Source organism: Lactuca serriola, chromosome 1 (genome assembly GCF_051521515.1).
Source record: "Lactuca serriola cultivar US96UC23 chromosome 1, Lser_US96UC23_V15, whole genome shotgun sequence".
NCBI lineage: Eukaryota > Viridiplantae > Streptophyta > Magnoliopsida > Asterales > Asteraceae > Lactuca > Lactuca serriola.
Genome location: NC_136408.1, coordinates 240,144,114 through 240,216,202, shown reverse-complemented (window position 1 = coordinate 240,216,202; position 72,089 = coordinate 240,144,114).

Sequence of the window (72,089 nt, the reverse complement as noted above, 5' to 3'; positions counted from 1 at the left end):
ACCTTCACCCTAGCACAAGTGCCAGTAAAAGGTGACTTTGTCATTTTACCAAGCAAACAAGATTTACAACTATCATCTGACTTTAGATCAAATGAGACCAAGACTCCATCCTTTTGGATTTTGCCTATGCGTTTCTTGCTTAAATGTCCAAGACGACAATGCCATAAAGATGATTTATCTGAGCTAGTGGAAGAGTCAATCCACAATACATTATTTCCTAGATTATCTACAACATATACAGTTTCATATACACCATCACAAGGTAATGCTTTAAAATAAAGAACATTATTCAAGAAAGCATCAATACTACCATTATTATTATCAAAATAAAAGGTAAAACCTTGTTTATACAATGCATGAAAGGAAATAACATTTCTTGCCATTTCTGGAGAATAATAAGATTTATTCAAATATAATGTATACCCACTATTTGGCACTAAGGAATAAACTCCTATCTAGGTGACAGGTGAAGCTTTCCTATTTCCCATTATCAAGTTGATCTTTCCCTACTCCACATTTTCACTTCTTCTTAGTCCCTGCAAATCACAACATATGTGAATACCACAACTTGTATCAAGGACCCAAGACTTAGAATGAGGTGACTTATTAGACAATATAGTGTATATACCTGCATGGTTGGGTTTTACTTTCCTATCCTTCAAGTCTTGCTGGTACTTTGGGTAGTTTCGCTTCCAGTGCGACTTTTCATGGCAATAGAAGCATTAAGCCTCATTAGGGTTAGCAGAAGGAGTGACAAAACCTTTCTTGGTTTTGCTTGAAGAGGAGGATTCAAGGGTCTTACCCTTGGTACCCTTAGAAGGGTTGTTTCTCTTCTTGCATTTGCCATGGCCGATTGCCAAGACATTGGATGTAGTTGGAGTAGAAGCAGGAGTAGTAACAACCGACTTACCCTTTAGACCACTTTCAGCGGTCTTCAAGAGTCCTTGAAGTTTGTTGAGGGTGACTTCTTCCTTGTTCATGTGATATGTCATGAAGAATTGATCATAACACGATGGTAAGGAGTGCAAAATGTTGTATATTGCTAACTCCTTGGGGAAGTTCACATTCAGCTTCAGTAAACGGTCCACATACCTTTGCATTTTCTGCATGTGGCCCGTGATGTGTTCACCATCCTTCATTCGGGTAATTATCATGGAGGAGATAATTTCATATCGCTCTTGAAGAGCACTTTAATGGTAGCGGTCCATCAAGTCCTGGTGCATCTCAAAAGGACAATAGTCCTCATAGGACTTTTGGAGCTCGCTTGTCATGGTGGCCATCATGATGCATGCCACTTTTGTAGCATCTCTTTCATGTACCTCATATTCAACAAGCTCTTCAGGAGTAGCAGTTGGCTCGGGTACCTTCATTTCCTTGTCGAGAACATATTCTTTGTTCTCATACCAAGTGACCATCCTGATGTTTCTGATCCAATCTGTAAAGCTGGACCCATCAAAGATAACTCTCCCACAAAGTTTCATGAGAGAGAAGGAGCTAGTAGGGTTTGAGCAAGAAGCATTGTTATTGGAAGACATCTGAAAAGAAGATGGAATACATTAGATTAGATATAGAGATAGTCCTTAATAAAACACCCAAATGTAATATTAAGGCTAGGACCCAACACAATATTTTATAACTTAGAAGAGGGATGCCTTAATCTAAGCAATAAGATATTTGAAGGTAGGTGAATGACAATTCACCAATTTCCACCATGAAAAACGAGTGTGCCCTTCAAGTTTTGTGATTGGGATGCCGAGGATCACAAAACAAGGTGTGAAGGAACCATGCAAATTACTTGGTATCCTTAATGTATTAAACCTCAATCGATGTGCCGATTGACCACACATGCTCCATCGATACTATGATAAACATTAAGTCACCCTTTACCTACCTTGTTAAGTTAAAGTTAGTGTGCCCGTTAACTACACATGCTCTACTAACGACTTAAACAAAGTGTAAAGTGTAATTTCATGGATTAGCACCTTATTCACATTTTCCTAAAGTAACTAAGATTGTGAATTTAATAAGATTTAGTTACTTTAGTGTTATCATTATACTTTTAATGAGAATTTATAAGTCCTTGTCCTAACCGTTCGGCTAATGACCCTCCACCGATCAAGGAAGCGGTGGGTGAGAGTGGACACCCATTAAGTTGCCATTTTATAAGCAACAACCTTATACCCCCTTATAGATCGACTTCGTGAATGAGGCGTACTAGCGGTAAGACGAATTGATCTTATACATATATATATATATATATATATATATATATATATATATATATATATATATATATATATATATATATATTAACTTATAATATTATAAAGTATAAGGGTTGAATTTTAACTTTTTAAAATTCTAAGGGGTGGAAATAAAATTTTAATCATGAATTTACTTGTTCCAAAACTTGAGGGCAAGTTTTGTAAACTTTCAATACTTTTCATTTCTTATAACTTATGAATTTAATTGAGTATTAAAAATGAAGACTCGTCATTTTTCTAACTCTTGTGTTCTTTTAGTGGTTTTTATTAATGTGTGACCTTTGGATTTCCATAACTTGAGGACAAGTTATGGACTGCATTAAAACACATAATGATCATGAATTTAACTACCAAGTAGGTTAAAAACAATTCCTATGATCATCTTGATGGGTTTTGACCATTCTAAAACTTCCTAAGTGTACATGCAACCCTAATAACATTGGATCTATGTTTGTCTAATAATCATGCAAACTTGTTTTCCAAGGTTATGAACCTATCTAGCATACATGGGGTACAATTTCCTTTGTATAAAAGATAGAACTACATACCTTGTTGTTGAAAGTGTTCCTTGAAACCTTGTGAGCCTAGCACCTCAAGTGTGATGCCTCAAAATGCTTCACACAACACCAAATGCAAAGAATCAACTTGAGAGAATACTCTAACACATGCAAAATCGGCCAAGCCTTCTTGTTTCTTAGTATAGTCGATTTTGGGGAGAGTTGCACTGCTTATATAGTGTGTTGCATTAGGTAAACCCTAATGCTCTATGACTCTTCATTTCTTGATCCATGGGTTAACTCCATGGAGCATCCTATAGGTGGAACCCAACTTGATTATCCATGGAGCCTCTTAGCCCACTATATAAGATATGGAAGATTTACATAATCTACCCATATATTTAATTAGTTATCTTTTGATCACTTAATTAATTCTAAATTAATTCTTGATCCAAACTAATTATATAATAATATTAATATATTAGAACTTATAATATATTAATAAACCATATGTGTTATTTCTCTCATTTAGTTTATCCAATTGCATGGTGCCATGTAACCCAAATGGACCATGCCGGGTCGGGTCAAGTACTTACCAGAAATAGTTATGGACTTAGATACCTTATCCAACAGTCTCCCACTAGGGTAAGTCTAATAACTATAACTGCAATACTTTAGGAACCGATCGGCAATCGTAGCTCTTTCAAGGTCTCTCGGAACTGAGAAGATGTTGATACGCCATTTAAGATAAGTGATCGTATAATCCTCTGTTCTAGATATTAGCCAGACAATTACAATGAACAATGTCTCTCTTATTGTCCAGCAGTTTGTTTCCCGATTCCCGATTTGTTTGAAAATGAACTTAATTGAACACATCAACTTAGTTCTGACCGGGCTCGATACATTGGTCAAAACAAAATCATCGAGGGTCCCAGATATCAGCTTCTAATCCAAGAAGAAACAGATAAACTTCGACTCATATGTTTGTTCTGCTACTCGTTGAATTATACACAAAAGCATAGTTTATAATATCGAGTTACCAATGCGTTTTCATACAATTAATGCATAACCAATTTATAGGCAACAAATCATATTTCTAGGTTTGAAGACTTATATGATATCACCATCTCACGATCACTCGAGATAAAATTCCATGAAGTGATCCCAGTGAGCGAGGGTTGATTCCAATACTCAGAGCTTATGAGCACTCATGATTGATGTAGCCATGTCTAACACCTTAGACCTCTGCAACCAATCATGACAGTCTTGATTCATACCTACTTCCGACATATTACTGACTGTGGAGGTTTGAATAATATGATATACCAAACATAATTATTCTGGAAGTCAAAACATGCAAAAGAAATATAGTAAACGAATTACAAAAGATAGTAACACTTTACTCATAAATAAATATAACTTTTATTCATCATCAAATGTCAATTACACTTTACAAATTTCATAATTTATCTAACTACTGAAACTTATATCATCCTTCAGCCCTATGCTCCAAGCATGCTGGAGATGCTTAACCCTACTCAGTCCCTTCGTGAGGGGATCTGCTGGGTTCTCATCCGATGATACCCTCTTTGCCACGAGGATTCCTTCTTCTATGCGATGCCTGATAAAATGATATTTTTTGTCGATGTGTCTGGATCTCCCGTGATCCCTTGGTTCCTTGGCTAAGCCAACGCTTTCACTATCACAAAAAATTTCCATGGGCTCCTTTATAGCTGGTACTACTCCAAGGTCTCCTATGAAGTTCTTCAGCCATATACTCTCCTTTGCTGCCTCGCTCGCTGCTATATACTCTGATTCACAAGTGGAATCAGCCACTATCTCCTGCTTGGAACTCTTCCAAGCGATTGCTCCTCCGTTTAGGGTGAAGACCCAGCCCAACTGAGAGCGGAAATTATCCCAATCAGTCTGGAAGCTAGCATCAGAATACCCTATAACTCTCAAGTCATCACTCCCACCAAGGGTAAGGACCCAGTCCTTAGTCCTACGTAGGTACTTGAGGATATTCTTTACCGCAATCCAGTGAGCCTTTCCAGGGTTCTCCTGATACCTGCTAACCATGCTCAAGGCAAAGGCTACATCAGGTCGAGTACAAGTCATAGCATACATGATCGAGCCTACTGCCGAAGCATAAGGCACTCAACTCATTTCTGCTATCCAAGCCTTAGTACTAGGGCTTTGTGTCTTACTCAATCTAGCGTTACTCTGGATGGTTAACTCTCCTTTCTTGGAGTTCTGTATGCTTAATCTCCTGAACACCTTGTCCAAGTAGGTACTTTGACTAAGTCCAATTAGTCTTTTATTCCGGTCTCTCAAAATCCTTATCCCTAGAATATAGGCAGCTTCTCCTAGGGCCTTCATAGAGAAACACTTCCTAAGCCAGGACTTAACTTCCTGCAGAGTTGGGATGTCATTTCCTATGAGTAGTATGTCATCCACATACAATACAAAAAAGCTAACTATACTCCCACTAGCCTTGACATACACACAAGATTCATCTTCACTCCTAGAAAAGCCAAATTCCTTGACTTTCTCATGAAAGCAAAGATTCTGTCTGCGAGGTGCTTGCTTTAATCCATAAATGGATTTCTCAAGCGTGCACACTCTATTAGGGTACTCGTTACTGACGAAACCTTCTGGCTGACTCATGTAAACATCTTCAGTCAACTTTCCATTAAGGAAAGCGGTTTTCACATCCATTTTCCGTATTTCATAGCCATGAAATGCAGCTATGGCTAACATAACCCTAATAGACTTAATCTTGGGTACTGGAGAAAAAGTATCATCATAATCCACTCCAGGAGTTTCAGAGAAGCCCTTTGCAACCAATCGCAACTTATAAGTGTGTACATTACCATCCATTTCGGTCTTCTTCTTGAAGATCCATTTGCACCCTACAGTCTTACGACCTGGTACATTCTCAACCAAGTTCCGAACTTGATTTTCATACATGGATTGTATCTCGCTATCCATAGCCTCTTTCCATTTATCAGACTCAGGGCCTACCATGGCTTCCGCGTAGCTGTTAGGTTCATCCAGACCTACTAGTGTCACATCACTAATAAGTGTCTCACCTTTTGAAATAATATGGAAACCATAGTAATGCTCAGGTGCATTCCTAACTCTCGTGGAACGCCTCGGAGGTATAGACTCGTCAATTGGCTCAACAGGAGTTTCCTCCTCAAGTTGAGGGCTAGGGTTTGAATTTCCTTCACCACTTGACTCTTGAAGTTCTTCAAGGTCAATTTGCCTCCCACTGTCTCCTTGGCTTATAAACTCTCTCTCTCGAAAGACTCCTGTTCTTGCTACAAAAACCACATTATCACTAGGTCTGTAGAAGAGGTAACCAAAGGATCTTTGTAGGTAGCCGAAGAAAATACACCTCTCGCTTCGGGGTTCTAGCTTATCATGAGACTCGCACCTCACAAAAGCCTCCTAACCCCAAATCTTGATGTGGTCTAGTTTGGGTACTTTACCAGTCCACATCTCGTGAGGAGTTTTGGCAACTTTCTTTGTAGGGACTAGATTAAGGATATGGGCGGCAGTCTCTAAGGTATACCCCCAGAATGAGATTGGTAGTGAAGCTAGACTCATCATGGAACGAACCATATCCAACAAGGTTCGATTTCTCCTCTCAGCAACACCATTCAATTGCGGTGTCCTGGGAGGTGTCAATTGTGAGACAATCCCACATTCCCTAAGATAGTCAAGGAACTCTAAACTAAGACACTCACCACCTCGATCGGATCGAAGCATCTTAATGTTCCTGCCCAATTGATCCTCGACTTCCTGTTTAAATTCCTTAAAACTTTTGAAAGTCTCTGACTTATGCTTGATTAAGTAGACATATCCATATCTACTGTAATCATCAGTAAAAGTCAAAAAATAATGATTAGAATCCCTTGTGGCATGTTTGAATGGTCCACACACATCCGTGTGTACTAGATCCAACAAACCTTCACCCCTCTCACAAGAACCTGTGAAGGGTGACTTTTTCATTTTTCCAAGTAAGCATGACTCGCAACTATCATTTGACTTTAGGTCAAATGACTCTAAGACTCCATCCTTTTGGAGTTAGCCTATGCGTTTCTTGCTTATGTGTCCAAGACAACAATGCCATAATGATGCTTTATCCAAGTTATTATTATTAAGAGAATCAATACATAAAACATTATTTCCTAAGTTATCAACCATATATATAGCTTCATACACACCATCACAAGGTAATGCTTTAAAATAAATAATATTATTAAAGAAAGCATTAATCGAACCAACTTCATTATCAAATGAAAACGTAAAACTTGTTTATACAATGCATGAAAGGAAATAATATTTCTTGCCATTTCTGGCGAATAACAACATTTATTCAAATCTAAACTAAACCCACTACTTAGCGATAAAGTATAAACTCCAATCTTGCTGACAGGTGAAGCTTTCTTTTTTCCCATGATCAAGTTTATTCTTCCTTGCTCCACATTCTCACTTCTTCTTAGTGCCTGCAAATCAGAACATATATGAATACCACAACCGGTATCAAGGACCCATGAGTTAGAATGAGGTGATTTATTAGATAAGATAGTGTAAATACCTGCATGGTTGGGTTTGACTTTCCCATCTTTCACATCTTGCTGGTACATTGGGCAGTTCCGCTTCCAATGTGCCTTTTCATGGCAATAGAAGCATTCAGCCTCTTTTGGGTCAGAAGAAGCAGTGATGAAACCTTTCTTGGTTCCACTTGAAGAAGAGCCATCAAGGGTCCTAGCCTTGGTACCCTTCGAAGAACTCTTTCTCTGCTTCCCTCGTTCTTTCCCGATTGCTAAGACAGGGGCGGAGTTGGTAGGAGTAGGAGTAGTAACAACCGCCTTACCCTTAAGACTACTTTCCGCGGTCTTTAAGAATCCTGGAAGTTTGCTGAGAGTGACCTCTTCCTTGTTCATGTGGTATGTCATACGGAATTAATCATAACATGAAGGTAAGGTGTGCAAAATGATATCTATTTCAAACTCCTCGGGGAAGTTCACATTAAGCTTCAGCAAGCATTCCACAAACCTTTTCATTTTCTGCATGTGGCCCATGATGGGTTCACCATCCTTCATTCTAGTTGTTATCATGGAGGAGATGATTTCATACCTCTCTTCTTTTGCACTTTGATGGTATCTTTCCATCAAATATTGGTGCTTTTCAAAAGGGTAGAAGTCCTTGTAGGACTTTTGGAGGTCGGTTGTCATAGTGGCCATCATGATGCATGCCACCTTGGTGGCATCCCTTTCATGTGCTCTAAAGTCAGCGATCTCTTGAGGAGTAGCAACTGTCTCATCAATCTCCGTAAGCTCCTTATCGAGGACATATTATTTTTCCTCATAGCAGGTAATCATTCGGATGTTTCTGATCCATTCATTAAAGTTGGATCCATCAAAAGTGACTTTCCCACACAAGTTCATTAGAGAAAAGGAGCCATTAGGATTAGAGCCAGCAGCAGCAGTGTTTGCAGACATCTGAAAAGAAGAAAAGTTTAGTTTAGAAATAAAGACAGTCCTTAACAAAACACCCAAATGTAGTATTAAGGCTAGGACCCGATCACAATATATTATACTTAGAAGAGGTATGCCATAATGTAAGTAATAACATATTTGAAAGGTAGGTGAATGACGATTCACCAATTTCCACCAAAGACGAAATATTAAAAATATTTAATTTGGTTCTTAGAAACTCCTAGATTCTTTTGAGATTCTATGAACTTTTCAAAGGCATGTTTCAATCTCGAGTGTGCCCTCCAAGTTTTGTGATTGGGATGCCGAGGATCACAAAATGAGGTGTGAAGTAACCATGCAAATTACTTGGTACCCTTAATGTATTACCCCTCAATCGATGTGCCGGTTAACCACACACGCTCCACTAACGACTTAGACAAAGTGTAAAGTGTAATTTCATGGATTAGCACCTTATTCACATTTTCCTAAAGTAACTAAGATTGGGAATTTAATAAAACATTTAGTTACTTTATAATTATCATTATACTTTTAATGAGAATTTATAAGTCCTTGTCCTAGCCGTTCGGCTAACGACCCTCCACCAGTCAAGCAAGCGGTGGGTGAGAGTGGACACCCATTAAGTTTCCATTTTATAGGCAACAACCTTATACCCACCTTATAGACTGGCTTCGTGAATGAGGCGTACTAGCGGTAAGACTACTTTTATCTTATACATACATACATATATATATATATATATATATATATATATATATATATATATATATATATTAACTTCTAATATTATAAAGTATAAGGGTTGAATTTTAACTTTTTAAAAATTCTAAGGATTGGAGCTAAAGTTTTAATCAAGACTTTACTTGTTCGAAGACTTGAGGGCAAGTTTTGTAAACATTGAAAACTTTTCATTACTTATAACTTATGAAGTTAATTGAGTATTAAAATGAGGACTCTTCATTTTTCTAACTCTTGTGTTCTTTTAATGGTTCTAATTCAAGTGTGACTCTTGGTTTTCCATAACTTGAGGACAAGTTATGGACTCCATTAAAACACATTATGATCAAGAATTAAACTACCAAGTAGGTTACAAAGAATTCCTATAATCATCTAATCTTCTTAAGTTCAAGAACATGAATATGAACACTTTCAAAAATCATGAAATACACTTAAAACTTGTAATTTTGATAATAGCCATTGAAAATGGATTAGCACAAACATTACACCATCTAAAATGAGTTTTATAACACCAAAATAGTTTAGGGTAATGTTTCTAGTCCATTTCCAGCAGCAACACACGAGAAACTGCATTCTGCAAGCTAAACTCATCGAGTTCCCTAAGGAACTCGTCGAGTTCATGTGTTAATTCATGAAATCGGTGAGTTTTTGGCCAGAACTCATTGAGTTTTGCAGTCTGTACAGTTTTAGGTTTTGAAAACCAAGTTTTGGATCAAGTATCATAAAACAAACCTGGCTCTGATACCACTGATGGATTTTGAGCATTCTAACACTTCCTAAGTGTACATGCAACCCTAATAACCTTGGATCTATGTTTGTCTAATAATCATGCAAACTTGTTTTCCAAGGTTATGAACCTATCTAGCATACATGGGGTACAATTTCCTTTGTATAAAAGATAGAACTACATAACTTGTTGTTGAAAGTGTTCCATGAAACCTTGTGAGCCTGGCACCTCAAGTGCGATGCCTCAAATGCTTCACACAACACCAAATACAAAGAATAAACTTGAGAGAATACTCTAACGCATGCAAAATCAGCCAAGCTTCTTCTTTCTTAGTGTAGCCGATTTTGGGGATAGTTACATTGCTTATATAGTATGTTGCATTAGGTAAACCCTAATGTTCTATGACTCTTCATTTCTTGATCCATGGGTTAACTCCATGGAGCATCCTATGGGTGGAACCCAATTTGATAATCCGTGGAGCCTCTTAGCCCACTATATAAGATATGGAGGATTTACATAATCTACCCATATATTTAATTAGTTATCTTTTGTTCGCTTAATTAATTCTAAATTAATTATTGATCAAAACTAATTAAATAATATTATTAATATATTAGAACTTATAATATATTAATAAACAATATGTGTTATTTCTCTCATTTACTTTATCCAATTGCATGGTGCCATGCAACCCAAATGGAACATGTCGTGTCGGGTCAAGTACTTACCAGAAATAGTTATGGACTTAGACACCTTATCGAAAACATCTAACCTTCATAACTTCAAGAAGCTGAATATGAACATTTTAAGAATCATAAATTACTCATAAAACTTGTAATTTTTTATAATAGCATTGTAAATGGATTACCATAAACATTACACCATCTAAAACAAGTTTTATAACACCAAAACAGTTTAGGGTAATGTTTCTAGTCCGTTTCCAGCAGCAAAACTCGAAAATTTGGACACTGCAGCCTCTACTGGTCAAGTGCCTGAACAGACTCCATGAGTAGCATGCATTTCTTGATGGACTTGTCGAGTCCCCCCATGGAATCGGCGATTTCATATGAGTAGTGAACAAAAAATTTGGTTTTCAAGCTATTTACTTCAAGTATCAAGTAAACAAGCCTAGGCTCCGATATCACTGATGGGTTTTGAGCATTCTAACACTCCTATGGTGTACATGCAACCCTAGAAACCTTGGATCTACGTTTGACTAAGATACATGCAAATAATTATTTTTCCAACGTTCTTATTCTATCTAGCATGGCATGGGGAACTTGAATCAAATAAAGGTAGTAGAATTACTTACCTTGTAGTTGTAGTTGATTGCTTGGAGTTTTAGAGCCTAGCACCAATAGTGTAGATGCCTCAAGTGGAAATCACAAATCACCTTTATTTAGTGTGGTGGATTAGGGTTACATCCATGTAAACCCTAATACCCATGTCTTTTCATTTCCATTAGATCCATGGGTTAAAGCTCCATGGACTATCCATGGAAGCCTAGCCCATTCCAAATAAGCATTAGCCCACACTATATAAATACAAGAGCCCATATTTAATTAGTCATACTTTTGATCTCTAAATTAATTCTAGATTAATTCTAGATCAATGATAATTAAATAATATGATTTTATATTAATATATTAGAACTTATAATATATTAATAAATCATAACTTACACTATTCTCAAAATATTATCCATAAATTGTTCGGGTGAAGTGCAACCCAAATGGACCATGCGGGGTTGGGTCAAGTACATACCAAATATAGTTATGGACTTAGACACTATATCCAACACAAACAGTTTAGGTGTGGGATTGTTAGTCTCGAATAGATCTGTTCACAAATCTCACGCTCTCCCTCCAAGAGACTCTGGTTGCACTAAATGTTGAGGATTTTACCTGTAGCCCAAAGGGGTACAACTGAAGAGTTTTCACTCAATCATGTATTAATAATTATACTTAAATAATTATTTTGGTGTTGTACTCTTGTTATCTGAACGTAGTAATGAATGTCATAAACTAAAGTTGTCATCGTTTATATGTTTTCCCATGAATATCGTTTGAATCGGTAAAAGTTGTGTAATGAATTCCCCAAACTATAGCCATTATAGTTTGATTGAAATGTTATGTACTTGGTTTGTGAATTGTTCTGAAAACTTACGCAATTATGTTTTCTATTTGAAAGTGTCCCTTATGCTCTGCATAGTACAAAAGGGATAAAAGATTTAAATGTCTTATCAAATGTGGGAATCGTTTGACTGTATCAATTGCATAAGTTTTAAACTTGTTGAAATCCTTCTTATTTTGGTTCACAAAATCATTTGTGTTTGGCTTGTATCCCCCGCCCCGTGAAAACGTTAAAAATCATAAAAGAGTAGGGGTATGAACTCACCGATGGTCGCATGATTAGTTGGATAGCGAGACTGGGAGTGAAGACCCTTGGTTGGATGCACACGGTACTCAATGGAATCCTAATCAACAATTAAATATATAATTGTATTGTATTAGCGAAACCATTATTTATAGTGTTGGAAAAACACTTCTTATTGGTTTAGGGATGCTACCAAGACTTGATCGATGTGGAAAAGTTGATTTGTGGCCAAGATTCATGGTGTGAAGGAGTTTGCGGCCGTGAAGGGTTTCCGTCCGTGAACTACCCCATGAAGGGTTTACGGCTGTGAACAATGTTCTTGAAGGATTTATGAATCTTTGAAGGGTTTATGGTCGTAAAAAAGTTTAGGGCATTTGAAGATTTGATAGTTTGAATGGTGTAGAACCGTAAACTCAAGAACAATGATGTTGGATACGATGAAAAATGCATTTTAGATGTTTGAAAACAACCTCCAAATGTACCTCTTGATTTTCTTGCTTTCCGGGGTGACCATTCTCGGACAGAGGAGCGCAAAGTCACAGAACCTAGCAGTATAGGCGGCGATGACAAAACCCTTCATCTTCATGTTCCAAAGTTCGTGCTCCAACTTTTGCACTTCTCCCCTCGGCTAGTATTTTGCAAGCATGAGTTCCTTCAGTCTTTCCCAACCCATGTCATTAGCCACCAGTAGGGTTAGGGTTTTGACTCAACCATTCCACTAGGTCAAGGCTCTGTCGGTGAAGGTTCAGGTGGAGAACTTCACCTTGTTTGCTTCGGAACAGGCACAAATTTTGAAGATGGATTCGACCTTATCGAACCATCGAGTCAGAGCGATAACTCCTCCTTTTCCATCAAAGGACTTGGGTTTTGCAGTCATGACGTCCTTGTAGGAACACTCCTTTTGAAGTCCTTGACTTCTGTCTTGTCTTTGCGGATCGGTTCCACCTCCAGCCCCACCAGAGTTTACTTGCGCCATTGTTGCGGTTACAGCGGCGATAACTACTGGCTGGAACATGACAGGGTCGAACTGGGGAGATGGTGGTGGTGGCGGAGTGTTGTCCCTTCTGTTGGGTCTTGGTCGAGGAGGCATCTTTTTCTAGAAACAATCAGGAAGAAGAGGATGGTAAGTCCTCAAGATTTATGAAACGTTATATATTTCTTCCTGATGATAAAAGTGTTCTACCAAGAGATAAGCACAGGAAGGTTACTGAGTTGGGCTCTAGCTAAAATAGTCCTATAGTATTTTATGTGAGATGTTTTTGGTAAGTTTTTAGGCACGCTGCAACACCATAGTCACTCCCAAGAACATGTTGGTCATCTCTCGAATGAATATAGTTGATCACACTATATTGACGCTAGACATGATTACATAACTGCCCAGGTATAACCGCAATGTCCAACATCCAAATACTTTTGTTTTGTTCTACTTACGACACGGATTCCGATACTCGGGTATACTTAGATAAAAATAATTGTATTTTTGAAAGTATACTTTTTAGTTTAGAGCACTTAGGCCCCTTAATATTTATAGTTGTATACGATGTAAGGTTCGATATATGTCACACCCCAAAACCGAGGACGACGGAAACGTTCTGGGTGGAGGACGTCATGTAAAGTATCACAACATAATATGATAGTAAACAAGCAAACAACATCATCCATTGCATTAAATATATAATTTTAATACAAGGGTGTTCTGTATAGTTATAGGCACCAAAAATATAAATCAAAATAATAAGATGAGTCTTGAATGCGCTCCATCTTCTCAAAAGCTGGCCTCGGTACCTGTCTACTGATGACCTGAGAATACAAGCTATTGTGAAAGAGTTTATCAGCATTAAAGCTGGTGAGTTCATAAGTATTATAGTGTCGATGTGTCACACCCCAAAACCAAGAATGGCGGAAACGTTCTGGGGCGGAGGACGTCATGTAGAGTATCGCAACAATGTAAAGTAGTAAACAAGCAACAACATCATCCATTGCATTAATAATATAATTATTATAGAAGTGTGTTCTGTGAAATTTTGATAAACACTAAAGCATAAATCAAAATGAAAGATGAGTCTTGAACAAGCTCCATCTTCCTTTCTCCTTGCATCGGTACCTGTCTATAATGACCTGAGGATACAAGTAATTTTGAAAGCGAGTATCAGCTTTAAAGCTGGTGAGATCATAAGTATTTTAGTGGCTTAATTTGTATGTAAGAATTTGTAAGTTTATGAACTGTAAGTATGGAAAATGTAAATGAACTGTAAGTATAAAAATGTTTGTAAAACAACTGTAAACGTTTGAAAAACCCTAGAAATCCCTATGATTCCTACTTTTATATAAAGATGTCTTCTACCAAGACTTAACTGTTCTCAATGTAATCTTCTACCAAGACTTAACTATTTTAAATGTTCGTTTCTTGTAAAAGTGTGTAATTTTCCCAAGTGTAACTATCATTATAAAAATATAGTTTTCACATTAAATGTTTAAGTGAAATGTTCACTAAATATAAGAAAAGGGAAAAATAAATGTAGTACTGTAGTATTGTATTATAGGAACTAATGCTGTAGTAACTACCTTAAACCGGATTTATATTAAGGCATCATGTGATTTATTGCACCATACTATTGACTGGTAACAACGATATAATAATGGTTGTAAAAAGGTATGACGTTTGGCACCCGTAGACCTGCAGGTCCCGCTGTAGCTAGCAACAAGGTGTAGGATAGTCAATCCAGTATAGATCTATACACAAACTCACGCTCTCCCTTTAAGAGAATCTGGCTACAACTCGGGCCATGACATTTAAGTCATGCTCCGATTAATATCAAAATATTTAATGTATTCATGTATATGTAATGTAATGAACTGCTCTAGTATAGTTGTATATGTTCTACCCTAGCATAGTTGTATATGTTCTTCTCTATTATAGTTGTATACGTTCTCATATTAGTAAGTATTGAATCATGAATGAACTGACTCATAGTATGATATTGTGTTCTAGTAATAGTTCTAGTATCTTCCTAAACTACCCATATGGTAGTTTACTAGTAATCTAACTGGTACGTATGAACATGGATGTATACCCTTGGTACCGAAGGGCATTGGATGAACTGGAAGGACCTTTCTAACTATATACGTACATATGTTATATAACTAATATTTAAACGACCTTCGGACGAGTACCTGATATCCCAACAGACCACATCTCAAGCGCGCAAAGGAAATAGGGTGGATAGCCTTCCTAGGTCTTTTAAACATTTCTTATATAACTATACATATAGAGGCATGCAATTTACAATATAAAAGCATAAAATGAGATTTTTAAAACCTTTGAACATAAATATTTTCTAAGAAAAGATCGACTTGATGTCAATCGATAAAACAGTTTGAAATGAAAACAATTTGAAGTAAAACGATTTGGTAATAGCTTGGAGTAAAATGGATCGGAGTAAAATGGTTTGAAAAGGATCATACAGTGTGTAATGAGCAGTTTAATAAAGATTTTTAAACATATAAAACATTTAAGAAAATCATTTGAAGAACCTGTTTGGTACAACGGTTAATGTGTAGTAAATCATTTGAAAGTAGTTTAAAACATTATTTAAGGGGTATGAACTCAGCTGCAGTAAGTGACTGGAATTGAATGGAATTTTATCGTAAGGAAGGATCGGACAAGTGCTTGGTGTCAAGTGAAGACTTTAGACACACACAATGATCCTAATTTCATATGAAGACATATGTATATAAATAATTAGTGATTAAAACACTAATTATACAAGTATAAGCATTTTAATGCGAGGAAAACACTTTTGGTCAAGTGCTAGGAGGCTAATGGGTTGCAACAAAGGAGTGCAAAGCCTCTAATGGGAGTTTATGGTCAAATGACCATATGCTTTGGAGTTTACGGCCCAGGGGAGTAAACTCCTGGCCGTAAACTCTCCACAAGGTCTCTAAATGAAGCCTATCAACTATACAACTAGTTTGGTGAATTGGTTCAAGGCTTAATCAAGTGTTTGGGTGACATTTGCCCCCTTTATAGCGGTTTATGGCCCTGGGACCATATCCCATGGAGATTACGGCCGTAATCTCCTTTGGGGGAAGGTTTAGGGTGCTTTCAAACCTCTAATTTAACAAGGAATGCATCAAGGCAATTGTTCAAGGCTTTAGGGGGATTTATGGCACCATTTGGCACCTTTTAATGGAGTTCACGGCCCTGGAACATCATGGGCTGTGAACACCTTTTTCTTGTTGTTTTAATGGCGTTTTCTTGCTCCAAACACACTAGGGTACTTGTACTAATTCAAGCCTAAGCCTTAGGAAGTGTTTCAAGGCATTTTGACACCTAAACATGGAGTTCACGGCCCAAGAACCTCCTTGGCCGTGAACTCACTTTCATCATTGATTTTAATTGCTTTTAGTGTCCTAAACATGCAATGGTGGGCTCTAGTTCGAGTTCTAAAGCTTTGAGGGTCATTGGGACACTTTTGGCCCTTAAAATGGAGTTTACTCCCCAGTTGTTCTTGGGCGGTAAACTCCCAAATCTTGGTGTCTTGTTCCGATTTTGATGTTTTCTAGTCATATAGACACTAGCATGCAGGTCTAAGGTAGTTACAAATCATGGGGAAAGGACTAGGTAGCATTTAAGCCACATATTGGAGTTTACTCTCCAAGAACGTTCTTAGGCGGTAAACTCCCTAATCTAGTTGTTTTGTTATGAAATTGATGTTTCTAAACACAATCTAAGCTATATAACATAACAAGATCGAAGTACTCACAATTTCGGATAAAAACCCGAAGATCCATGAGAGAGAATTTTGGCTTTTCTCTAATTGGAAATGTAACTAATGAACTATTTGGTTCAGTTTTCTATATATAGTCCTGGGATTTTTGGCAGAAAATATTTCTATTCCCGGAATGATTTCTAATATAACAGAGTATTGGAATAACAGTGTTGCACAAAACCCTAGTGCATCCACTCTCCTAATATCTCCTTAAGTGTAAATCCTGAAAACTGCCAAACTTATACTCGAAGTCTGAATTTTCACTGTAACTGTTCTACTTCTATTGGCTTGATATGGTTTGTTCAGAATGGAAATTTCGGGTTGTCACATCATCCCCCTTTTGAAGGGAATTTCGTCCCGAAATTAGAATTTAGATACGAAAGTAGGTACGAATGATCGAGTCGTGAGGAAGAAACTTCTTAATCGATTGGTTCTAGCACACCTAAGTGAAATCGGGTTCTTGGTTGGCATCCCAACTAACCTTCACTAACGGGCGATGACGTTGCTTCGTCCGCTTGACCTCTCGGTCGAGGGTCACTACGGTTCTAATACGAATGCGAGGATCTCGACGAGTGGACTTACAAGAGTCCTGACGGAAGGGTATGGTTTTACGATCGAGACGCGAAAAGTAGAATGTACGTTACTGAGTTCGTGGAGTAGGTATAGTGTGTGCGAGGCACAGGACCGATTCTGATAAGAATCTCGGAGGTCCTAACTATATTGGATTCAGCTTTCGACGCGATACGAAGCATATTAAGCTATTCCCAGAGTGAGTTCTCCTAAAGAACTTGGTCACTCACTTGGAATCTCCAAGGTTTCTTTTGTTGTTTAACTTCCCAGTCAAGGGCCACTCCTTGATGGGTCAAGGTCGTAAAGGTTTCTGTAATTTGTGAGGGGTTCTGAATGAACTACGACAGTAGGTCGGTAAGACCTAGAATTTGACGAATGATTGTCGGCATCTCAGGTGTTGACAAATTTCTCAACTGTTTTGACAAATTGTAAGAGTACTCAAAATTTCCCACATCACTAATAGGGTGTCATAGAAATTTGACTCTTCAGTTTTAAAACTCGTGCCTAGAGAAATTCGCGAAAAGTACCTCTGAAGGTAATGTTTCCAGGGGCTCCTTTTTACTACGAGGGTAGATAAGTAAGCCATTATATGGAGAAATGACGAACTGATCCATGTAAGAAAGACATACCTTATTCATTTAGCACATGAAAACTATGGGCGTATTGGTCCTATCCAAAGGGTATCACTACGGACTCGAAGTGTCCAATGGAGTTCGGAAGATAGTCTTCCAGAGATCCTTTCCTAACACTCGAACTGGTGATATTCGGATCTCAGATCCATTCCTAGAAGTAATTATTTCCTTGTATTTTTTCAACCACTTCATCTATGCGAGGCAGAGATAACGATTCCTAATGAAAAATCTTGACGGAGTACTCGATAGCCGAGGCACATACGATGCAATCCGTCGATCTCTGGGAGAATAAGACTGGGGTTCTCCAGGGTGAGAAGCCTAGTCTTCTAATTCTATTTCTGTGTGGTTTGCTAAGTTGTATGTACTGTTCTTGTGTCTCCGTAGGTGTTTAAGCTGTAGGGCGATCCGTTTACGGAAGTCATACCGGGTTCTAAGTGGGTTCACATGACGATGCGATTACACATATACTTAGGCAGTTCTCCGTCCTGAAGTTCATATTAGAATTCATACATGGTTTTGACAATCACAGTCTCGTGTATACGAGTCGTATATAATTAAGATTGAAATGGTAGTCGAATAACTGATTCTTATTTAAGCTCACATCCCATCGGGGAAAAAGAAATTAAAGTGGAATCATTAATTCTAAACCTATAGAACCTTGATTATATATCACTCTTGTGTATACATTTCTCAGTGATAGATCAATCGTATAAATCCTTGGATTGAACTTGACGTACTGCACGAGTGGTACTTCGGGGATTTCTTCGGAAAGAAAGAAAAATAATTAATAGGTACTCCTGGCATGAGCACTTCGGTGTTCTGATATGACGGCTTCGCTGGAAAAGCGATCTAGAAGAAAGAGATGTACGTATGAAGCTGTTTTCGTAAAGATCAAATTGAATCGAGTCGTATGATAATGTCAGAATCATACTGAAACTTAAAGACATTAGATTTGAACATAAGGCGTTTTACAGACAAAACAGAACCGTGCAACCATCAACATAGTTACAATACTTTAGATTTACTACAAGACTATTGCTGCGAATAAGGTATACTACAAAAGACAAGTATACGCAGCATGAGCATCCCTATAAAGACAGGATCTCGCAAAAGGTAAGACCTTAGTTGCACTAGTTCTGGATAGTTTATAAGTCTGTTACAACGAAATGCCTTAATTACATTAATGTGGGTTCCGGAGCAGGTTCTCCCGCAACTGTGATCCTGAGAATCCTCCCATCTGCGCCAGAGTTCTTTACTATAGGGCAATCCTTCTTGACATGCCCTATCTCACCGCATTGGTAGCATGACCGGCTAGTACTAGCTTTGGTGACGGGATTGCGGTGTTTAGCCAGTGTTATGTGGACACGAGTGCCTTCCGCGTTACTCCACATTGAAAATTGCTTCCTAAAGCATTCAACATTATAACTACTCTCGTGTGTAGGGTTAGTCCCGATGAAAGGGACTTGAGTGATGGGTCGTGCCGGTGCTCCACAGCCACGAGCATGGTGCCCTATTTTTAGGCAATTGGAACATTGCATCTCATGAAAAGCCCCATGATGATGGAAACTACACTTATCACACTTCGGGAGTTTTCCCTCGTATGGCCTGCTCGGTATGGGGATGGCAGGGGTTTCCACTTGTTGCTGTTGAATGGCAAGTTTTTGGGATTTCTTGAGTTCCCTTTGAGCTTGACGCTTCCGTTTCTTCCTTTCGGTCTTACTACTTTGCAAGTCCATGGCTGTTGCCATTTGTTGGTTTCCCGGTTTGGTACTACCATCAGAACTCTTGGCTCCTTTTTCAGTCTTGTTTGTGTTGCCCGAGTTGATGTGTGTAAGGAAAGTTGTCACAGCAGCTGCTACTGCAGCTTGTAATGTAGCGGCGTCAATATGGAGGATAGGGGTTTCGTTGCTCGGCTGATTGTTTCCTGATGACGACATGATTCTGTAATACGAATGATAAGGATTTTGCGAGCGATTTTGGTTGACCCTAGATGTACTTAGATTTTTCAAGAATAGAGTAAGAGTATATTCTCGAAAGTTTGACCTCCATCCCTATGATGCAGTCCTAGCACAGAATGGAAGTATGTTCGCGAAGGTTCACCTACATCCCTATGATGCAGTCCTAGTAATGAGTAAAAGTAAGTTCGTAGAATGGTCTCAAGACGTTTGTCGTTCAAGCCGAGGTATCGTGGGTTGGTGAATAACAAGATCCAATCACTGAAAGCGACTTGGAAATGTCTCTAAAGCTAAATTACTATAGTCCAATGACTTGACTAAAGCAGGTTTCAGAAAGACTCCAATGAAAGTATGATAAGAGTACTTGAATAAAGAATGACACGGAGGTTAGCCAACTGTCAATACCTTTGATATTCATGACGTAAAGATTCAGGAAAAATGACGTTGGAAAAGGTCTTTCATCATATCTAGAGAAGATAGTCCTTGACAGCATAAAGACCTAACCAAAAGTACTTACATTACAAGATAATTTCATAGAAAATGCCACATCGGACAAAGACAGAAAAACGATTCCTTCTAACAAGGACAATAAAGTAAAGCGTCTACTACTGGTGACGGTCATCCCCCTGGTGAACTCTCAGTTCAGCCAGTTGACATTCCACATCAAGTAGGTGTCTTTCGTACACCCTCTGGCATACTCGGAGCTCTATGACTTCGGCTCGTGATTCAGCCAGTGCTTGCAGCTGGGTCTCATGGTTTCTCTCAGATCTCTCGCGGGCATCTTCTAGACGAATGGTGTGGAGGGTATGCATTCTAGCATAGGCGACAACTTCGGTAATTTGATGTAAGGCTGTCCTTCCTTGAATCTCATTTCGGGTCACTCTGCGGACCAAGATTGGCAAGACTCTATCTGCTGAGCCCCCATTGCTCAAGTCGTAAAAGCTTCGGTCACCATTAAATGGCATGGGCTGATCTTGTCCTTGGCTCCATCATTCCAAGCATTCCACCCACTCAGGGGTCGGGCCATGAAAAGTCGGACGAGGGTTAGGAATTGGAACGGGACCTGCCTGGGGTAGGTTCTCAACCTCTGGTCCGGAATTAGCATCGTCCGAAAGGTTTTCATCACGGTGATCATTCAAAGGGATAGGATGATCATTCTCTGGTTCTTCTCCAAACCAACCAGCTATGACCTCATTCGGAAGGTACTGGTTGCCGTGGGGATGGAGTCCAGCCATGTTATCTATGAGAGAATTGGGGTAAGAAATAATTATTAGACGAACTATCTAGATAATTATTTAGAAAATCTTCATCAGTTACATCCTTGTTTGTGAAGTGCATACCAGTTATGTGTAATCGAAACAGGATAGGCCTTCGAATATGTGACCTTAACTCCAAATTCACATAGAATCGGGGTAAAGTAAAATTTCACAGATTCTAAGTCTATAACATCCTAATTATATATATCGTTAGTGTATCCACTTAGCAACAATCAACTTAGTAATGAAGACCCCGTTTTAGTTCTCAAGTATAACATACTTATAGTAACACCAAATAGTCCTATAGTATTTTAAATTTAATGTTATGTTCTATTGTTCTCATTGTGGTAGGGTTGGTAAGATTTTAGCATTGTTGCAACGCAACAATTAAACTTAGGCACATGCTAGTCAACCCTCGGATAATATAGGTGATCAGGCTATATCTTCCCAGTTTTGACCATATGTCTCGAAGACCACATGTGTTGCCCAACAATCGTAATTCTTTTGTACTGTCCTAGTGACACTGATTTTAGTATGAATGCAGGCACGTATACTTACTTAAATATTTTATTATTTAAAGTATAAACTCTTGGTCAGAGTATTTTTAATCCCTTATGTATTTATAGTTAGTATATCTTTTATGGGTTGATATACTTAATTCACTATAAACAATGCTCTGATACCAATCTGTCACACCCCAAAAGCAAGAACGGCGGAAACGTTCTGGGGCGGAGGACGTCATGTACAGTATCACAACAATGTAAAGTAGTAAACAAGCAACAACATCATCCATTGCATTAACAATAGAATTATTATAGAAGTGTGTTCTGTCAAATTTTGATAAACACTAAAGCATAAATCAAAATGAAAGATGAGTCTTGAACAAGCTCCATCTTCCTTTCTCCTTGCATCGGTACCTGTCTATAATGACCTGAGGATACACGTAATTTTGAAAGTGAGTATTAGCTTTAAAGATGGTGAGATCATAAGTATTTTAGTGGCTTAATTTGTATGTAAGAATTTGTAAGTTTATGAACTGTAAGTATGGAAAATGTAAATGAACTGTAAGTATAAAAATGTTTGTAAAACAACTGTAAACGTTTGAAAAACCCTAGAAATCCCTATGATTCCTACTTTTATATAAAGATGTCTTCTACCAAGACTTAACTGTTCTCAATGTAATCTTCTACAAAGACTTAACTGTTTTAAATGTTCGTTTCTTGTAAAAGTGTGTAATTTTCCCAAGTGTAACTATCATTATAAAAATATAGTTTTCACATTAAATGTTTAAGTGAAATGTTCACTAAATATAAGAAAAGGGAAAAATAAATGTAGTACTGTAGTATTGTATTATAGGAACTAATGCTGTAGTAACTACCTTAAACCGGATTTATATTAAGGCATCATGTGATTTATTGCACCATACTATTGACTGGTAACAACGATATAATAATGGTTGTAAAAAGGTATGACGTTTGGCACCCGCAGACCTGCAGGTCCCGCTGTAGCTAGCAACAAGGTGTAGGATAGTCAATCTAGTATAGATCTATACACAAACTCACGCTCTCCCTTTAAGAGAATCTGGCTACAACTCGGGCCATGACATTTAAGTCATGCTCCGATTAATATCACAATATTTAATGTATTCATGTATATGTAATGTAATGAACTGCTCTAGTATAGTTGTATATGTTCTACTCTAGCATAGTTCTATATGTTCTTCTCTATTATAGTTGTATACGTTCTCATATTAGTAAGTATTGAATCATGAATGAACTGACTCATAGTATGATATTGTGTTCTAGTAATAGTTCTAGTATCTTCCTAAACTACCCATATGGTAGTTTACTAGTAATCTAACTGGTATGTATGAACATGGATGTATACCCTTGGTACCGAAGGGCATTGGATGAACTGGAAGGACCTTTCTGACTATATACATACATATGTTATATAACTAATATTTAAACGACCTTCGGATGCGTACCCGATATCCCACCAGACCACATCTCAAGCGCGCAAAGGAAATAGGATGGATAGCCTTCCTAAGTCTTTTAAACATTTCTTATATAACTATACACATAGAGGCATGCAATATATAATATAAAAGCATAAAATGAGATTTGTAAAACCTTTGAAGATAAATATTTTCTAAGAAAAGATCGACTTGATGTCAATCGATAAAACAGTTTGAAGTGAAAAAAAATCTGAAGTAAAATGATTTGGTAATAGCTTGGAGTAAAATGGATCGGAGTAAAATGGTTTCAAAAGGATCATACAGTGTGTAATGAGCAGTTTAATAAAGATTTTTAAACATATAAAACATTTAAGAAAATCATTTGAAGAACCTGTTTGGTAAAACGGTTAATGTGTAGTAAATCATTTGAATGTCGCATATTAATCACATGTGATTGATAAAATCACTAGTATGATTCTACTTGTATTCCCCCCCCCCCATAAAACATTTAAAAGTAGTTTAAAACAGTATTTAAGGGGTATGAACTCACCTGCAGTAAGTGACTGGAATTGAACGGACTGTTATCGTAAGGAAGGATCGGACAAGTACTTGGTGTCAAGTGAAGGCTTTAGACACACACAATGATCCTAATTTCATATGAAGACATATGTATATAAATAATTAGTGATTAAAACACTAATTATACAAGTATAAGCATTTTAATGCGAGGAAAACACTGTTGGTCAAGTGCTAGAAGGCTAATGGGTTGCAACAAAGGAGTGCAAAGCCTCTAATGGGAGTTTGTGGTCAAATGACCATATGCTTTGGAGTTTACGGCCCAGGGGAGTAAACTCCTGGCCGTAAACTCTCTACAAGGTCTCTAAATGAAGCCTATCAATTATACAACTAGTTTGGTGAATTGGTTCAAGGCTTAATCAAGTGTTTGGGTGACATTTGCCCCCTTTATAGGGGTTTACGGCCCTGGGACCATATCCCATGGAGATTACGGCCGTAATCCCCTTTATAGGGGTTTATGGTACTTTCAAACCTCTAATTTAACAATGAATGAATCAAGGCAATTGTTCAAGGCTTTAGGGGATTTATGGCACCATTTGGCACCTTTTAATGGAGTTCACGGCCCTGGAACATCTTGGGTCGTGAACACCTTTTTCTTGGTGTTTTAATGGTGTTTGCTTGCTCCAAACACACTAGGGTACTTGTCCTAATTCAAGCCTAAGCCTTAGGAAGTGTTTCAAGGCATTTTGACGCCTAAACATGGAGTTCAAGGCCCAAGAACCTCCTTGGCCGTGAACGCACTTTCATCATTGATTTTAATTGCTTTTGGTGTCCTAAAAATGCAATGGTGGGTTCTATTTTGAGTTCTAAAGCTTTGAGGGTCATTGGGACACTTTTGGCCCTTAAAATGGAGTTGACTCCCCAATTGTTCTTGGGCGGTATACTCCCAAATCTTGGTGTCTTGTTCCGATTTTGATGTTTTCTAGTCATATACACACTAGCATACAATTCTAAGGTAGTTACAAATCACGGGGAAAGGACTAGGTAGCATTTAAGCCACATATTGGAGTTTACTCTCCAAGAACGTTCTTGGGAGGTAAACCCCCGAATCTAGTTGTTTTGTTATGAAATTGATTTCTCTAAACACAATCTAAGCTATATAACATAACTAGATCGAAGTACTCACAATTTGGGATAAAAACCCAAAGATCCGTGAGAGAGAATTTTGGCTTTTCTCTAATTGGAAATGTAACTAATGAACTATTTGGTTCAGTTTTCTATATATAGTCCTAGGATTTTTGGCAGAAAATACTTCTATTCCCGGAATGATTTCTAATATAACAGAGTATTGAAATAACAGTGTTGCACAAAACCCTAGTGCATCCACTCTCCTAATATCTCATTAAGTGTAAATCCTAAAAACTGCCAAACTTATACTCGAAGTCTGAATTTTCACTGTAACTGTTCTACTTCTATTGGCTTGATGTGGTTTGTTCAGAATGGAATTTTCGGGTTGTTACACGGTGTTTGTATCAAAACGTTTGAACGTTGTTTGCAGTACGAGTTCGTAAACATTTGTGATAAAAGTATGTGAATGTTTGTAAGTGTTTGTAAAAGTTTGAATCTTTTAGAAAATCCTATATTTCCTATTAAAAGTATCCTTCTACCAAGGTGTAACTGTTTTGTATGTTCGTTTCTTGTAAAAGTGGGTAATTTTCCCAAGAATAACTATCATTATCAAAATATAGTTTGTACATTAATGTTTAAGCTAAATGATTACTAAATATATGCAAAGGGTAAATTAATGTAGTACTGTAGTGTTGTATTATAGGAACTACTGCTGTACTATCTACCTCAAACTGGATTTATATGAAGGTATTATGTGATTAATTGTACCATACTATAGACTATGAAACACGAAAATCTAAGTCATAAAAAAGGTATGAAGTTTGGCACCCGCATACCTGCAGGTCCGGCTGTAGCTAGCAGCAAGGTGTAGGATAGTCAATCCATCACGTTCTCCTTCCAAGTGACTTTGGCTACAACTCGGGCCACGACATTGAAGGCATGCTCCGATACAGTGTATCGCATTTATGTTAATGTATTCGTGTATATGTAATGTATTGTTACTCGTTCTAGTATAGTTGTATACGTTCTTCTTCTAGTATAGTTGTATATATTCTCATAGTAATGTAATGTATATGTTATCATAGTAATAAGTACTGACTCATGAATGAACTGACTCATTGTATATTTCATTGTTCTAGCAATAGTATTAGTATCCTCCTGTGCTACCCCTATGGTAAGTTACTAGTGATGTAACTGGTACGTATGAACATGGAAGTATACCCTTGCTACCCAAGGGTATTAAATGAACTGGAAGAACCTTTATGACTATATATGTACATACGATATATAACTAATATTTAAACGACCTTCGGACAGATACCCGATACCCCACCAGACCACATCTTAATGACAAAAAGGAAATAAGGCGGGCAGGCCTTCCTAAGCCTTTTAAACATTGCTTATATAACTATACATACATAGACATGCAATTGATAATATGTATAACAGAGCTTAAGTAAATGTATTTGATAAGTATATGAATTTGTAAAACAGTTTGAAGCAAAACGGTTTGATATAGAGTTTGAACAGTTAGAAAATCATTGGTCTTGTAGTTATTAATCACATGTGATTGATGTAATAACTATAAGTATTCAACTTGTATCCCCCCATAAAAGCATTTAAAAACATTTAAAAGGTTAATTTAGGGGTATGAACTCACTTGCAGTGAGTGGATTGGATTGAAGTGTCGGATGCGGTGCTAGGTGACAAATGGAGACTTGTAAACACGCACGAGCCTAGTTATCATATAAAGAACATATATATGAGTAAACTAGACAAATTATAACTAATAAATTAAGTTGGGACACTCTAGAACATGAAAACACTTTGTTTCAAGTGTTAAAGATCACAAGGGTTGCATCCAAGTGTTGGTAGGGCAAAGCTAGAGTGTTTGGGGTTCAAGGGTAAACTCCTTTGGAGTTTACGGTTTTCATGACCATTACCCAAGGAGTTTACGGCAGTAAACTCAAGGGTTTATGGTCGTAAACTCTACAATTTATGACCATATGTTGTTTTGAGGTTTTACAAGTCCTTTGAAGCATTTCTACTTAGTGGTTAGGCCTTTGGAAGGGATTAGAGCATTCTTACACTCCTTGAAGGAGTTTACGGCCGAAGGCCATTTCCTTTTGAGTTTACTACCGTAAACCCATATGGAAAGTGGTATTGTCATGTTTTCAAGTCCTTAACTCATCAAGGTAATTGTCTAGGTTAGATTTTAAGCATAAGGAAGGAATATGGTCCATATAATCTCACTTTAGGGTGTTTACGGTTTTGGGAGATCCCCAAACCGTAAACACATAAAAATGATGGACTTTGGTGTTTTTCAAGGCTTAAACATATCAAGGAAAGGTTTAAACATCAAACTAGGGCTAGATAAAGGACTTAGGCACACTTTGGTGCTTTACTTGGTGTTTACGACCCAAGAACAGTCTTGGACCGTGAACACCGTAATCCTTGTGTTCTTGGCACATTTTCTTGATGCTAACAGGTAATACAAACTTTATAAGACACAAGGATGGAAGTACTTACTATAAAGAAGCTTGAAATGAGCTAAAAGTCCAAGAACACTTGGTGTGTGTTCTTGGTGTTCTTGGTGTTTTTGCAAATCTAATCAAAACACAAAACTGGATGGATAAAAAGATGTACAATCACTAGATTAACTGTTATACCAACTTGGAATGGCTAGAACACTTACAAGTTTGAAGATCTTGAATTAAATCTTGGATGATACTTGAGAGGGTTTTAGATGTGTTCTTGAGAGTAAATGTAAAAATGACTAGTTTGGGGAGTAAACTCATGCTTAATGCATGATTTCATGGTTTTGGAAGATTTTTCGGCCCAAACATCAAAGTTTGGCCGTGAAGTTCTAAGACACGAGGTGTTTGCGGTTTTGAAATTTCAAGACCCGAGACGACACTTCCTTTCACCCGTTCATTTAAAGAATAATATTAAAAAAATCAAACGAACTTTAAATTTGCTAAAAATAAGAAATGATGTAATTGACTTATAAATTGAAGTGATTGACTTTTAGGGTTTGACCGATTGAAAATTTCCGGTTGTGACAGCATACTTAGTTCGCTATAAACAAGGGCTCTGATACCAATCTGTCACACCTCGAAACCATGATGGTGGAATCGTTCCGGGGTGGAGGATGTCATGTGTAGTACCACAACATTTGTATAGCAAGCATAGTAAACACAACCAAACATTGAATGCAACAATAAAAAGTGTTTACATCCGTTTGAAACTTCTTTTAAATACATCTAAAGTATGTAAAATATAGAAAAACAAGACTCTTATTGCTCCTGCTCCTCTAATCCAAGAAGTACCTGTCTACTGATTCCCTGAGAATACAAGCAGTTTTGAAAAATATTAGCATAAAGCTGGTGAGTTCATAAGCATTTAGTTTTGGTGGAAAAATGTTCGTTGAATCCTTTTGAAAAGTGTTCCTCGAGAAAATCCTATATTTTCTTATGAAACGCGTGTTTGAAAACCCATTCATTCCATGACTTCCAAGTTCGTACAGAACATGTACAGTCCAAAGAGTCATGGAATGAATATGAATATCCATTGGTTGTAAAATAATATGTTTTGAATAGTCAGTTTATCCCGGGAAAATCCTATATTTTACCAAAAGGTTGAAGGTTGAATATCTGTTTTAAACTGATGTTTGCAAGTATCTACCATACTCATGCATATAAAAGCAGTTTTCTTTTAAAAATCCTGGTTACACCCAGAGAAGTATATTAGTCTTAAAAACTAAATAAAAGAAATCTGTGATAAACAAAGTCCTGAAGATATTATTGGTAATACCCTCTATTACTTTGAGGTTAGTTCGCTTGATTCATTATTACAAAAGTAAATATCTGTTATATAGGTTTTGAGTTTTATAACCATAACTGACTGGATATAGCCCCCAACGACCTGTATCCCTAATGACTTTGTCACCCGCAGACCTGCCGGTCCGACTGTAGCTAGCAGTGAGGTGCAGGATTGTCAGTCCCATATAGATCTATACACATCAGTCACGCTCTCCCTAAAAGAGACTTTGGTCACAAATGCTAGTCCTACACTTTGATTCCGTGGGAGTGTTACCAAAGACGTTTCTTAAACTTAGCCTAACAAATTTACAAGTAATAATACAGAAAATCCTGTTTATGATTTGCATGAATCCTTTATAAAATAATACATTTTACTACATGATTCACAAGTTCATTGTTCTAGTTTTGAAAACTGTTTGTACGTGTCGATTTCTTAATTGGTTGGTAAAACTGTTTTCTGTGTTTAAAAGCATACTGAAAATATAATTACCTTAAACAAAATAATATATTTGAGCACAAGTTTCCTGGTACTTTTGCTTGTATCACCCCCTAAAAACATAAAAAACTTGGAAAAACGTGGGGGTATGAACTCACTGTTTGACGAATGATTCGAGCGAATGATCGGTTACAAGTGTTGAGTGTCAATTGAGGTTTCGCACTCAGGTGGATCCTAGTAACATATAATAGCACATATATGCATTAGATTTAGGTAATCCATGACAAAACATGACGGGAAACCACCCTAAAGACTTGGAAATGCTTGTCGGGACCTTATGTGATCAAACAAAGGAGGCGTACAGTCATTAGGGTGTGTGTGTGCGGCCAGGGTGTGCGGCCAGGCTGTGTGTGCAGTTGCACACAGGAGTGTGCAGCGGTACAGAGGGTGTGTGCGGCCGTACACAAGAGTGTGCGGCCGTACCCTTCTCATTTTTTCCCGAAATGTCGATTTTTAGATGTTCTAGTGCTAATACCAGGTCCTACTAGTGAATGAAGGCCAAACTCTTCACTTTGGAGAGCTTTAAGGTGTGTACGGCCACCTTATGAAGGTGTGTGGACGTACACCTTCATGTGATGAAGAACATGATGAAATTTGATGGTTAAGGGCTTAGATCAATAGGTCCTTCATGTATGATAAGCTAGGTGATGGAAACTCACGTTTTTTAGGCCTTGAGAGCGTTCTTGGATGAAGTTTTTAGACAAAGAAAGTAGAGTGCAGCTAAATGAAAGGAATGAGTGAAGGGGTAGCCCTGTATAAATAGGGATGATTGTGCGGCTGGAGGATGGGTGTGCGGCTACACACTCTTGTGTGCAGCCATACGCTCGAGTGTGCGGCCACACACTCTTGTGTGCGGCCATAGACTCTGGTGTGCGGCCATAGACTCTGGTGTGCGGCCATACACTCTGGTGTGCGGCCACACACTCATGTGTGCAGCCATAAACTCGGGTGTGCGGCCATACACTCGGGTGTGTGGCCACACACTCATGTGTGAGGCCATACTCTCAGGTGTGCAGCCACACACTCATGTGTGCGGCCATACCCTCGGGTGTGCGGCCACACACTCATATGTGCGACCATACACTCGGGTGTGCAGCCACACACTCCTTTTGATGGAGTGTTTGGCCTATATGCAACCCTAAATCTTAAACCAACTGATCCCTAATTCAAAATTTGGTTGTACAAGGCTTTAGGTCATCCAAACAGGCTCAAAACAATGCTAAATATAGCTGAAACGAGTTTAACATTGAAAGAATTTGACTAAGATACAAGATAGAAGTTTCAGGTTGTCACATCATCCCCCCGTTAGAGGGAACTTCGTTCCAAAAATCAAGAATAGAGTACCATCATGAACTTGGAAAGAGATGAGGATACTTCTACTTCATTGAATCCTTGCACTCCCAAGTGAATTCAGGACCCCTCTTGGCATTCCAGCGGACCTTCACTATCGGGATGCGACTTTGCTTGGTACGTTTGACTTCATGGTCCATGATTTCAATAGGTTCTTCGACAAATCGTAGACTTTCATCCAGATCGATCTCGTCGAGAGGGATCACAAGTGTCTCGTCGGATAGACATTTCTTTATGTTCGATACGTGGAAGACAGGATGGACGTTGCTGAGTTCTCGGGGTAACTGGAGTTTGTATGCTACGGGACCGATCCTAGAAATGATCTTGAATGGCCCAATGGACCTTGGGTTTCGCTTTCCACGTTTTCCGAAACGTATCATGCCTTTCCATGGTGAGACCTCCAAAAGGACGCGGTCACCGACCTTGAATTCCAAGAGTTTTCGTCGTCTATCGGCGTAGCTCTTTTGTCTATCTTGTGAGGCTTTCAGTCGTTCTCGGATTTGCACGATATTTTTAGTCGTCTCTTGGATAATCTCAGCACCAGTGAGAGTGCTTTCGGGGACTTGACCCTTGACTAGCTGCGTGTCACCCACTTTAGCCCAGCAGAGAGACGATCTACACTTGCGGCCATTGAGGACTTCAAACGGCGCAGCCTTGATGCTGGTATGGTAGCTGTTGTTGTAGGAAAATTCGACCAAAGGAAGATGAGTGTCCCATAACGCGCCGTGGTCAATGACGCAGACTCTCAACATATCTTCCAAGGTCTGAATTGTTCTCTCACTCTGTCCATCAGTCTGCGGATGATAAGCCGTGTTAATATACAATTTACTTCCAAGTGCCTTCTATAGTGATTCCCAGAATCTCGAGGTAAACCTGCTATCTCGGTCGGAGATAATGGATACAGGTACCCTATGAAGGCGAACTATCTCTTGAATGTAGATCCATGTGAGTCTCTCCATCTTGAAGTTTTCTTTGATTGGCAAGGAGTGGGAGGACTTCGTCAACCGATCGACAATTACCCAGATGTCATCATGCCCACTCGAAGATCTGGGCAACTTGGTAATAAAGTCCATCATTATCCTTTCCCACTTTCACTCATGTATCTCTGGCTGATGGAGTACACCTGAGGGCTTTTGATATTCGCCTTTCACATTGGCACAAGTCAGGCACTTGCCCACGAGGGTAGCGATCTCTGATTTCATGTTTGGCCACCAATATAGTTTCTTGAGATCGAGGTACATCTTTTCCGAACCTGGGTGAACGGAGTATCTAGTCTTGTGAGCTTCGTTCATTATAACCTCTCTACAACCACCGAACTTTGGGGTCCAGATCCAGTCCATGAAATAATGGACTCCGCCTCCCTTGATCCCTAGGTTCTTTTCCATACCTCTCAAGGCTTCACCCGACATTTTCTCTGATTTTAATACTTCCAGCTGAGCCTCCTTGATTTGCGCGGATAAATGGGAATGGATAGTCATGGTCAGTGCCTTCACTCTATGACTGAGTACTCTTTTTGGCTGAGGGCATCTGCCACCACATTGGCCTTGCCAGGATGGTAGCAGATTTTGCACTCGTAATCATTGAGTAGCTCAACCCATCACCATTGCCTCATGTTTAGCTCCTTCTTGTTGAAGATATATTGCAAACTTTTATGGTCAGTGAAGATAGTGCACTTGGTCCCATAGAGATAATGTCTCCAGATATTTAACGCAAAGACTACTGCTCCCAACTCTAAATTTTGAGTTGTGTAATTGACCTCGTGTGTTTTCAACTGTCTCGAGGCATAGGCAATGACCATTCCTTGGTGCATGAGCACACAACCTAGGCCATGATTAGATGCATCACAGTAGACAACGAAGTCGTCCGTCCCTTCAGGCAAGGACAAGATAAGTGCGCTACATAGGGCCCGCTTCAACGTTTGGAATGAAAAGTCTTGCTACGCACTCCAACAAAAGGGTATGCCTTTCTGAGTCAGAGTGGTTAAGGGTTTAGCAATTCTGGAGAAATTCTGGATAAATCTGCGATAATAGCCAGCGAGAACCAAGAATTGTCGGATTTTTGTTGGCGTCTTTGGTGCAAACCAATTCTCTATCGCTTTGATCTTGGAAGGGTCCACGTGTATGCCTTCTTTGCTAACCACGTGACCAAATAAATTCACCTTCCTGATCCAAAACTCACATTTTGAAAATTCTGCATATATCTTCTCTGGCCTTAGGGTTCCAGCACCTGCCTCAAATGTTGTTTATGATTGTTCTCACTCTACTAATATACAAGTATATCACTGATGAACACAATCACAGACTTGTCTAAGAAAGGGCGGCTCACCCGATTCATCAGGTCCAGGAATACTGTCGGGGCGTTAGTCAGGCCAAAGGGCATTACTACAAACTCGTAGTGTCCATAATGAGTTCGAAATGCTGTATTGCGAACATCACTCTCGTGAACTTGCAGCTGATCGTACCCTGATCTTAGATCTATCTTTGAAAAGTAACTGGCTCATTGCAGCTGATCAAAAAGGCCATCGATTATGGGTAAAGGATAGCAGTTCTTCATCGTCAGCTTGTTCAGTTCTCGGTAGTCAATGCACATCCGAAAAGATCCTTCCTTCTTTTACACAAATAAGATCGGAGCTCCCCAGGGTGAGTAACTCGGCCTTATGAACCCTTTGCTGATCAACTCATTGATTTGGCTGTATAATTCTTGCACTTCTGCTGGTTTTAAATGGTAAGGAAACTTAGCTATAGGAGTAGCTCTGGGGATTAAGTCGATACCAAACTCGACTTGACGCTCGGGAGGAATTCCTGGGAGACCTTCAAGGAAGATATCAACAAGTTGCAGACTTTGGGGATGCTCTCGAGGTCTTTACCCTCTTGTGTCTCATTAACGACATGAGCGAGAAACGCACGGCATTCCTTCCGCAGGTACTTCTGAGCTTTGACGCACGAGATGATACGAAGGTTTGAACTGAGTTTATCACCATAAATCATAAGGGCTTTGCCAGAGGGAAGGTTGAGGCGAATAGCTTTATCAAAACAAAGGATATCAGCATGATTAGGGCTCAACCAATCCATACCGATGATGACAACGAAACTCTTAATAGATACTGGCATAAGATCGATAGGAAAGGAATGATTGCCTAAGGTAAGAGTACAACATATGAATATATCGTTCGCGCTTTCTTGCTCTCAGTTAGCCATCTCGACAGTGAACGTTTCGGTTAAAGGTTAGGATTTACATTTGATTAGATGTTTGAATGCATGGCTAACAAAACTCCTCTCCGCACCAAAATCGAAAAGAATGCATGCGTGAGAGTGTTCAAGGAGGAATGTACCCGTAACAACGGTAGGATCAGCGACCGCTTCCTCTTAGCCCATTTCCAACACCCTTCCAACATTGCCACCCGTTGTTGCCTTGGGACAATCTCTCTCGATGTGCCCCACCTCTCCACAGCCATAAGAGGCTTGGCCTACACCCGCCCGAGGAGCCTGATTGGTTGGTTGGACGGGTCCTTTGCAAAATCGAGTTGTGTGTCCCTTCTTTCCATAGTTGGTGCACGACATCTCCCGACACTGTCGCTGATGATGGTAGTTGCACTTGTTGCACATAGCTAGTTTTCCAGCGTAGCGAATGGGGTTTGTTGGAGTAACGGGGACTGCAGCAGGAGTAGTAGCAGCATGGACTGCCACTATTTGTTGTTTCTTGGAGGGCTCCTTAGAGGACTGGCCCTTTCCCTTGTTTCGAAATCTCTTCTTCCCACTACTCTCCTCCTGTGATGCAGAAGCAGTCATCACCTCGTCAAGATTGACTCCATGATTGATCCGAGTCTGAGCCACATCCTTGGCACTCTCAAATGTGGTCGGCCTCACAGCCAAGACATTTCCTTTGGTTGGTTGTGTCAGCCCCCAGATGTACCTCTCGATTTTCTTGCTTTCCGGGGTGACCATTCCCGGACAGAGGATTGCCAAGTCATAGAACCTACCAGTGTAGGGGGCGATGTCAGAAGCCTTCATCTTCAAGTTCCAAAGTTCATGCTCCATCTTTTGCACTTCGCCCTTCAGGTAGTACTCTGCAAGCATGAGTTCCTTCAGTCTTTCCCAACCCATGGCATTAGCCACCAGTAGGGTTAGGGTTTTGACTCGACCATTCCACCAGGTCAAGGCTTTGTCGGTGAAGGTGCAGGCGGCGAACTTCACCTTGTTTGCTTCGGAAAAGGCACAAATTTTGAAGATGGATTCGACCTTCTCGAACCATCGAGTCAGAATGATGGCTCCTCTGTTTCCATCGAAAGACTTGGGTTTTGCAGTCATGAAGTCCTTGTAGGAACACTACTTTTTATGTCCCTGACTTCCGTCTTGTCTTTGCGGATCGGTTCCACCTCCAGCCCCACCAGATTTTACTTGTGCCATTGCTGCGGTTACAGCAGCGGTAACAGCTGCCCAGAACATGACGGGTCGAACTGGGGAGGTGGTGGTGGTGGTGGAGTGTTGTCCGTTCTATATTTCATCCTGATGAGAAAAGTGCTCTACCAAGAGATAATCACATGAAGGTTACTAATGTAAGTAAGTTATCGCTTAGGAAAGAAGAGGCAGCAACACTTGGAGTGATTCTATATACTGAGTTTGGCTCTAGCTAAAATACTCCTATAGTATTTTATGTGAAATGTTTTTGGTAAGTTTCTTGGATTGCTGCAACACCATAGTCACCCCCAAGAACATGTTGGTCATTTCTCGAATAAATATAGTTGACCAGGCTATATTGACCCTAGACATGATTACATAACTGTCCAGGTTTAACCGCAATGTCCAACATCCAAATACATTTATTTTGTTCTACTTACCACACAAATTCTGATACTCGGGTGAACTTATATAAAAATACTTGTGTTTTTGAATGTATACATTTTAGTTTAGAGCACTTAGGCTCCTTAATATTTATAGTTGTATACCATGTAAGGTTCGGTATAATTACTTCACTATAAACAAGGGCTCTGATATCAATCTGTCACACCCCGAAACTATGATGGCGGAATCATTCCGGTGTGGAGGACGTCTTGTGTAGTACAACAACATTTGTATAGCAAGCATAGTAAACACAACCAAACATTGAATACAATCATAAAAAGTGTTTACATCGGTTTGAAAGCTGTTTTAAATACATCTAAAGTATGTAAAATATAGAAAAACATGACTCTTATTGCTCCGGCTCCTCTAATCCAAGAAGTACCAGTCTACTGATTCCCTAAGAATACAAGTAGTTTTGAAAAATAACAGCATAAAGTAGGTGAGTTCATAAGCATTTAGTTTTGGTGGAAAAATGTTCCATGAATCCTTTTGAAAAGTGTTCCTCAAGAAAATCATATATTTTCTTATGAAAATCATGTTTGAAAACTAATTCATTTCATGACTTCCAGGTTATTAATTTGAGGTTAAAAGAAAACCATGATGAACAAAGTCCTGAAGATATTATTGGTAATACCCTCCAGTAATTAAATCGGTTATTACTTTGAGGTTAATTAACTTGATTCATTATTACAAAAGTAAATATCTATTATCTAGGTTTTTAGTTTTATAACCATAACTGACTGGATATATAGCCCGCAACGACCTGTATTGTGACAACCGAAGTTTCCATTATGTACAAACTATATCGCTTCAATAGATGTTATAGCAGTCACAATTAAATTTCAGACTTTTTCGTGTAAGTTTGAGTAATTCAGGGTTTACACTTCATGAGATATCAGGAGACTGGATGCACTAGGGTTTAGTGCAACACTGTTATTCCAACACTCTGTTATATGAGAAATCATTTCAGGAATAAAAATATTTTCTGCCAAAAATATCTCAGGACTATAAATAGAATTCTAAATCAAATTCATTCATTATTCGCATTTCCGACTAGAGAAAAGCCATTTTCTCTCTCACGGATCTTCGGGTTTTTATCCCAAATCGATCGTAATGTGTGTACAAGTCCTCACTTGACACCTAACAATCCTACATCGTCTAGTTCATCCAAACCACATCTATAGGTGAGTTCATACCCTAATCAATGTTTTAAATGATTTAAATGCTTTAATGGGGGGGAATACAAGTAGAAAACAACATGTTATTAAATCATCTATATGTATTTTATAACTGTGTTTTCATTCAACAGATTTCACATACTACAAAATGTGATGCATGAAATGGTTTTCTATATTTAAAATACTTTGTTATCAAATGTATTACTTTTGAAATGTTTATCAAAATGACATCAAGTCACTTTTATATTTGTTCAAAACCCTTAGATATCTTACAAAACCATTTTACATTCTTGAACTAAACTATGCATATACACTTATATTCTTATATATGTATTGATGTTATAGTTTACATCTTTCATTTAGTTTCTCACACCCTTGAGTAGTAAGAGTGTATAAACCTACTTGAACAACCAATTACCTTTCAGTAAATTATCATAGGGATAATTTGAAGATATCAAACATTATTCCTACTACAAGGAATCACACAAGAGTCAGTTCATTCATGAGTCTATACCAGTACATTACATGATACATGAGTACATTTATCTAGGATTACATGATACATGAGTACATTTATCTAGGATTACATGATACATGAGTACATTTATCTGAATACGCTTACTACCATACATGAGTACTGTTACATAGATACATTATCCTTTATTTACTTACCTGGATACTTGTACCTAGAGTTATGAGGAAGATTTATTCGTACCTTCTGTGTAAATTTTCCTGCCTATCCCTATTTGACGGGATATCTAGACGGGACTAACCATTCCGAAACCCAACTGTTAGCAACACTGGGTGATGAACATCTACAGATGTCTAAGGTTATCACTTATCCTACATAGATTGATATCGGAACTAACCATTCCTCCATCCTGCTGTTGCAACAGAGGATGAGATGAAAATCTTCGTATGATCATTAGGTTACATCTTATATTAGGAGTCGGCTACGGGACTAACCCTCCCTCCACCCTGCTGCCGCTACAGAGAATGAGTGGACAATCTTCGGATGTTCATTAGGGTGTACTTTTCGCTTCGGCGATGTCGCGTTAATCCTTGTCACCCAGGGATAACACTTACATGATTATGCTTTTTCCTGTTTACTTTATTTTGTGAGATGTTCACATAAAAGATGAGTTAGACTAAGTACTTTAGTACTAGTCAATAGGAAGGAAAAACTATCATTTTACTAACAAAACATTCGGGTCTTGGTAGAAGACTACATTGTCATAACAAAACATTCGGGTCTTGGTAGAAGACTACATCTCAAACTAATAGAAAATAAGGGATTTTCTAGGGCTTTTCATACTTATAAAAACATTTTCATTTAAAGGTTTACATGACTTTTAAAACAACTTTTAGTAAGCAAGACAATGACACTTAAATACTCATGAATCCACCTGCTTTAAAGTTGATACTCTCTTTCAAAATAACTTGTATTCTCAGGTCATCAGTAGACAGGTACGGTGGCCAGGTTTTGAGAAGACGGAGCAGATAAGTCTCGTCTTTTATTTTGATTGTATATTTTGGTGTCTTATTACAATGAAAGAATACACATGTATTAAAACTTTACTTATAATGCAATGGATGATGTTGTTGCTTGTTTACTATTTTACACTGTTGTGATACTGTACATGACGTCCTCCACCCCTGAACGTTTCCGCCGTTCGTGGTTTTGGGGTGTGACAGATTGGTATCAGAGCATTGTTTATAGTGAATATAGTATATCAACCCATAAAAGATATACTAACTATAAATACATTGGGATTAAAACACTCTGTCTAAGAGTTATACTTTTAAATAATAAAATATTTAAGAAAGTATACGTGCCTGCATTCATACTAAAATCAGTGTCACAATGACAAGAACAAAAGTATTACGATTGTTGAATATCACAAGTAAACCTGGGGATATATGGTCAGTCTTGGGAATGGCATAGCCTGATCAACTATGCTGGTCTGAGGAGTGATTAGCATATGCCGAAGAATGGTTGTGATATGGCAACAAGTCTAAAAACTTACCAACACAACCATAAAGAAATACCATAGGGGTATTTGGTCTTACTTTAATTATCTTAGTTAGTTCGTCTATTTAGCTATTTCTTATATCCCTTTTCTCGCATAGATTAAAATGGTTGGATTCCCCCATGGCGAACCGTACTTCCTGAACAAAGGCAATGTTGGTTGGCTAGAGGCAGAACCAGAAGATGATCGCCCAATCCCTTTGGATGATCACCATGCTGAGGGTTTTTCCGATAGTTCTGACTCGGAGCCTGAAGTCAACAACCTACCCCCAGGTGCTCAAAACCCAAACCCCCGTCCCGCGTTCCATGGACCCACACCTCTGTGGGCCACTAACTTGACTAAATGGAGTCAGGAACAAGGTCAGCCCATTCCCTACAATGGAGACCGAAGTTTCTACAACCTCACTGAAGGAGGTTCTGCTGACAGGGTCCTACCCATCATGGTTCGTAGAATTTCCAGAAACACGATACTGGGTCAAGCAACTATTGATCGGGTCGTGGAGATTGAAGCCAACTCTGACGTTAACACTGTCCACATTCGCCAACTAGAGTCTGCTCATGAAAGGACTCTGGTCCGCAATGCAAATCTGCAGAGGGAACTTGCTGAAACTCAAGCTGAAGTTAGGGAACTTCGAGCTCATCAAGTGAGAGCTGACAGGCGTATGAGGGACATGGAAGGTCTACCATCGGGATCTAGAACTCATGCTAGCAGTTCTCGTCGCCGATAGAATCTCGTCGACTCATCTTTTGGATATAACCTAGTTTATGTAAAATTTTGGTCTAACTTCCTATCTTTATAAATCTTAGACCTGTTAGGACTTGATCTTGTCTTAATTTTGTCAAAATTTTCCATCTTGGTTGATGTAAGGCCGACTTCTAGGCCATTTTTACCGAACTTGTTACATCTGTAATTCCAGTATTATTGACAAATATCTATTCTTATGGAAATCATTATCCAAATGCTGTCATCTTCATTTAGTCATTCTATTCATTCTGTTGTTGGACTATGGGGATTTAGTGATGGGTTTTGGTCATAAGAACATCCTATGTGCTCATACGAACCCTAATGCTTGGATCTAGGTTTCTCTATTGTACATGCAAGTTATCCAAGACTATAAACCCTAGATCTAGCATATGATAATCAATATAACATATAAATAAAGGTTTAGATCATACCTTGATTGTTATATAGCAATAACAATCCCAAATCCTCCTTGTAATGACTTTAGAAAGCTTAGAGTCACAAATGTCACTCCTCTAATGGTTCACAAACACCAAGAGCAAGAGGATGAAGAAGAGAAGAGAAGGAGGTTGTCCAAAACGTGTGAAAACCCTAGAAGGAAGCTTGTCCACGTTTTTGGGGCATAAGGGCTCTATATATAGTGAGGCTATTAGGGTTATCTAACAAGGAAACACCAATTTGGATGCTTAAGCCCTAAGCAACCCATGGACTCCTTTCCTTAAAGGCCTTGGACGATTTCTAATGGGTTTCGCCATAGAATTCGTCCAACCTTATAATATAAGGCAATCCATGGCCCAATTGCAATTATCTTATAATTACATCTCCAGTCCCTTCAGTTTAATTAATCTCTTTTAGTCACAACTTAATTCTTATTAATTCTTGACTAATATTAATTAAACAATATGATTTCTCCTTTAATATATTATTCTCATAACATATTAATAAATCATATTTAATCCTTTCTCTCCATAATTCATCCTATCAAGTTGCTTTGGTGAAGGCAGCCCAAAAGGACCATGCACCATCGGGTCAAGTACATACCAAAATAGTTATGGACTTAGACACTAATCCAACAGACTCCCACTTGGATAAGTCTAATAACTATTCTGCGTATGACTTTAGATCCTGATCTGCAATCGTAGCTTTCCAAAGCCGCTGCCAACTCTGATCCTATCAGATACGCGTGTCCTTTATATAAGGGATCATATATTCCTCCATTCTAGATATAGTATGAGACATGATTTCTAATCATTCTCTCTGTACTATTTCTCGACTTCCGATTTATGACAACTGACTAATTGAACAAATCAAATTAGCCCTAGCCCAGCCGAGCATTTACGTTTGTCATCACTAAATTATCGAGGGGCCCAAAGATATCGCTTTTATACTACTTTGGATAAAAGGAACGGATAAACTTTGATTCAATGTTCGCTTGCACTTACTCACCGGATCACACACAACAATATGTTTTATGAGACCAATTTACTGGTGCGTTTACATATTATCAATGCGTAACCGATTTGCAAGATACAACTCACACATCTCGGTTTCAAGAATATAAGATGTTATCGTCTCACCAATCGCTCGTGATACAATTCATGAAGTGATCCAAGTGAGCGTGGGTTTAATCCAATGCTCAAATCATATTCATAAGCACTCATGAACGTTACAACAAACATTTTCTTATGTCAAATACTCTTTAGATAATCCACACACCAATTCACGACAGTCTTTATTCATACCTACTTCCAACATATGAACGACTGTGGCCCGTTCGAATAATTTGACTGTTCTCAACCAACTAAATTATTCAGGAAGTCAAAACATGCAATGTGAAACACAAGGATAATACTAATCCCATATGGCCTCAAACCTTTGAGTATAAATAAAACACCTTTTATTTATCACCATATCGATTACTCGTTATTTGTTGTTTCGGCTAATCAACTTCTTACTTGAATTATTACTACACTTGTCCCATGCTCCTAGCATGCACACAATGTTTACCTATTGTTCTTACTTTGTGAAATAAATCAAATGAACACATTTTCAATCATACCCATTTCACAACTCCCAATCCTTTTTCATAATTGAAAGAATATCAAATTCATGCCATTTATGGAATATGCTAGATTCTAACATTTTATGCAACGATCCTTTTGTAATATCACTGCACTAAAGTCACAATGACTATTGCCAATGAAATTACAAAGTCCTCTATCATAGATTGTTACAAGACAATTCCATAGATGTGATGTCTCTCACTCAAAGTACATTCCGTTGAAAATCCTTTTGCATAAAGGTTTCTAATCTAGACATTGATTCTCAATATCCAACTCCCAATATGAAAACTTTCCATACTTACCATATGACAACTCATTCTCAATAGCATCTTATATATTCATAATAATGTCGATATGGTCTGTCCAATACTATACTTTCAACTAGTTTCGAACTATGAAGAGGAATGCCGTAATCATAATCGAAATTTGAGAACACACTATGTTTCCTTGACTAAATTATTAACATTCCACAACCTAAGCCTTTAGATTTGAAATGAAGCATATTATTCTCTCCCTTAATCATAGCAAAACAACTATTCAACCTTTACAACTTTGCAAAGTATGACTTTTGTTTTTCTATAATTAATATTGCTAACTTGCAATACTTTCCATAATAATCGTGCAATCATAACATTTATGCTCCCACTATCATGATAATTATTATAAACATAACACTTATGCTTGCACTAGCCTTGACATGTATTAAGAAACCAGCTTAACTTCCAGAAAAAAAATACTTATTGAATTTCTTAAGTTCATGTTTCTAATACCTAATGCTTTGATAATCCTTTATCTAAGCTTATACACCTTTCCCTTAGATAGCTCATATGTGTGTCTAAACAATTCAGACTAATTGCCAAATCTCACAATTCGAATCATGGAAAGGGATACCTTAACCATAATCGAATTTGAGAATCCAATTTTCACAGTCACTATCTTTTTAAAATGTCTCTTAGTGAAATCATTTCCTCACAGTCATTTTCATGAAGGAGGGAATCTTATGACACTTAGATTTTAATGGTGTATGTGTTCTGATCCATGTGAATTTGTCAAAACCAAAGTTTACGACAAACTCAAACTCATATGGACCGAACTTTCTTAATCTTGACTTGTTGCCTTATGGTAACACAGCTGCCCACCATGTCTTCCAAGTAGTTAAGCAGCTCACCTTTTCCTATCAATGTACTTTTCATTGATCAAGGTCCTTGCCTTTTATGCATTCAAATGAGAACTCATAGGGCTCACATGCATAATTAACTCAATTGGAACGGCACAAACGCAATATAGTGTCAACACGATAGGTTGTAAACCTCAACTTGTGTGCTAGTGATGATCGATAAGGTTTATTTTTATTTGTTCTTGTAACCTTTCAATACTATTAAAACTCCCACTGACTCCTTGACATATAAGATTCTCTTTGTCAATAAACATTTCTTGACAAACAAATATTCAAGAGTTTGTGTAGTTTTTATCAAAACACTTCATAAATTGGTCCTAGTTGGTCTTTGTCTTTTCCAAGACATCACAACTTTCCACATTTGATGAATGTTATAAACATTCTTAATACTTATCACTTAATTTCACAATCTTAACTCTAAGACTTGTTTTGGAACGAAGTATGATTGACTTCTTGATTTAACCATTTCTTCAATTCTTGATTCCTCTTCTTAGACATGCAATTGTACTAAGACTCACTTAGAGGATCAATTGAGATATGGTTCTTAATATTTAAGACTTATCATAAAGCATACAAGGTACTCTCCCTTCTTCTTAGAATGGAGAAACTTTTATCTTTCTGCCTACTTGATTCTTCTTATTCGTTCTGCTATTGATTTAAACTTTTTCAATCAATTCAGAATTACACTTAATCTTATAAGTATAATCATATTTACTAAACCTTTAGTAAATCATGATGAATATCTTTGTTACTCTTGTGGTGGACTTGATTAACACACAACTTTGTGTACTCGATCTCCTAGTCCTTCACTTGACACTTTGTCAATGAATTAGTCTAATTTCCAAATATGAAATTTCTCATTCATCGTGCAACCAAGTTGCATGATTCAAAGTTTCTGTCCAATTGAAACATGGGCGATGAGAAACTCTCCCTATTTGGTAAATTCTCGACATTTCCACAAACAACATAATTAATAATCAAATCCATTATTGCTAATATTAGAAACATTCAAACATCAATTTTTCATATACGCCATTGCAAGGATAAATAAATAATATAAAATCAAAATTTATTTTATTGCGGAAAAATTTGTCCTTACAATGCAATTCATTGAAAAACCATGCTAATACATCTTTCTTAGCAATCTAATTCTAACTCTAAGTAGTAGCTCAAGAATCTAATCTTCAAGTAATGCGATCGAAATCCATTTCTTCACGGTTAGATTCTGCTCACTTCTTCCCTTAAGCTTCCTCTCTTTTCTTCGATCCTACAAAAAAATCAATTGTAATCTTATCACATTATGTATTAAGAATCTAGAATAGAAGCTTAAAAGAGTTAGTCAATGGATTTTACCTAAAGCAGAGCCATACGTTTTGACTCTCCCATCTCTTAGATCTCTTAAGTAAATAGGGCAGCTTCGTCTCCAATTCCCCTTCTCTTGGCAATAAAAACAAATTGACTCTTTTGGAATATGACATGGAACTACTTCATACATTGCCTTTCTCTTATGATCAAACTTTTCGATCATAGCATGTCTTTCGTTTCCCATTGTCTATATCCATAGAGGTCTTGAAGGCAGATTCACCAATGAACTTTGCTTTTCTATTGCGCCAAACCATTGCTGATTCACCAGCAATAAGCATATAGGTGAGATCTATAAGGGTCACGTCGCAGTTCATCATACAGTACTCTCTTACGAACTCACTATATGAGTTAGGAAGTGACTGAAGAACCCAATCAACAACCATCTCCTCACAGAGAACAGATCCCAACATTCTTAACCTATCAATGTGTGACTTCATCCCTAGGACGTGTGCACACACCGACTTTCCTTTTTTATGTTTACTTGCCAAAAGGGCTTGAGTGAACTTGAACTTTTCAAGCCTTCGAACTTGTGGGTTTGGGAGAATAATTGGAGGAGGTGGAGGAAGTGAAGCATGATCTCTTGTTACTCGATCGAATCGTGGAATATCATCTTCATGCGGAATGCTTGTTCCACGGGATTTGGGAAGACCATAGTTGTCGTACTTTGACATCTACAAAACGGGAGAAAACGAATTCAAGTTAGTTGATTGATTGAGTCCTCAATAAATCACCCAAATGAGATATTAAGGCTAGGACCCAACACAATACGCTACAACCTAGAAAAGGGATGCCGTAATCTAGTTGCAGAATATTTGAAGGTAAGTGAATGATGATTCACTAATTTCCACCATGAAAAACGAAAAAGAAATTTAAGTTTTAAATCTATGAAAATTCCTAGATCCTTTGAGATTCATTGAACATTTCAATGGCATGTTTAAATCTCGATATGCCCCTCTTGTTTGTGACTGGGATGCCGAGGATCACAAAGCGGGTGTGAATAACCATGCAAACTTACATGGTGCGCCCACATGTTACAGTCACCTATTCGATGTGCCGGTTAATCACACACACTCCACCGAACTATGACAAACATTGAGTCACCCTTTGCTACCTTTGCTTAGAACCATTTAGTGTGTCGGTAAACCACACACGCTCCACTAACGTCTTCGCAAGGGCACAAAGTGTAATTTCATGGAATTGCATCAATTCACTTTTGCCTAAGTAACTAAGATTGGGAATTTGTAAAACATTTAGTTACTTTTGTACTTCATTATACGTATAATGGAAGGTTTTGTCCTCTCCTACCCGTTCGGCTAACGACCCTCCACTAGTCAAGAGTGCGGTGGGTAAGAGTGGATACCCATTCATCCGCCATTTTATAGGCAATTTCCGAAAACACCCCTTATAGACCAGCTTCGTGAATGAGGCCTACTAACGGTAAGACTGACTTTTACTCATACATATATATAATGTTAGACTTTTAATGTTATATATAGTATAGGGTGTATTTTACACTTTTAAAATACTAGGTGGTCAAATTTAACAATTATACTTTTAATTCAATTAATTTGTAAACCAAAACTTTATGGATTTATTAAACCTCTTTTAATTATACACCTTAATTAATTAATAAAACCATAAGGGTGTGATTTGAATCTTTTCAAAGCATCACTAGGGTTTTAGAATTTAACATTCCTAAATTAAACTTTTAATCAACTTTTAAATTCCAAAACTTGAGGGCAAGTTTTGAAACACTTCAAAATATTAGAATTTAGAATTTAAATATACATCAAAATTAAAATTTTAATCAAAATTTAAATTCCAAAACTTGAGGGCAAGTTTTGAAACCTTTTCAAAACATTAGGGTTTCAACTATTTAAATTTCAAAACAAAAGTTTTAAGTTCAAATTTAAACTATAAAACCTAAAGGGGAAAATTGAAACTTTTCATACAAGATAATTCAAATCTAAATTACAAATAATCAAATATTATCTAATAAAACAAATGATTATCTAAATTTTGACAATTATCTTCTATTTAGGTAAGGATAATCATCAAATATTGATAAAATTCGGATTTTATAGCAAAAAACATGTTTATTGTAATTATCCAAACCCAAAACAGGAAGAAAATCGCAAAAATTAGCTGTCAGACGTTTCGACTCGTCGAGTCTGGACTTGGACTCGTCGAGTTCACCTGACTCGGCGAGTGCACCAAGTGACTCGGCGAGTCAAACACTCGAGAACCCAAAAAAAATTCAATTTTCAGCTACATAATGCATCAATACAATAGAAACCATTCAAGGCTCTGATACCACTGATAGGTTTTGGTCATAAGAACATCCTATGTGCTCATACGAACCCTAATGCTTGGATCTAGGTTTCTCTATTGTACATGCAAGTTATCCAAGACTATAAACCCTAGATCTAGCATATGATAATCAATATAACATATAAATAAAGGTTTAGATCATACCTTGATTGTTATATAGCAATAACAATCCCAAATCCTCCTTGTAATGACTTTAGAAAGCTTAGAGTCACAAATGTCACTCCTCTAATGGTTCACAAACACCAAGAGCAAGAGGATGAAGAAGAGGAGAGAAGGAGGTTGTCCAAAATGTGTGGAAACCCTAGAAGGAAGCTTGTCCACGTTTTTGGGGCATAAGGGCTCTATATATAGTGAGGCTATTAGGGTTATCTAACAAGGAAACCCTAATTTGGATGCTTAAGCCCTAAGCAACCCATGGACTCCTTTCCTTAAAGGCCTTGGACGATTTCTAATAGGTTTCCCCATAGAATTTGTCCAACCTTATAATATAAGGCAATCCATGGCCCAATTGCAATTATCTTATAATTACATCTCCAGTCCCTTAAGTTTAATTAATCTCTTTGAGTCTTCTTCGCGCCGACATCATGTGCTTTGAAAAAGCAGTTCGTATTAACCTTCCTAACAACGAAACCTTAATTATCTACGGCGACAAACCTAGTATGAGCCTTCGCATCATTTCGTGCATTCAAGCCCAGAAGTGCTTGTGAAAGGAATATCATGCATTCCTCGCACACGTCGTCAATACAAGTCAAGAAATGAAAGACATTCAGAACATCCCAGAAGTATGCGACTTTCCCGAAATCTTCCCAGAAGAACTTTCTGGTTTACCACCGCAACGCCAAGTCGAGTTCAGAATCGACTTAGTGCCAGGAGCTACCCAGTAGCCAAATCTCCTTATCGTCTGGCACCGGCCAAGATGCAGGAACTTTCCAGTCAACTTAACGAACTTCTCAAGAAGGGATTCATTAGACCAAGCTTCTCACCATGGGGAGAATCGGTCTTGTTCATCAAGAAGAAGGATGGATCGTTTCGCATGTGCATTGACTATAGAGAACTTAACAAACTGACCATCAAAAATCGTTATCCTTTGCCCCGCATTGACGATTTATTTGATCAACTTCAAGGAGCCAACTACTTCTCGAAGATAGATCTACGATCCGGATATCACCAACTATGAGTGTTAGAGGAGGATATTCCCAAGACAGCCGTTCGAACTCGTTATGGACACTACGAGTTTGTGGTGATGCAGTTCGGATTGACCAACGTGCCTGCAATATTCATGGATCTGATGAATAGGGTGTGTCGTCCTTACTTGGATCAGTTCGTCATCGTCTTCATCGATGACATACTCAGCTACTCTCGAAGTAAGGAGGAACATAGTCAACATCTCCGTAAAGTCTTAGAAACATTGCGGTCAGAGAAGCTCTATGCGAAGTTCTCCAAGTGCGAATTTTGGATTCGGCGAGTCGAAGTTTTGGGCCTTGTTGTTTGCGAAGAGGGAATACACGTGGACCCTTCCAAAATTAAGGTCATCGAGAACTGGTCAGCACGGAAGACACCTACAGAAATTCACCAATTTCTAGTTCTGGCTGGCTACTATCGCAAGTTCATTCTGAACTTCTCCCGCATAGCAAAACCTCTAACAACCCTGAATCAGAAGGGCGTAGCCTTTGACTGGGAAGAGAAACAAGAAAGAGCATTCCAAACGCTCAAACAAGCCATGTGGACCGCACCGATACTATCTCTCCCGATGGGATAGAGGACTTCATTTTCTATTGCGATGCATCCAATCAAGGACTCGGATGTGTTCTGATGCAGTGAGGTAAAGTCATAGCCTATGCCTCGAGACAGCTGAAGACACATGAGTTTAACTACACCACCCATGATCTTGAACTAGGAGCAGTCGTATTTGCTCTGAAGATCTGGAGACACTACCTATATGGTAAAAAAAGCACGATCTTTACAGACCACAAGAGTCTACAACACATCTTCGACCAGAAAGAGCTCAACATGAGACAACGAAGCTGGGTAGAGCTACTCAGTGATTACGAGTGCGAAATTCTTTATCATCCGGGTAAAGCCAATGTAGTAGCCGACACCCTGAGTCGGAAAGAAAACTTTGGTCGTAGGGTCAAATCTATGACTCTAACTAGCCATTCACACTTGTCCACACAAATAAAGGAGGCTCAGCTCGATGCTTTGAAACCTGAAAACGTGGTTGGTGAATCCCTTAGAGGAATGGATAAGAACTTGGATGTCTAGGGTGGCGGAGCCTTGTACCTCATGGATCGGATCTGGACACCGAAACACGGTGGCTTCAGAGACTTGGTCATGACGGAAGCTCACAACACTCGTTATTCCGTCCACCCGAATTCAGATAAGATGTATCTGGATCTTAAAAAGTTATATTGGTGGCCTAACATGAAAGCAGATATTGCTACCTTCGTGAGTAAATGCCTTACTTGCGCAAAGGTCAAGGTCGAATACCAGAAACCCTCCGGTCTCTTACAGCAACCGGAGATACTAGAATGGAAGTGGGAGAGGATCACTATAGACTTCATAACCAAGCTGCCCAAGACGACGGGTGGACTTGATTCCATATGGGTCATCGTCGATAGACTGACCAAGTCTGCACACTTCCTACCGATCAAAGAATCGGACAAAATGGAGAAACTTAACAGAACATACATTAGGGAGATTGTAAGACTGCACGGTGTTCCTTTATCTATCATCTCGGACAGAGATAGTAGATTCACTTCGAGCCTACCATGAGTACAGCCTACCATCCACAGACCGACGGGAAAAGTGAGAGAACTATCCAAACCTTAGAAGATATGTTGCGTGCCTGTGTGATTGACTTTGGAAAAGCTTGGGATACCCATTTACCCTTTGTAAAATTTTCCTACAACAACAGTTATCACACGAGCATAAAGGCAGATCCATTTGAGGCCACTTATGGCGGAAAGTGCAGATCCCCTCTGTGCTGGGATGAGGTGGGTGATACCCAGTTAGCTAAGGGACGAGTTCCCGAAAGCACTCTCATGGGTCCCGAGATCATTCAGGAAACAACAAAGAAGATCATTCAAATTCGTGAAGGATTAAAAGCCTCTAGAGACCGACAGAAAAACTACGCTGACAAGCGAAGGAAACCGTTGGAATTCCAGGTGGGTGACCGAGTCCTACTGAAGGTCTCACCCTGGAAGGGCTTGATACGATTTGGAAAGCGTGGGAAGCTCAATCCAAGATAAATAGGGCCTTTCGAGATTCTCGCGAGAATCGGCCCTATAGCTTACAAACTCAATCCACCGCACGAACTCAGTAACATACATCCTACCTTCCACGTCTCGAACTTGAAAAAGTGTATGTCCGACAAGACTCTTGTTATTCCACTCGACGAGATCGAGATCAACGAGAGCCTCAACTTCGTGGAGGAATGAGTAGAGATCATGGACCGAGAGGTCAAGCAAACAAAGCAGAGCCATATCTCGATAGTGAAGGTGCGCTGGAACACAAAGCGTGGACCTGAATTCACTTGCGAACGAGAGGATCAGATGAAACTGAAATACCCTCACCTTTTCGCTTAGTTATTTGTAACTTCTTAATTGCTTAAATTCTAATTTCGGGACGAAATTCCTTCTAACGGGGGGTTGATGTGACAACCCGAAATTTCCATTCTGTACAAACTATATCACTTCAATAGAAGTTATAGCAGTCATAGTTAATTTTCAGACTTTTTCGCGTAAGTTTCAGTAATTTTCCTGCCTATCCCTATTTGACGGGATGTCTAGACGGGACTAACCATTCGGGAACCCAGCTGTTAGCAACACTGGGTGATGAACATCTACGGATGTCTAAGGTTATCACTTAACATAGATAGATTGATATCGGAACTAATCATTCCTCCATCCTGCTGTTGCAACAGAGGATGATATGAAAATCTTCGGATGATCATTAGGTTACCTCTTATATTAGGAATCGGATACGGTACTAACCCTTCCTCCACCCTGCTGCTGCTACAGAGGATGAGTGGACAATCTTCGGATGTTCATTAGGGTATACCTTTCGCTTCGGCGATGTCGTGTTAATCCTGGTCACCCAGGGATAACACTTACATGATTATGCTTTTTCCTGTTTACTTTATTTTGTGAGACGTTCACATAAAAGATTTGTTAGACTAAGTAGTTTAGTACTAGTCAATAGGAAGGAAAAACTATCATTTTACTAACAAAACATTCGGGTCTTGGTAGAAGACTACATTATCATAACAAAACATTAGGGTCTTGGTAGAAGACTACATTATCATAACAAAACATTCAGGTCTTGGTAGAACACTACATTGTCATAACAAAACATTCGGGTCTTGGTAGAAGACTACATCTCAAACTAATAGAAAATATGGGATTTTCTAGGGCTTTTCATACTTATAAAAACATTTTCATTTAAAGGTTTACAAGACTTTTAAAACAGCTTTTAGTAAGCAAGACAATGACACTTAAATACTTATGAATTCACCTAATTTAAAGCTGATACTCTGTTTCAAAATAACTTGTATTCTCAGGTCATCAGTAGACAGGTACGGTGGCCAGGTTTTGAGAAGACGGAGCAGAAAAGTCTCATCTTTTATTTTGATTGTATATTTTGGCGTCTTATTACAATGAAAGAACACACATGTATTAAAACTTTACTTATAATGCAATGGATGATGTTGTTGCTTGTTTACTATTTTACACTGTTGTGATACTGTACATGACGTCCTCCACCCCTAAACGTTTCCACCGTTCGTGGTTTTGGGGTGTGACATGTATCCTTAATGACTTTTCACCCGCAGACCTGCCGGTCCGACTGTAGCTAGCATTGAGGTGTGGGATTGTCCGTCCCGTATAGATCTATACAAAACAGTCACGCTCTCCCTACAAGAGACTCTGGTCAGAAGTGCTAGTCCTACACTCTAATTCTGTGGCAGTGTTACCAAGGACGTGTATCAAACTTATCCTAAGAAATTTACAAGTTATAATACAGAAAATCATGTTTATGATTTGCATGAATCCTTTATAAAGTAATACATTTTACAACATAATTCACAAGTTCATTGTTCTAGTTTTGAAAACTGTTTCTACGTGTTGATTTCTTAATCGGTTGGTAAAACTGTTTTCCGTGTTTAAAAGCATACTGAAAATATTACTATCTTAAATAAAATAATATATTTGAGCACAAGTTTCCTTGTAACTTTGCTTGTATCCCCCCCCCCTAAAAACATGAAAAACTCAGAAAAACATAGGGGTATGAACTCACTGTTTGACGAATGATTCCAGCGGATGATTGGTTACGAGTGTTGAGTGTCAATTGAGGTTTCGCACTCAAGTGGATCCTGGTAACATATAATAGCACATATATGTATTATATTTAGGTATTCCATGACAAAACATGATGGGAAACAACCCTAAAGACTTGGAAATGCTTGTAGGGACCTTATGTGATCAAACAAAGGAGGTGTATGGTCATTAGGGTGTGTGTGCGGCCAGGGTGTGCGGCCAGGCTATGTGTGCGGTTGCACATAGGAGTGCGCGGCCCTACTGAGGGTGTATGCGGCCATACATAGGACAGTGCGGTCGTACACTCCTCATTTGTGCCCGAAATGTCGATTTTTAGATGTTCTAGTGCTAATACCAAGTCCTACTAGTGAATGAAGGACAAACTCTTCACTTTGGAGAGCTTTAAGATGTGTACGGCCACCTTATGAAGGTGTGCATCCATACACCTTCATTTAATGAAGAACATGATGAACTTTGATGGTTAAGGGCTTAGATCAATGGATCCTTCATGTATGATAAGCTAGGTGTGGAAACTCACGTTTTTGAGGACTTGAGAGCGTTCTTGGATGAAGTTTTTAAAGAGAGAAAGTAGAGTGCAGCCAAATGAAAGGAATGAGTGCAGGGGCGCCCCTATATAAATAGGGATGAGTGTGCAGCTGGAGGATGGGTTTGCGGCTACACACTCATGTGTGCGGCCATACACTCGGGTGTGCGGCCACACACTCATGTGTGCGGCCTTACACTTGGGTGTGCGGCCATACACTCGGGTGTACGGCCACACACGCATCTGTGCGGCCTTACAATCGGGTGAGCAGCCACACAATCATGTGTGCAGCCATACACTCGGGTGTGCGGCCACACGCTCATGTGTGCGGCTATACACTCGGGTGTGCGGCCATACACTCATGTGTGCGGCCATACACTCAGGTCTGCGGCCACAAACTCATGTGTGCGGCCATACACTCAGGTGTGCGGCCATACAATCGGGTGTGCGGCCACACACTCATGTGTCACACACTCCTTTTGATGGAGTGTTTCGCCTATATGCAACCCTAAATCTTAAACCAACCCATCCCTAATTCAAAATTTGGTTGTATAAGGCTTTAGATCATCCAAACATTCTCAAAATAATGCTAAAGATAGCTGAAACGAGTTTAACATTGATAGAATTTGACTAAGGTACAAGATAGAAGTTTCGGGTTGTCACATCCCGTCTGTCTGTGGATGGTAAGTTGTGCTCATATCCAACTTTGTTCCAACAGCCTTCTGCAGTGACTGCCAAAATCTCGAGCTGAATCTGCTATCCCGGTCGGAGTTAATGGACACATGTACACCATGCCAAGGAACTATCTCTTGGATGTAGATTCCTCCAAGTCTCTCCATCTTGAATGTCTCTTTGATTGGCGGGAAGTGGGCGGATTTACTCAGTCGATCAACAATTACCCAGATGGTAACATACCCACTCGGAGACTTGGGCAACTTAGTGATGAAATCCATTGTAATCCTTTCCCACTTCCACTCAGGTATTTCTGGATGTTGAAGTAGACCTGAGGGCTTTCGATATTCCACTTTCACCTTGGCATAAGTTACGCACTTGCCCACAAAAGTAGCGATTTCTGCTTTCATGTTTGGCCACTAATAAAGCTTTTTGAGATCCAGGTACATGTTATCCAAACCTGGGTGAACGTAGTGTGTAGTCTTCTGAGCTTCATTCATGATAACCATTCTATAACCGCCAAACTTTGGGATCTAGATCCGGTCCATGAAATACTAAACCTCATCTCCTTTGATCTCCAAGTTCTTTTCCATTCCCCTCAAGGCTTCACTCGAAATGTTCTCTGGTTTTAAGGGTTCCAGTTGAGGCTCTCTGATTTGAGCGAACAGATGGGAATGGATGGTCATTGTTAGTGCCTTCACTCTATGACCTAAGTACCCTTTCCGGATGAGGGCATCCTCTACCACGTTGGTCTTGCCAGGATGGTAGCATATTTCGCACACATAATTACTGAGTAGCTCTACCCACCGCCGTTGCCTCATGTTCAATTCTTTCTGATCAAATATATGTTGTTGGCTCTTATGGTCGGTGAAGACAGTACATTTGGTTCCGTAGAGATAATGTCTCCAAATCTTTAACTCAAAGACCACTACTCCCAACTCCAAATCGTGAGTTGTATAGGTTACCTCATGTGCTTTCAGCTGTCTCGAGGCATAGGTAATAACCTTTCCTCACTGCATGAGCACACAACCTAGGCCCTGATTGGATGCGTCATTGTAGACCACGAAGTCCTCCGTTCCTGAAAAGACAAGATAGGTGCGTTGCATAGAACCTGCTTTAATGTTTGAAACGCGGTGTCTTGCTTTTCTCCCCAACAAAAGGGTACACGTTTCTAATTCTAAGTGGTAAAAGGCTTAGCAATCTTGGAGAAATTCTGGATAAATCTACGATAGTAGCCAGCGAGACCCATTAATTGACGGATTTCTGTGGGCATCGTCGGTGCTGACCAATTCTCAATCACTTTGATTTTGGAAGGGACCACGTGTATGCCTTCCCTGCTAACCACTTGACCAAGGAAAGTTACTTCTCTGATCAAAAATTTGCACTTTGAAAACTTTGCATAAAGTTTCTCCGCCCTTAGTGTTTCTAACACTAGCCTTAAGTGTTGTCTATGATCTTCCACACTCCAAGAGTAGAAAAGTATATCATCAATGAACACAATTACGAACTTGCCTAGGAAATGGTGGCACACCTGATTCATCAGATCCATGAATACCGCTGGTGCGTTGGTTAGGTCAAAGGGCATTACTACAAACTCGTAGTGACCATACCGAGTCCGAATTGTTGTCTTACGAACATCACCCTCATGGACTCGTAGTTGATGGTACCCTGATCTTAGATATATCATTGAGAAGTAGCCAACTCCTTGAAGTTAATCGAAGATTTCGTCGATTCTGGGTAGGGGATAACGGTTTTGATGGTAAGCTTGTTCAATTCATGATAATCTATGCACATTCGAAAGGATCCATCTTTCTTCTTCACAAAAAAGACCGGGGTACCCCAAGTTGAGGAACTTGGTCTGATGAATCCCTTGCTGAGTAGTTCATTGAGCTGGATGGATAACTCTTGCATTTCTGTCAGCGCTAGACGGTATGGGGATTTAGCTACGTACGTAGCTCCAGGAATTAAGTTGATATAGAACTCGACTTGGTGCTCAGGAGGGATTCCGGGAAGATCTTTGTGCAAGACATCCGGAAAGTTGCAGACTTCGTGGATGCTCTCAAGGTCTTTAACTTTTTTCTTATCATCAATGACATGGGCTAGGAATGCATGGCACTCCTTTCGAAGATATTTCTAAGCTCGGATGCGTGAAATGATACGAAGGTTTGAGCTGAGTTTATCACCGTAGACTATGAGGGCTTCGCCTGAGGGCAGATTGAGATGGATGGATTTTTCATAGCAAACGATATCAATATGATTGGGGCTCAACCAATCCATGAAGACGATGACATCGAAGCTTTTTATGGAAACTGGCATAAGTTCGATTAGGAAGGAATGGTCGTTTAGGGTAAGGGTATAGCCTATGAATATGTCGTTAGTGCTCTCTTTCGTTCCGTTAGCCATCTCAACGGTAAATGTTTCGGTTAAATATTGGGGTTTATGCTAGAGTAGATGCTTCAATGCATGATTAACAAAACTTCTCTCAGCACAATAATCGAAAAGAATGCATGCATAAGAGTAGTCAAGGAGGAAGGTACCCGTAACAACGGTGGGATCAACATCTGCTTCGTCCTGGCCCATCGCTAGCACTCTCCCTATGTTTCAAGCCATTGTTCCCAAGGGGTAATTCCTATTGAAGTGCCGGATCTCTCCACAGCCATAACAGTCTTGCCCAACGCTCATTCCAGGACCCTGATTGGTTGGTTGGGCTGGTGTCTTGCAAAATCGATTTGTATGCCCCTTCTTGCCACAAGTATTGCATAACATCTCGCGGCACTGCCCATGATGATGAAAGTTGCACTCGTCACACCTCGGAACGGTACCACCATATCTATGCAGGGGCTTGAGCTGTAGGGACGGTGGTGGGAGTGGTAGCAGCGTGAACTGCCACTACTTGTTGTTTCTTGGAGGGTTCTTCCAAAGGTTGGCCCTTCCGCTTATTCCGAAACTCTTTCTTCCCACCACTTGAGTTGGGGGCGTCAATCCCTAAATGTACCTCTCTATCTTTTTGCTTTCCGGGGTGACCATTCCCTGACAGAGAAGAGCCAGATCGCAGAATCTAGCTGTATAGGTGGAAATGTCGGAACCCTTCATCTTCAGGTTCCAAAGCTCATGCTCCAACTTCTGGATTTCACCTCTTGGTCAGTACTCAGCAAGCATAAGTTCCTTTAAAATATCCCAACTCGTGGCATTGGCTACAGGCAGAGTTAGGGATTTGACTCGGCTATTTCACCAAGTCAGGGCTCTATCCGTGAAGGTGCAGGCGGCAAACGTCACCTTGCTGGACTCAGAACAATCACAAATCTAGAAAATAGACTTGATCTTCTCGAACCACCGGGTCAGGGCAATGACTCCTCCATTGTCGTCGAAGGACTTAGGATTCACATTCATGAAATCTTTGTAGGAACACTCCTTCTGGTGTCCCTGGCCACCCTCGAGATTAAGGGGATGGGTACCACTTCTCGACCTGCTAGAGCCACTAGAATTTATCTGTGAGATTGCGGTAGCCACAGCGGCCGTGACTGATGCTTGAAACATGGTTGGGTCGAACTGAGGAGTTGGTGGCATCGGATCCGTTGGGGGATTGTTGTTCTTTCTGTTGGGCCTTTTCTTTGGGGGCATCGTGTTCTAAAAATAATCAAGAAGAAGAGGATGGTAAGTCCCCTAGAATTAGGTGCTGTGAAATAGGGCATATCCCGACCTGATAGGTAAAGTGTTCTACTAAGCGATAAACAAAGAAAGGTTACCAATGCAAGTAAACTATCGCTAGGAAGAAATAAGTGGCAACAATTGAAATAAATCTCTACACTGTATTCGGCTCTAGCTAAAATACTCCTATAGTATTTTAAGTTGTATGCTTTGTTCTATCCATATAGTGATGTATATAGCTTGCTAAGTTTTAGGCTTGCTGCAACACCACAGTTAGTCCCAGACACATGTTGGTCGTGTCTCAAATATATATAGTTGATCAACCTATATTAATCCCAGACATGATTACATAACTATCCAGGTTTAACTGTAGGGTTCAACATCCAAATACCTTTGTTTTATCCAAATACCTTCGTATAAAATACTTATATTTTAAAAAGTATGCTTTTAGTTCAGAGCACTTTGGCCCTTAGTTTTTATAGTTGTATACCATGTAAGGTTCGGTATACTTAGTTCACTATGAACAATAACTCTGATACCAATCTGTCACACCGCCAAACCGGAACGGCATAAACGTTCGGGGGTGGAGGACGTCATGTATAGTATCACAACAATTGTATCATAGTAATCATAGTAAACATAACCATTACATTAAGATATTAATATTTACATATGTTTTATACATAGTTTGTTTAAATCAAATGTATGACATAATAAGTAAAAGACGTGTCTCTATACGCTCCGTCTTCTCAAAATGCTGCAAGAGTACCTGATTACTTATTTCCTGAGAATACAAGCAATCTTTGAAAGAGTATCAGCATAAAGCTAGTGAGTTCATAAGAATGTTTTTGTAGTGAAAACTAGTCATTCAATTTTGTAAAAATGTTTGTATGCATCCCAAGAAAATCCAATATTTTCTAACATATATGTCTGTTACTATGTTCTGTTTGAAAACCCTGATTACCATTAGTATGTATAGTATGGTCTGTTCAAAAGCCCTAGTTACCACCAGTACGTATAGTAGTTTTATTATTTAAAATAGAACAAAGTATTGTATCCCTGGAAACCTCTAGTGTAATGTATAGTAGTTCTATTAATTAAAATAAAACTAAGGAAGAATGAAATTTTGTAAACAAAGGTTAGTTTATACTTTTGTGAGTCCGTATAACCATGCTTGACATGACTGATGACCTCAGCGACGTTCTTCAGGCGTCGTACGGTATGATATTTGTCACCCCAGGCATGACTTCCTAACTGTAGCTAGCATTTTAGGTGTGGGATTGTCAGTCCCGAATAGATCCATTCACAAATCTCACGCTCTCCCTCTAGGATACTCTGGTTACACTAAATGTTCAGGATTTTACCAGTTCCCCGAAGGGTACAATTGAAGAGTTGTCTTACAATCCTGTATTAACTTGTTTACATGTAGTTATGTATTGTTTTCTCGTAATTGAAATCGTTCATATACTTGTTAGAGTATTAATAATTATACTACAATAATTATTTGGTTTTATACTCTTGTTATCCGAATGTAGTAATGAATGTCATAAACTAAATTTGTCATCGTTTATATGTTTGCCCATGAATATAGTCTGAATCGGTAAAAATTGTGTAATGAATTCCCCAAACTATACCCATTATATTTTGCTTGAAATGTAATGTACTTCGTTTGTGAATTGTTTTGAAAACTTATGCAATTATGTTTTCAAGTTGAAAGTGTCCCTTATGCTCAGCATAGTACAAAAGGGATAAAATATCTAAATGTTTTATAAAATGTGGGAATCGTTTGATTGTATCGATTGCACAAGTATTAAACTTGTTGAAATCCTTTTTATTTCAGTTCACAAAATCATTTGTGTTTGGCTTGTATCCCCCCTGAAAACATTAAAAATCTTAAAAGTGTAGGGGTACGAACTCACCGATGGTCGCATGATTAGTTAGATAGCGAGACTGGGAGTGAAGACCCATGGTTGGATGCACGCGGTACTCAACGGAATCCTAATCGACAATTAAATATATAATTGTATTTTATTAGCGAAACCGTTATTTATACTATTAGAAAAACACTTGTTATTGGTTTAGGAATGTTACTGGGACTCGATCGAGGTAGAAAAGTGGATTTGCGGCCAAGATTCACGGTGTGAAGGAGTTTGCGGCCATGAAGGGTTTCTGGCCGTGAACTACCCCTTGAAGGGTTTATGGCCGTGAACATTGTTCTTGAGGGATTTATGAAACTTTGAAGGGTTTACGGTCATAAAAGGGTTTACGGCCTTTGAAGATTTGAAGTTTTGATTGGTGAACGGCCATAAAATCAAGAACAATAATGTTGGATTCGATGAAAATGCATTTTAGATACTTGAAAAAAACCTCCAAAGGTGATTCTTGATGATTTTCATAGGAAAAGAGGGTGTTTTGCTGTTTACGGTTGAGAGGTTAGAGAGATAAGGAGAGATTTTTGGCCAAAAAAGTGTAAATGAGGGGTATATGTTCATATTTATAGGGGGTTTTCATGGTCGGTGATGGGGCCTCCTGTCGTTGGTCGTAAACAGGTGTACGGCCGTGAACATCACTTAGGCCGAAAACTAAAAGAAAACTCGGGTTTTTCGCATGATTTTGATTCCGACTCATATATCTAAAATTTAACTATATAATTAAATGATTTTCCAGACCGAAGGAATTTGACGAAACTCAATAAAAATTCAAATTTTATTAATGGAAGTTGGCTAACGATAACGGGAAAAGGTTCGGGTTGTCACACATCGACCTGAATATCGCCCAAGGAAACCACTACATCCTCATCTAATATACACTTTCATAGCTTCACAACATGGAAAGTAATGTGAATCTAACTAAGCTCCTCAGGTAGCTCCAACCTGCAAGCAACCTTGTCAACCCTAGCAATCACCCGAAACAGCCCAAAATATTGGGGACCTAACTTTCCATTCTTCCTGAAGCGTATCACCTTTTCCAAGGTGAAACCTTTAGTAATACCATAACACTGAACTGAAATCCAGCTTAGATCGGCACCGGTCAGCAATGTTTTGAAATCAGATGTCTCAAATCGATTTGATTCCCTGGAAGACCATCCATACTGGACCATTGCTAATTTCGTTCCACTTTTCTTTCAAAGTTACAGCTCCACTTCTGTTTACCTGAGGTTCCTACTAAAAATCATAATTGCAACCTACATGCTGATGTCCGAAACTTTTCACTTCACCGAAAGAACAGATATTCATTGAAGAAAAGGCTCATCCTGATGATAAAAAATCCCAAGGATATAACGAACAATGCAATACAAACTGGGAGATAGACCTTCTAGTGTAGAAAAAGACAATGCTTCCTTCATCTGCTGAACCAACATACCGTTGTTGAAAACTCCGAGCCCCACAAAAATAGAACCAACAAAATATAATCACAAGGACCAGAGCTGCCGACCAAACTGAACCCATCCTCTAACCCTGAACCCTTCCACTGATACTTTTGTCATTTATATTCCTTAAATCAATTCTTACCGGAACAAAGACCTTGCATACCACACTCACAATTCCCAACGCGAGTTTCCCCCAAGAGCCAGCTAAGTACATAATTCACAACTGAAGATCCAGGGATCTACACTTGGATTTCCTGAAATCTCTTGATTCACGGCAACCCCTCACTAAAAATGTATATAAAGATCCCCATCCCTGTCCAAATGACAAGGCTACCATAGCCCAAGCATCCCTATGTGCCATTCACTGCCCACATAACCATTCCTACTAAAACAAGATCCATTACTTTGACCCAATAGTCTCTACCAGGTCCGACATATATATTCATATGTACACGGGCCTCGCCCATGGGTCCCTCCTAAACTAGAGCTACACAGACCCAACTCCGCCTCGGATCCTGTGACAACTATAAAAAAAAATTTGAAACATGAAGTGACCTTCTTAATTTAGCCTACCACAGCCTACAAGCATCCGCAGTCAAGCTCCCATCAGCAACCTCATCCGAGGTCATCTAGTCAACTTCAGTCTTCTTACTTTACTTACTTTATTTTTATCTATCTTTTTGTAATACTCTTTATTGTCCAGTATGCCTTGCATGGCTACTCTTAGAGAGTGAATCAAATGTTATTCTTGAGTCTCTATAAATGGAGCTTACTCTTTCTCAATCAATATATCTCTCTTTACACATCTATCAAACTGAATTATCTTCAAGTATTTCTCTTACGCATCTCATATCTTTCTCCTTCTCTAAATCCTCTCGAACATAACTAATAAATATTTCTCTTCGGAGCAAGTCTTTCGTGACTTTATCACTACGCTTGATCTCACTCACTAACTTGGTTTGAATGCATTCCATGTTATGAATCAACTTATGTGTTTACTGGATATATCACCTACTGTCATTTATGCTTCCTTGTATTTCCGCAACTAACTATCTAACTATCTAACTCATTAACTTATTATTGTTGAGCTTTTAGATCCATTGAGATTAACTAATTCCGCAACTATACTTGTTATAACGTTTGTTCAAGTGTGTCTCAAGTTTTTCTCCTAACAATTGGTATCAGAGCCATAGTGGTTGCTTTTTGAAAAACGGAACTCTGATTTTCGAAGGGCCTTTTATACCACTGAAGCTCATTTCTTAAAACAAAAAAAGGAAAAATGCCACAAGCACTTTCTCTAAATGTTTCCAATAGTGTTGGTGGTTCAAATCGAGCTCCAATATTGGTGGCAAGTGAATACCATCACTGGTCTCAAAGAATGGAAAGATACTTAACGGGACTTGGTAGAGATGTATGGCGATCTTTTGAAGAAGGACCACATGTCCCTGTTCTTACACCTGTTCAAACTGATGGCGCCATAGCCATACTAGGAGGAGGACAACTAGTCATGAACCATCCCACCAAAGATGATCTTGATAAAATGGAAAATGATGTTGTTGCTTTTTATAAAATCTCTTGTGGAGTTGCTCCTGACAACTTCGACGTTATCATAAACTTTAAATCAGCAAAAGAGATATGGGATGTTCTCAAGAACTTGTATGAAGGCTGAGAACAAGCTCAAGATAAGAAGCTGACAACTGCACTCAATGAATTCAACAACTTTAAAGCTCATACTGGCAAAAGTTTAGAGGACTCTTTCAAAAGTTTGAATCTGATAGTTACTAACTTATCAAATGCTGGCACCATCCGCAGTAACCATGAAACAAACCTTCAATTTCTCAACGGTTTAGGAAGACATTGGACTACTGCTAAGATGATAGTTGAAGGAGATAGAAATATTCATTCCCTGTGTCTCTATAAGCTTTATGGGGAGATAAGGGCACAAGAATCCACCGTACTAAAAGATTGTGCAGACTTCGGAGGTGCACTTGCTCTTGTAGCACAAGCTCCTCACAACCAATCTTACTCTCCCTCATATAACACTACAAAACAGTCTTACGAAGCTGACTCAGAGTATGATGATGAAGAAGAATTTCAGAAGGCTATTGCTCTTGTTAGTAAACAGTTCAACCAGCTACCACCTCACTCTTTTCGCAAGAATCAACAATTCAACAAACCTCCTTTCAACCATAACTTCAATCCACAAAACAATCACTCTCACTATCCTAAAAGTTCACACCCACAACCGCAATCTCAAAACACTCAGCCAAAGGAGGCACCACACTCCATTCAAACCTCTGACTTCGGTACTCCTTTAGAAAACAAAAGTGATGTAGTAATATGTCACAAGTGCAACAAAGAGAATCATTTTGCAAAGGATTGCAAAGCTAACATGGTAAAAGACAGATCATTCTACCTTAGAATGGCTCAAGGACTGGAGGAAAAGGAAAAGGCTAGGGCGTATGTGGCTCATGTCAAAAGAGACCATCAAGTTTGGTCATCCGAAGATGAAGAAGAAACCATCAGCAATATCAAAGGAAAAGGTAAGATCTGCATGCTAGCAACTGATGATGATGATGGGTCTACAAAGCTAGAAAAGAACTATTGCTACATGGCAAAGGATGAAACTCTAAGCATCGTCGAACAGGTAAAACTCATGATCCAAACTCTAAACTATAACATGCATGACTGTCAACCTTTCATAAACAATCTTAATGACACATGTGTTGTCATCCGTACAGACTACAACAAAGCCTTAGATGAGAAAAACATAGCGTCCCAAGAGATGTTTCATGTGAGAGGACTACTGGAAAACAAAAGACTCAAAATGGCCATGTTGGAAAGAGATTTAGAGTTAGAAAAAGATGCAAGAATGTTGAGTGAAACAGAACTAGAGATAGCTTTGAACCAAAGAGATTTAGCTCAGAGTGAGATTGTACGCTTAAATCTATTAATAGAAAAATTCTTCAATGAAAGTGAAGCTATTGAAAATTTGGTTAATAATGGAACTATGGACAATACATACAATTGGGGTTTGCCCAATGGATATCCTACCATAGAGGATTCCTCGCCCTGGTTTAACAAAGATTCACTCTATGTTCCTCCGGACCGAGAATTTCATTTTCCAGTCACTAACAAGACTTTTCTCGAAGATATCAGAACACACTTCGGTAGAATTCATAATCTAAGTAATAATTGTGTCATTGAGGAAATTATGCCTGAGGTTTCGGATCACACATGTGATCAACCTTCTATCTGTTGCACAATCAAACCAAATTCTCAGACCTCATTCGTTGTTGATGAAGAAATAGTCATAGAAAGTCCCGAAGTGTCACAGGACTTTCCACCTTTGTCCTCAGACCGTAGTGCCTCTCACTGCAGTCATGATTCTCAGAAAAATCCCACTCCAGTCACAACTCAAACTTACACTACGGTAGCTAAGTCTTCCTTACCAAAGTCCACAATCAAAAAAATATGTGACTCTTGAACCAATTCACAATGAACTACCCATAGAAAACTTTGAAGTAGGTCAATGCTCTCAAAACCCTGAATCTTCAAGTTTTGATGAGTCAAGCCCTCGTTTTCAAATCGTTTCAAAGGATTCCAAGAAACCGTAGTTGAACACTATTGACTGCGGATCTCCAAAAACTTTAGCAAAAAAGGCTTTCAAAGAGGATATTCGATCTTGAGGCACGAATCGACAAACCTTTTCTAAAAATAAAAGACATACCATATTTCCAAAATCTAACAGTCCAGAAAAGTTTGTTTTTGCTCACTATTTTTCAAAAACTCTCCCATCAAGAAAACAAGCAAAAAGGAATGTGCAGTTTCAACATCCATTCCTAACTCATCTGACAAAACCCAAAAGAAAGAAATGTCTTTTCGATACAATGGTTTTCAAATCTATTCCTCAGATGATCCAAAATGGAACGGTCTCTTACCCACTCCAACAATTTTAAAATCACATCAAAATTTCAACAAGTGGAAGGGCATTTTACCAAATCCCAAGAAAAGGTCCAAGGTATCTACACGTGCAAAATCTTCTTCGAGACAAACTTTTTCTAAATCCAATAGCACACATGTCAGATCTTACCAACCTTGGACCAGTGACAAATCAACCACATCCTTCCGACCGCTGACCAAACAAAATGACAAAACAAAATACAAAATGTCAGCTTGTCAATGTCAATGTATTTTTCAGAAAAAGTTATCTCATGTCAAAACTGATCCTTTTCAGAAACCTCGTAACTTTTCAAAAAGGCACAACGCTCAAAAAACTCACAAACACCCAGGAGTAGGGTTAAAAGTTGACACGAAACCAGTCCATGCAACCTCTTTTCATGCATTAATCAGAAACTCATATGTTGTCCCAGGCTCCAAACTAGTTTGGATGCCTAAACTAACCGTTTAATTGTAAGTCCTTGTGCAAGGAGGAACAAGAAGAAGAATGGTTAATCGATAGTGCCTGCTCCTTGCACATGATAGTAAGGTTAGAATATCTTTGAGATTTCAGGCCAATTTCCAACGGGGGAAATGTCACATTTGGGAACAATACGAATCGTATAATCTGAGGTTATGGTGTTCTCACTACGGTAAACTTCTCTATTCAAAAGGTTGCTTATGTAGAAGGCCTTAAACACAATCTCGTCAGTGTTGCTCAACTATGTAAAGCAGGCCATCGTGTTGAATTTGATGACCAATTTTGCTATGTAATGACAAGCAATAGGAGCACTTGTCTGATCATGTCCATATTCGAAGGTACTATGTACCCTCTGGATGTATCTCTATTCATAGGCAAACCGCAGTTATGGTTTCTATCCAAAGCCGCATCCGATGTCAGCTGGCTATGGCACCACAAGCTCGCTCATCTTAACTTCAGATACATCAACAATTTGGTCACCGGAGAACTAGTCAGAGGTCATCCAACCCTCAAGTTCAGCAGTGATACTCTCTGTCCTGCATGTGAGTGTGGAAAACAATTCAAGGCAACTCACCCCATGGTGATTGATTCCTCAATTTCGGAACCCTTGGAACTCTTACATATTGATCTTTATGGTCCATCTACCATAGCCAGTCTTCATCACAAAAATTATATATTGGTTATTGTGGATGACTTCACATGTTTCACTTGGGTCTTCTTTCTTCGACTCAAGTCAGAAACACCACAAGTGATGATCAATTTCATCAAAGAAAATCGAACTTCAGATCAAGTTACCAGTTAGACGTATCCGAAGTGATAATCGAACCGATTTTACTAACCACCTTCTAAATAGTTTCTTGGTTTCCAAAGGGATTACACACAACTTCTCAGCTCCTTACACACCACAAAAAAATGGGGTAGTAGAACGAAGGAACCGCACTCTATTAGAAGCTGCCAAATCTATGCTCAATTTTGCACACCTTCCTCTCTACTTCTGGGCCGAGGCAGTAGCCACAGCCTGTTTTGTACAAAATAGAAGCATTGTGTGCAAACGCCTCAACAAAACACCATTTGAGGGCCTTAACAACCGCAAGCCAAATGTCTGATTCTTTCATATATTTGGGTGTAGGTGCTTCGTAATCAACAATACAGGTCACCTCAACAAATTTGCACCAAAGTCTGATGAAGGCATCTTCCTTGGCTACTCCACTAACAAGGTTGCTTATCGAGTTCTCATTAGACGCAAAAGGTTGATAATTGAAAGCTTCAATGTGAAATTTGATGACTATCACATCCGCAACACCGCTCCATCAACTGAAACCACAACAATTCTAGAAAGCGATATTCCTACCTCTTCGGGTCCATTAAATCTAGTTGAAGTAAACTATGACGATCTCTTTGATCCGGTAGATACAGCTAAGTTATCCGAAGTTCTCGTGTCTCTAGAAGCTCAGCAGTAGCATGCAGATGTATATGGTCCAATAGTGTCCGAAGAAGTATCACTAAATACTTCCACCTCACTGGTTTACGGGGAAAACTCAACTCCGGACCACACAACAACCATCAAGGTTCCAGTACCAGAAGATGAAGCTCCAATCCGCAAAGAGTTTCAACCATCAAATGTTTCTTCGGATTCGGATTATGAAAACATAGAAAACATTGACACGAACAGAGTCTAGGATCATTACTCTCCCATCCGCAAGCCAGGGGGAACCTTCGCAAGTTCAAGGCGAACTCCCTTCTACACTCCAGGGGAACCTTCACCATCTGCCCAAGATAACTCTGCTCCCGCCTTCCCAGTTCAAGACAATTCAGCATGATGTTCTCAAGTCCAGGGGGAACCGCCTTCCCAGTTGAAGACATTCCCTTCACCGCAATTGCCGATCATCTGGAACCCCGTCTACACGTATGGACGAGAGACCACCCAACAAGTCAAATTATAGGCAACCCATCCGTATAAATCCAGACTTGATCATCCAAGGACTTATCCGATCGTAGTCACTACGCAATGTTTTTGTCCTCAGTCGAACCCCAATCGATCAAAGAAGCATTACTTGAACCAGGCTAGATTTCTGCAATGCAAGAAGAGCTAGAAGAATTCAAAAAGAACAAGGTATGGCAACTCGTTCCAAAAGCGCAAGGCCACACCATTGTTGACACTAGGTGGGTGTACAAGAATAAGTTAGATGAATCTGGTGCGGTCATCAGAAACAAGGCAAGATTAGTTGCCAAGGGATATAGTCAACTTAAAAGCATTGACTATGATGAAACGTATGCTCCGGTAGCACGAATGGAAGCCATCCAGATTTTCTTACCATATGCAGCACACAAAAATATCAAGGTTCATCAAATGGATGTGAAAAGTGCTTTTCTCAATGGCGAATTAAAAGAAGAGGTTTACCTTCAGCACCCTCCGTGCTTCGAAAGTATTGAATTCCCAGACCACTGCTACATGCTTGAAAAAGCAGTCTACGGTCTAAAACAAGCCCCAAGAGCATGGTACGAGACTCTATCTGAATTTATTGTCTCTTCCGGTTACAAACGAGAATTGATTGATCCCACTTAATTTCAAAAAACAAATGGAGGTCATCTAATGTTTGTACAAATATATGTGGATGATATCATTTTTGGCTCAACTGATCAAAAGATGGTGGATGAATTTGCTAAGCTCATGACCAACAAGTTCCAAATCAGCATGAATAGAGAGATTAACTTCTTTCTAGGACTTCAAGTGAAACAAGTCCCTCAAGGGATATTCATTCATCAAGAAAAATACACCTCAGAACTGTTAAAGAAATATTCAATGGACAACTGTTCTTCGGCTAAGGTCCCCATAGCCTTTGGATATAAGATATTTGTTGATCCCTCAGGCGAATATGTTGATCACAAGTCTTATAGAGGTATTATTGGCTCTTTGATGTACCTCACCTTAAGCCGAGCAGATATAGTCTTTGCAACAGGTGTATGCGCAAGGTACCATGCTAACCCAAAAGTGTCTCACATGATCATAGTCAAACAAATTCTACGGTACTTAAGGGGTAGCAAAACTCTTGGATTATGGTATCCTGTAGAAAATGATTTCAGTCTTCAAGCATTCACAGATGCGGATCATGCCGGATGCAAACTTGATCGCAAAAGCACCTCAGGTGGATGTCAATTTCTGGGTGGAAGACTAGTCAGCTGGTCATGAAGGAAACAAAATTGTGTATCATTGTCTATCGCAAAAGCTGAATATGTGGCCGCAGCCAGCTGTTGTTCTCAAGTCTTATGGATGGAAACACAACTACTACATTACGGATACAAAATGTTGCAGATACCAATCTATTGTGACTCTGAAAGTGCCATAGCGATTTCTCACAATCCTATTTAGCACTCCAAGACCAAGCATATTGAACTATGGTATCACTTCATCAAAGACCACATCCTGAAAGGTAACATTGAACTAATTTTTTTCCATACTCATGAAGAGATTGCTGATGTATTCACAAAGACACTTGACTCTACAAAACTCAGCAGTTTAAATGTTAGGAATGATGAATCCAGACCCACAATTCTTTTTGAATTGATAGGTACCACAGACCATCCTAGGCCTCCGTTGAAGTCAGAGTTAAAGTTATTTATGATAGACGGTTTTGATATATCCTATGTACCGCAACCATATATCATACTTATACTTCAATGGTCATTACTGTTTGTTATTACTAATCTTTTTTCAAGTGCTCCTCTTAGTTCTTCTACCACAGTCATCCATCCAAGGGCATATGATCCATCCGCAATGAAGTGTCAATATGCAGTCACTTTAATTGATTTTCAAACTGTTACATTCTTCTGAAAAATAATAAAAAATACATGGTGTGCTATTTAATGATCCTTCATTAAATAGAGAAAACATTAAAGAAAAACATTCTTTGTGTAACTGTCTCATCCTTTTTGAATAAACCTCGTGTCAAACCTATTTTAGGTATGACGACAAAAAGGAAGATTTTCAAAAATCAAATCCTTTTAATATGTCTCTTCCTATTACCTAAAACATCTAATCTGTTACAACTTCCCTTTACCCAATGGATTAATCTCACCCTCACCACACGTTCTCCAGATGTGGGTCTTAAACTTGACATTTCATTAAATGCAAACCTCTTTTTGGTAAATCTCAAAATACAGATTTAATCCTTTTCTTAATCTGTGGCTGAGATTAACTCTCTTAAATCGAAATAAACACCCAAACGTTTTACCCAAATTCACTTGGGGTAAAATTGTTTCCCGCTCCCATATGCCTCTATAAAACCCCTTTCTTCTTCCTAACGAAAAGTTAACGATTCTTTGGTCATTTTAACTAAAGTAAAGTTTCTCACTGCCATTAACCTTCTTGTTCATCCCTTAATCAATATTTTTACTCCATCCATTGCAGAGATCCTTTTTGCGCTTTACCAGAAGGGATATCAAAAGAAAATGAAAGGCATTGGGGAATTCAAGAAAAACCAATTGCCTGTGGTCTGGCAATTTGTTTGCCATTTTGTAATCCGCCGTCTATCCATCAGAACTGGAGGCATGGATAACATGGGACTCAAGCTCCTAGAGTTAGTATGGAGTATCTTCACCGACCATGACGTCAACTACAGTCAGATACTACGGGACGATTTCTTGCAATACATTCCAAACAAAATCCCAAGAGAGAACCCTACCTAACTCATGTTTGCAAGGTTCTGGTCTCTATGCATCTCAGACCTCCATGCGAATGCAGGAATTAGCATGGGCAACGACATCAACCTCTTTGTCACCAAGGATCTCAAAAGGTAGAATCCCACATCTGATCAGTCTGTTTTTGGACCCATTAAAAGACTACTAACCTATATTCTCTTTACGCTTGGTCTTGAGACTGCTGATGTCTCAGATCATATTGAAGCTACGAAAGGTATTGCCCTATACCTTCCTACCCCGCCTCTTCAAACCCCATCCTTAACCATTTCCCCTGGTAGTACTGCAGTCCCATCTTCCACAACTCTTTACAACGTGTATTTATCCCAAAGATGCAAACAGTTAGTCTCTACTCGTCAAGGCCCCCGCAACACCAAGAAACAAGGAACTCCCAAAAAGGGTTCTTCCAAACAAGCCAATCCTTCAAAGAAAAGGAAAATCACCCCCCCCCCCTCCCTATGATAACACAAGTCAATGAAAGCAAACATCAATCTCCCTCTCCCTCCAATAGTGATTCTAATGAGGATGATCAAACCATCGCAATCCTTAAGAAAAGAAAAATCGATCCCACAAGCCAAATGCGTGACCGGATTGATACCTCAACCTCTCAAAAGGCTCTGGTAGTCCTTGGGGTGGCCGCACACCCATTCGAATCAACCATTCAATACCACTAAGGCGCAAGTGGTACGTCTGCTTCACTGCAACGTGGAGACTCCCCCTAGGTCAATCCCAAGAGGATGGATCTAGCTCCCGCCCTAAGGTCTATAGGGCTTCTCATCTTCATTTCTTTTTCCCAGAGGAGTTGTGCTTTATACTTTTGTCTGTTACCCAAACACTACAAACACCATCCCAACCGCAAGGCAACTCTTCAACCTTTGCCAGAACTGAGCCAAGGCCAGACTTGACTTTAGGTCAAGGAGACCAAGGAAGCTTAGGAAATCCTAGTCTACTTACATCTGTAACAGGTGGTTTAGGCACGTTGAGCACTAATGTGCAAGGATCTGTGAACCCGAGGGACACCACGGTGCGATACCAAAGAATTGACGATATCGATATGAATGATTCATGGAGCAAGTATCAACCATCCAATGAAGCCGAAGCCAAGAAATATACCGCTTTCCATAGGGCATTCCAAGAAAGAAAAGCACGAAAAACAAAGCAGCTTTAGCAGAAACAACAAGAGATCCAATCCGTAGCTAAGTATTGGGCAGACGCAATCAACAATGCCAATACCGTAGCTACTTTCTGCAAGGTTCAAGCTCTGATGAAAAACATGGTTGATACTATCCGCAAAGCTTAAGAGGTGACTGCTGATCAAACTCCTTCAAAGCCCCCTCCATCTCTAACTGCCAAAGACTCTTAAGATGCAGGCACCAAAATCGAAATCAGCTCTGCTCCCACCTTCGGTTTTGATGATGTTGATCTACAGGAGGTTAATCAGACCAGTCCTTCGGATGATGACCTCATGATGTTTGTTGAAGAAGAAGAATCGAGTGGTTCTCAACACTCAACCTCTAAGCCTAAGCAGAAAAATAAAAACAAGAAGATAGCTGTTTCAAGAAAAGAATTCCTAAGTCTTCAGTCCAAAGTAGACAAAATACTTGCCGCAGTCAAGTCAACTCAACTGCAATCCGAAGAACATCCTGTACCGCAGTCCTTGATAGAAAGGATTGAAAGGTTGGAGACAAGGGAACGTCTGGCTTCTGAGAGAATTTCTCTCAAGGTAGAAATGGGAATTCGGCCCCTTGATAACAATCGTCAAGCAGATCACAAGGAATTCATGGCTGCTGCGGAGCGCCTCATCTCTGAGGTATCCGCAATCAAATACTACCTGCAAACAGCCATTGCGGACCAATCTTCTCTTTCCCAGAAACTGATAGTTGAGACTCAGATTGCTTATCAGTCCACTATTTCAGTCATCCATGCAACCATCAACAGACTCCGGCGATCTTTATCTTCAAACATCCATGGTCCTGAAATTCTCCAACTGACAAAGGAGATTCATTGGCTACTGTTCAACACCTCCATTCCTGACAATCAGCAACTTGCTGATGTTCTCAAAGCCCATTTCCAGGAGGTGTGTGCTAAAGTCGATGGTCTCAAACAATTTCTTGTGTAGGCTCCGGGTCTGAACTCCTCAATAGGGGAAAGTGAAGAAGACCATCGAGAAGAAGAACACTACGAAGAAGATCATCAATCCAACAATGCTTCTCATAAAATCCCTTCACTGCAACCCTCACCGCAGCCATCTCATCACAAGTGTCCAAGCAATCAATCTCCTCCACCGCAACAAAAAAAATTTCATTCCCCTGAATGACCTGAGACTCCCCCTCACTTTAAGAATCTGGTGGATCACATGTCTTCTCCTAGCTCAAATGACTCCCCTATCACCAAATAGAAGAAAGTTGACTGGAAAGCAGCTAAACTTGTTAAGCTCATATGGAGAGAATGTGGTTTCGACAATGTTATGGATGAATCCGTGATAAACTCCTGGATCAATCCCCACCGCAGACTGCTTGATGAAGACTACAAACCATACCTCACTTATGCTGAACCCCCCTCTGATGGCTACTGCGATGTTCCTATCTCCCCAAATGCTAAATACTTCACAATATTTGAGCAGTTCGACAGTAGTCTTCCTGATCACAAAAGACTGCCAATTGAATTCAAGAATCTTAACCGATTCTATGCAAAGCATACCTCTCCCATTGAGAAGATCTGGTCTAACGGTAGACCATCAACAGTTAAGAACTTCAAGCCCTGCAAATTCATGAAGGCTGACTTTGTGCAATACACACTCACAAGAAGGAATCAGGACTATGTCTGCACCAAGGTGACTTCCCTAATATGAACCCAGAAGAAGTTTTTCTTATAGGAAATGTGTTCCAAAACAGGTGTGAAAAGCATCCCAAGATGAAGATAGCACTTGAAAGGGCAAGTATTTATCTGAAGGAAACTATTTGCGAGTTCGCAAAGATCGATGCAGATATCCACCAACCATTGCCAAGAAATTTGATCTACAGCCACTAGATCCTACACCGATGCCTACCGAAGGCTATCAAGAAAGATCCCTAGGTGCAACAAACTTCCATGAACTTGGAGTCATCTTCAAAAGGAGGACCGATCAAGTCAAGTACTTC